The sequence below is a fragment of the Lepidochelys kempii genome, chromosome 13, assembly GCF_965140265.1.
Source record: "Lepidochelys kempii isolate rLepKem1 chromosome 13, rLepKem1.hap2, whole genome shotgun sequence".
Classification (NCBI taxonomy): Eukaryota; Metazoa; Chordata; order Testudines; family Cheloniidae; genus Lepidochelys; species Lepidochelys kempii.
Window position 1 is genome coordinate 21,926,657 of NC_133268.1, and position 72,089 is coordinate 21,998,745.

Sequence of the window (72,089 nt, forward strand, 5' to 3'; positions counted from 1 at the left end):
GGGGCCCTCGTGGATCTTATGAGCGTCTCCGTCAGCAGGATTTCTGAATAAAAATAAATAAAGGAGTTGGTGGTCTCAACCATATTTCTAGCGGTCAGCTGCCCATTGCAAAAACTACCCCCATAATTGGCACTAAGTGCCCCTCCCCCCCCTTTGCTAGCAGTCTCAACAGAAAGGCAACAACTTAATTAAAATAGAGAGTGAGTTACTAGGGCTGTGCAGAGGACAGCAATTCATTTCACAAAGGATTTTGAGATTTCAAAATTTGGCTGCTTTCCAAACTGGAACGAAGCCAGAAAGTTTTGAAATTCCCTGTGAAAGAAAATTCCAAAAAAAATTTGTTTCAGATTGATCCAAACATTTTTTTAACAGAAATCAAAATATTTAGTTTCAATTTTGACTTTTAAAATTGTATATTCTATTATAATGTACAATAGATCAAATTCAAAACATTCAAAATGAAAAGTCATTTCAAAATGAAAAATCAAAATGTTCTATTCCAACAGTATCAAAATGGGATATTTCAACTCTGCCAGAACTTTCCTTTTCCGTTTTCCTCCTGAACTTTCAGTGAAATCAGCACTGCATCATAGAGTGCTTCAGTTTTGATGGATCTGAATTCTCTAATGCAGTGGTCACCAACCGGTAGATTGCAATTGACTGGTCCATTGTGGAGCCTCTCACAGTCGATCTCAGTCTCAGTCTGGGGTTGCCAACCCTCCTGCAGCCAAACTGGGAGATCAGCTGCTAACAGTCTGGTGGCACAGCGGGGCTAAGGCAGGCTCGATGCCTGCCCTGGCTCCACGTTGCTCCCAGAAGCGGCCAGCACATTCTTGCAGCTCCTGGAATGGCTATGTCTCCGCACACTGCCCTTGCCTGCAGGCACAGCTCCCGCAGCTCCCATTGGCTGGGAACGGAGAACTGCAGCCAATGGGAGCTACAGGGGCTGTGCCTGTGGATGGGGGCAGTGCGTGGAGCCACTTGCCCTGCCCCACCCTCCCCCCAGGAGTCACTGCTGGACATGCCGGCCACTTCTGTGAGCAGTGCGGGGCCAGGGCAGGCAGGGAGCCTGCCTTAGCCCTGCTGCGCCACCACCCAAGAGCTGCCTGAGCTAAGCGGCGCCTGGCTGGAGCCTGCACCCTGAACCCCTCCTACACCCCAACCCCCTGCCCCAGCCCTGAACTCCCTCCTGAACCCCAACCCTCTGCCCCAGCCCTGAGCCCTCCCACATACCCAAACTCCCTCCCAGAGCCTGCACCCTGCACCCCAACTGGCTGCCCGAGCCCTAAGCCCCCTTCTGGAGCCAGCACCCTGCACCCCCTTCTGCATCCTAACCTCCTGCCCCAGCCCAGTGAAAGTGAGTGAGGGTAGGGGAGAGTGAACGACAGAGGAAGGGTGGATGGAGTGAGTGGGGCTGGGCCTCGGAGAAGGGGCAGGACAGGGGCAGGGCCTTGGGGAAAGAGTGCAGGGGACAGGGACAGGGTGTTTGGGTTTGTTTGATTACTGTTATTTCTACATTTTCTTTGAGGTAGATCCTGGGTTGCACTTAATTCAAAAAGTGATCTTGTGCTTAAAAAGGTTGGAGACCACTGCTCTAATGAAAAATTGTTCCCTCAGAGATTTTCTGACCAGCTCTGTGAGTTACTTCTCAAGGTGGTCTATACAGAAATATCCTTATTCCTCTTACCAGGTCAGTATGGAAAAGTTTGCACAGTCACTACCTGTATTGCAATGTGAAAACAGGCTTCACCCAGGCTTTGGTACCTCAAGTTACTCTTCTCCTTTCCAAATTATATAGTCCTAGTGTAAAATTTTCAAAAGCAGCTATGTGATTAGGAGCCCAGTCTCATTGAAGGTCAATAGGACTTAGGCTCCTAATTCACTTAGGCACATTTGAAAAACTTGCCTTGGTCTTTTTAATCTCTCCTTATCTGGCATCTCCTCCACTTCTTCCATTCACTACCACCATAGCTATAACCATTTGCTGCAGTGGGACTTCTCACAGAAACACTACACAATATACCAGTTACAGTCCTAGTTAGGGCAAGTATTTGTGGGATTCAGATAGTGAAACTGGTATTCCACTATCTACCCTGGTTGAAAATTAAAAGAGAAATGGTCAAAGGCAGTTGTGAAAGGAAAATTACCAAACTTAGAGTATCAAAAGAACTGGCTTGAGAAGTGCACAAAAGAGCCACAAATGTAACTGCTAGGAAGTGGTTAGATATCAGCTCACCAATCTGAATTGAAAGCATATCATTAACTCAGTGGTTTTCAAACTGGGGTATCCATACACCAGGGGTACGCAAGCTCTCGTCAGGGGGTACGCAAGAAAAATCCTGTAATGCCAGATGATGCATTTTATTTAGTAAAACTAGGCAATCTAATCATAGGTATATTGGTATGACCCTATCTCAGATGGGGGTACACAGTAGAGTACATTATTTGGAAAGGAGTTCGCAGCCTAAAAAATTTGAAGACCACTGAACTAATGTTTTGACATTTGCAAATCAAATTTTTTCATTCTGCAAAAACTTTCACTATTTCATCCAAAAGAGGATGAAAACAAAATGTCAAAATGACAGAATTTCTTGCAGGATAGAAATTCTGTTTTCTGAACAGTTGTGATGGACATTCATCCTTGTATCCCTCCTCCCTCTAGCTTCTGGCTGTAGTTTGTTACCTTCTCTCAGGGATTGGTTCATCCTGCTCATGGGCACAGTAAATATGTCACTGGTTCCAGAATCCAATTGCATACACGAGATGACAACTATTATGAGATGATGGGTGCCCTGTTTGTTTTTTAAACAGAGTTTTGAAGAAAGGATATCTTGGCTGTAATGGGAATATTCCACTGCCAGGAAAAATATCCATTTATTTTCCAATCAGGGTTCTTCCCCACAATTTTGAGGGGAGACACTCTTAGCCAAACAACCAATGTCTGAGGTGCTGAGGACTCCTGGATGCTGACTGAGAAGGTGATAATCATCCTGGTATGAAAGGCAACCTCCAGCCCTATGTCTTTCTTAACTCCAGCTTAGAGCAAATGTCAGGTCCCAGTGTAAACTTTCCCATCTGTGTTATTCTATTAACTGAAAAGGAAAGGGATTAGTATGTGTTCTTGTCACATCTTGTGACCTGCTGCACACTGAGTCAGAAGGTACCATTAATGTCAACCACATTCTTTTCTCGCAAGCCTCCCTCGTGGGGATAAGCTGGGAAGGGGGCTGGCACTTTTGTTTGTTAAAAGAAAAGAGATCCACATAAAACCTAGTCTGTACCCTCTGCAAAAATAAATCTTGAAAGCTGCAGGCCTCCAAAGGATATACCTTAAACAGGGCAAGAGAGAGAGGGGGCGTGGGGAAACATTTGAAAGGAAAGTTTCCCTCTTTGCCAAGCTCTTCCAGATGGAAGGCCTTCCCACGGAAATAGTTACAGAAGACAGATCGCTGACAGAAAACCTTGCCAAGTGAAGGAGGTCCCACTAGTTGTGCTGGTTAGAGCTTAGTGGATGAGAACATAATACTCCGATTAAAGCACTTGGTCCAGCGAAGGGGGCTGGAATGTGGTAAAACAGAGTCTTTAATGCGACAGAGTGCATTTAGCACAGCCACACAGAGTGTAAATTATAGAAGGTCAACGCGGCTGGGGATATTTTTATTCCTTCTTTCATGTAGATTACTACTTTTGTAACTGTTAACTTAAAGAGGCACATAACAAAAAAAAGAGTCTCAACAATATGGCCCTCTGCTCCCTTCCCCCTCCTTTTATTTTTACAAATCCCCTGCCAGGATTCAGGCAGGATGAAGTGTTGGATGCTGACACTGATAGAGAATACATTTGGGTAAAGAAGGTTTAAGCCAGCCAGGCACCAACAAAACCTTTCCCGGATAGTTCTGTTTTATGCCAGTTAACATGCCATGAAATTATTTATACCAAAAAAAAAAGAGAAAAGAAGCGGCGAGAGTTTCCTCCCTTCCATTTGAGAGTTGTTCTCTGGTTCCCTCTTAAGATCTGCAGCAGTGTATGTACCTGATCAAAGGAAGGAAGAAATGCAGCAATTCCTGGATGATCAAGGCAGTCAGACAGTGGGAAACACAGTGAAAACACAGAGAGCAAAATGAATGGGGCAGAATGTGCTGCATACAGCGTGTTCAGGAAACATTCCTCTCCAGTAAGGCTACAGATACACCCTGATGTTCCCTTCATTTGAACAGGGGCCATTCTATTAAAACTATTGCCGAGACACAGGCACCATCCAAAATCAACAAAGCCGTTAACAAGAGTAATACTTGTCACTGATCTAGGCCTGCATTTTCAAAAGCCCTGCCTCCCTTTCTGTGCACAGTTTCTGCCTCCCAAATTTTCACCCGCTTTTTTTCCCCCCAATTGCAAACAGGAGTCTAGACTCATAGACTTTAAGATCAGAAGGAACCATCATGATCATCTAGTCTGACCTCCTGCACAAGGCAGGCCACAGAACCTCACCCACCCACTCCTGTAATAGACCCCTAACCTCTGGCTGAGTTACTGAAGTCCTCAAATCATGGTTTGAAGACTTCAGGTTACAGAGAATCCACCATTTACACTAGTTTAAACCTGCAAGTGACCCATGCCGCAGAGGAAGGACCAAAAAACCCAGGCTCTTTTCCAATTTGACCTGGGTGAAAATTCCTTCCTAACCCTAAATACGGCGATCAGCTAGACCCTGAGCATGTGGGCAAGACCCACCAGGCAGAGACCTGGGAAAGAATTCTCAGTTGTAACTCAGAGCCCTCCTCATCTAGTGTCCGATCACCCGTCATACTAGAGTGAGGCTTAACTGAAAATTTAGCCCATAGTGCCTGTGATTCTGTAGCTCTCAAAGCAACGTATTCAGCTTCAGAACAACTCTATATGGTTGGTACATTTCATTTCCCCCAGTTTTACAGATGGTGTTATGAATGTTGCTCACCTGGAATCTGATCCAACTTCAGTTGACTTCAAAGAGCTTTTGATCAGACCCCCAGTTACATTGCTTCCAATCATTTCCATCCATCATCATCATCATCACTTATTTGTACTGTGGTAGCACCCCAGTGAAGTAACCCCCAGTGAAGGACCAGCCCCCCTCCCCTTGTTCTAGGTGCTATACAAACTCAGAACAAAAAGGTCTCCTTACTTTGCTTGACTCTTAACTTATGAATCCAGTGGACCCTTCTTGCACTAATAATTTTTTTTTTGGTGGCTAAGAATGACAAACAACAACCCAGCAAAGATGTTTTCTTGCTGATAGGCAAATAAATCCACTCGGATGGAAGAGTCTTGGCTTCCTTTTGACCTCAAACTAAAACAAGTTGGGAAATATTTCCCTATGCTTGGCAAAACATAAAGTCTAGCAATTTGGGATGGGGGTGAGGAAGCTAGCAGAGAAGTAGGGAGACAATGCCACATGCAGTGGGTGATTTGCAGGCACTTCTGTTTTACACGGAGTTGAATGAGCTCTCTAGGACTTCTGCTGGAATTCTACAGCACTGATACACTATTCCAAGGACTGTTATTAAACCCCCTAAAACAGACTATTGAACCAAAGTTTATTGCTTGCTGTTATAATAACTATAGCCATTGCAATGCAGTGATTGGGAATGTTTACAGTGTGTAATTCTTGGCTAAACAGAAAATGCATTTTTGGGGAGGCCATGTGGCACAGGTCATTGCATTGTTTGAAGACAGAACACAGTATAAAACACTCATACTCTGCCAGATTTACTGTTTTCCTCATAGGTAAATGTGGGGCTAGTGTCAGGCATGGTAGAGGCAGATGTGTGTAACCTTCCCCATGCAACTCCATCAATACAGTTCCAGCCTGCAGTGCACTATCGCTTCCCCCATCCTCTTTTCCACTCCTGAGCCATTATTGTTATTTATTAGTTGTATTGCAGTAGCTCTTAGGAACCCTGGTCATGGACCCACTGTGCTAGGTGTTGTACAAACACAGAACAAAAAGATGGCCCCTGTCCCCAGATAGCTTACAGAGCCTCTGCTGAGTAATGACTGCCAGTTTTGCATGTTTTTATATGTTGATATAGCTGTGACCATCCAGCTCATTTCACTTGTGACCTAGGTTGAATTGAAGCTTAGATTTTCATAGGTGAATGGTGCCAAGCCGTCTGGAGTGGCTCACGAGCGTGAGTGTCAACCTCAGGGCAGACTATCAAGAAGCCAGGCACAAATCCCTAATTGGTTGTGAGTTCTATACTTAGATTTCACCAACCAAGTAACAAGTGTGAACTTCTCAAGCACTGTAGCAGCCTAACCATAGAGTCACAGACAGTCCCCTTGGGTACTCCCAGCCAGGCAAACTAGCCTTTGTGATAGAGGGTTCATTACATCAAAATTCAGAAGAATATTCAGGTTACTCCCAGTTCCAAAGGACTAGTCACTTACCGCAGGGTCAATTGCACCTTAGACCGCACCAAAGACCATGCTTGTAGCCAATTGTATAATGAGCTAACTAAAGATTTATTAACTAAAAGAAAGAAATGAGAGTTATCTACAAGGCTAAAGCAGATAAACATACACACACAAATGAGTCACAGTCTTAGGTTACAAAATGTAATAGAAGCTGCTGTGATATGCAAGTTTTCCATGTCCTTTAGAACGAGTCCAAGCTTGAGGATCCCTTGCTCATGCTTACAAGTATTGCCCTCTCCAAATTCCAAGCAGCATAGTGATACAGTTCCTGCTGGTTAGGGATTTTTATTCTCTTCCCCCAGAGTTCAAACTAATGGAACAAGTGTTTGCGCCTATGTCCTCTTCATGGGTGAGAGGGAGGAGCAATCAACAAAGACTTTGTCCTTTGATGTTTCACAATGTCTCATTTGGTTTCATTTATGTGCAGGACAAGCACTTCACATTAATTCATGCTTCTTTCCTGTTTGGTGAATTACACAGTTACAGAGGTTTACAATGCAAACACTCAGTACAGCTTTATACCATGGGATACAGACGTTATAAATGAGATCAATATGTGCAGCATCCTACAAACATGTCATAAAGTCTAAACACTAGACACACTCTTATAAACTTAAGATCTGTTTCAACAATATGAACACACAGGTGAGCCAGACTGGTTTCCAGCTCTGCATTTGTCAGTGTTCAGTGAGGCCTAGGAGCGTTGGCATGAGCTGGCACCTGGTCTGCCAGCATCACAAATGGTAAATGTATTAATTCATTGCACACACACTTAGACCTACTGACCAATATTTTTTGTGCTGAACACAAATATTGGGTATATATATATACACACACACACACATATATGTGACTATTAGAAGAGGATCCCACAACTCAAAGGAGGGTGAGTTAATATGGAGTCCAAGTTCTACATAAGAATGCCCAGATGAATGTTTAGGCCATTTTGTCTACCAACGTAGTAATTTGAGCCGCCCATTGTATATAATACTTCCTTGTTATCACAGGGTAAGCCCAATTTTCAAATGTGCGTGCATTAATATAGGATTTTGTGATAGGTAAATATATTGGACTAGGGTACTGACATTGCACTATGGCTGACAGATAAAGAGAAATGTCTTTTTTTATGGGTTGATTGAAAGCCCACTGAAATCAGTGGGATCCATTCCATAGACTTCAATGGGGTTTGGATCAGGTCCTTAATTAAATGAACCTGCCAGTGCTAGCTTCCCTCAGGCTGCATGCCAATTGCCTCTCAGGCAGTAGTGCAGATTCAAGCCTATGCTGCCTAATGGACGTAGTGCCAGACAAATACCAATGAGTCCCATTTTGTGTTATGAACCCACCGTTCTCTGACATCAACAGCCATTGCACATGCCCTCCAGGTCAATGGCAATTTTGTTTTTGTGCAAAGCCAAGGGCTTTAAAAAGCAAACAACTCCCCACAAGTAGCCTGCATTTTGCTCAGCAGAAGTAACTTGGACTCCTTGGCAGGTTTGTGGTCTAGCTCTCTATCTCTGCACCTGCCAATAATCTGGCTAATGCATTTTAATCCTTAATTAGATTTTTCACATCTCTTCCATTTAGCCAGACTCTTCCTGCCTGAAGAGGATATGGTTTCAAGGATTTTGTTTTTTGGTTTTGTTCTGGTCTTTTTTGGATGGGGGGAGGGAGATAACACAGTACTACTCATTCATGGTTGTCTAGGCACTATAATGAAAGTTCTTTGGTGCTTTCACTGCCCCCCTGCCACAATCCCTTACAACAGAGAGAAAGAGAGAGACACACTCAGTGATTTACCAACTAGTTCAGCACCTATGGAGAGAGAGGAAATAGTGATATGACTTAGGATATTTTAATATTTCAAATGACTTACTTACCAGCATTTTTCTAATCAGGGTCTTTTCATTCATTCTTTCCTTCTGGTTTTATTTGTTTCAACAGCAGGTGCATCTGCCTTCAAACCTTGAACAAGAACCTGCCTGATTTTATCCTCGCCCCACTTCCAGTTCCCACCCAAATACTTTCATCTCCTAAATGTCATTTAAGGCTTGAACTCCGGAAAGGATGCAAAAGCTCCTTATTCAAGAGAAGCTACTAGTTTTCCCTTCATTTGTTTGGTAATAGGAATGGGTCTGAGCTACAAAGTGTGAATCAAATTTTTCTCTAAGTTATGGAGTATTCTTTGTATAGCTTTGTATCAGTATCTGACTGATAGTGTGAAGAGTAAGTTCACTGTGCTGGTAGGACCCCAAGGGGAGAATCCCGGTGGAACTGTATGGGTGAAATCTCGGCCCCATTGAAGTCAATGGCAAAACTCTCATTGACTTCCGTGAAGCCAGGATTTCACCCATACAATTTAACAGAGGGTGATATGCAGAATTTTAAAACAATTTAAGCCTTGTCCACACTGTGAATTTGCCCCAGCTTCAACCATCAGTGGTCAGCCGTGGGGCAGTTGTACTAATGCAAATCCTTACTGTAAATGGGCAAAGTTGATGTAAGATGCAATTTGCATTAGTGCGTCTTACCCATGTCTTAAGCAGGGATAAACTGCAGCAGTGTAAATCATGCCTTAAATCAGCTTTGCCTGTCTACACTGAGGAGTAAGGCTCAGATTTTGAAAGTTAGTTAGGCATTGCTGCAGTCAATGTTGTAATACCTAACTGATTTAGGAGCTTACATATCATTTTCACCAGGAATTTTGATTTCTAAGTGCCTAAATCACTTTTGAAAATGAGATTTGGGTTCCTAAATCAGTAAGTGTTACAATGTTGAGCATAGCAATGCCTAAATAGTTTTACAATCTGGGTCAAAGTTATGACTTGCAGTGAGTAAGGGTATCAGAGTCTGGACTTAATTGAACACAGAAGAATCCAGCTAAGGTTCAGTTTGAGTTTTGGACCATGGTTTGGGTCAGTCCAGATGAGATCTAGTCTCTACCAGTTCATCTCTTCCCTAGTGCTAATAAAGTCCTGCTACACTAACATAAAGCCACAGAGCAGTCTTTAAAAAGAAAGAAAGAAATCAAGCTAAATCAACTCTCAAATTCCCATGTAAACTGTGTTTAAGAGTGGAAAATTTCTTTTACCTATTCTTTGGGTGGTACAAAAATCTAAAATTCCTATAACCCTGCTTCTCCAGGCCAAGTCAAACAAGGATATTGTCCTTTTAATGTCTTAAAGGCTCTGTTTTCTTGTAATGCCAAATGCAATATTTTTTTGAAAACACTACACCAGAAGTTTCCCAGCTGAGAAAACAGGCTGGTGAAAAATGGTTTCAGAAAACGAAATAAACCATGCAAAAGCTGTTCAGGGTGTGTGTATGAAATGAACATCTGGATTTGGGTTGTTAAATTACCTCCTTTTCTTCTTTTTTTTTTCTTTTTCTCACAGCTGTTCAAAAGAGTCCTGAGGGCAAAGAGACAGGTCAATGGACTGGATTGCACCTCTTTCTTTTTCTTTTTTTTCTTCTTCAAACCTCTTTGCACCTAGGCAAGAAATCCAGGCCACATGTGTGTTTAATAAGTAGACACAAACACAAGAGAAAGTACAAAAATTCTCTCAATTCCTGTTGGTTCTTTGCAATGACAGCAAAGGAAAAATAAACTCCGGATTTCAAATTTTCTTTTTAAAAAATAAAACCGTATGGTTCTAATAAAAGATTCTGTTTAAAATCTGATGGATTTTTATCAAGAACTATACAGAGCATATATTGCTCACCACTTCTTTAAAGGGATATAACAGGGGATTGTTCCATTACATAGAATAAAGACCAAAACAAAAAATGTTCTAGATTCGCTGAACTGTGTCTTCCATTATCACTATAAAAATACGTTTGTATTTAATGGGTTTGCATTTTATTTCAGGTTGTAGCTTCCCTAACTCAAGTGGTGTGGAATCTAAATAGAGCAATAAAACATTTCCTCCAAGAGAAAGAGAATCATTATTCTTTTTCTGCTGATAGAAAGTCTCCTGGTGGCCAAAACAATGGCGAGTAGTATTGTGTCTTCCAGGTGGGGCAAGCTTAGCCCAGCGCTTTGAGATGCTGTGTGAGATCTGGTTCTAGTTCTGGCTGCGGTAATGGATGGACACGCAGTGAATCCCAGTCACTGGATGAGGGATGTTAAAACAGCCCCCATTCCATTGACATTGCTTGCATGAAAAGGCTCTGTCCACTTTAAAGTGTAGCCACCAGCGGAGAACTGGAACTGTCCACACTCCCAGACACACACACACACAGACCAATACATTCCAGGGTAACCCACTCTCTTGAAAGCCAAGAGCAGCAAACCTAAACAGACATTGCCAATTAGCAGCGATCTCCCTTGCTGGAAATAATGTATGAAAGCCACATACTGTGCACACCAACAAAGCCGTGAGGGTGGTCTATTACTTAGAATGGGTGACTAGGACTCAGGATCTGGGGGAGGTGTGTGGGTGGGGTGGGGAGGGTCTCTTCCCACCTCTGCCATTGACTCACTGTGTGACTTTTGAGGAGTTGCTTAGATTTAATTTTCAGTCATGTGTACAGTAGCTTTGGCTTTACAAGATGCAGCCATCCCGATACTTGTGTTCTGTAATGTGCAACAGGTATATGCTCATTTTCACATGTATAACCATTGAATCACAGCTTAAAGTTTAGTACCTAACTGCTCTGTGCATCAAAGGTACCCATCTGTACAACGAGTATAGGAATCAGAGGTGGCCTGAGGAACTGATGTTAGGATCTAGAGCCTGATTAGTCTTAGGCTAAAGTTTAACGTTTGGGTTTGAGCCTGACCTGAAGTTTAACTTGAGTATTGTATAACAGTGCCAAAAACCTGCAAGCTTTACTCATGTGTTTTCAGACTGAAATAGTGGAAATCTTCTAGGATCCATCATTCCTAGGAGATTTTCACCAGTTTGGGCCACATCATAACATGATCTGGAGTACAAACCCTTTTCAGTTTTGGATTTAATCAAACCTAAAGTAACGTTGGTGGGTTCAGATCCAGGGATTCAAACCTGACCACCCCAACCAATGTGGCTGGGGATTGTTGTTAGTTGGGGATTGGTCCTACTTTGAGCAGGGGGTTGGACTAGATGACCTTCTGAGGTCCCTTCCAACCCTGATATTCTATGATTCTATGATTCTAATGCCCCCCAAAAATATAAGGTGTGGGTTCGGCCCATCACTAATAACTGCATACATCAGAGGGGAATGGGTAGGAATGGAGGTTGTTGTGTGGCTTAGCTCATGTTTGTAAAGTGCTTGGAGATCATTGGAGGAGAGGACACAATATTATTGAAGCTGGCAGTTGACTCAAGACGCTCAGTGGGCTGTAGGCAGTAGGTTTACCAGGGGAGCCAGAGAGGTCTCCTGCAGTACAGGCTTAGCTAAGTTTTCTCAGCCAGCAGTTGCGCTTACAGATATTACATTTCTAATTGATTCTTGGAGAGTACATGATGGACATCCCGAAGTCGTAGGTTGCATGAACCTACTCTTCCAGGTAAAAGCCTGAGTTCCTCACAGTAGCCCTAACACTCTGATTTTATTCTGCTGATTTCACCACAGGAAGAGGAGCATTGTTTTAGATGCAAAAGGAAAGGAGGGGGGATTTTAATCAGTGGATCTCTGAGGAGGAAGCAGAGGGATGCAGAATGGAAGAATGCCCCCTAGATTGCAGCCCAATCAGAAAAAAAGGAGTTCAATCGAGAAATTTTACATCAGCTGGAAAATTGATGCTGAAAATCAAGTGCTTCTGTATATCCTGCTTCAGAAACAGTAGGGCCCTCGTGCCAAGAGAGAGTCTGCAAAAACTAGTGCCAATACTGTAACTCAAGCAGCTATATTAATATTTACTGGAAAAGCGCCTGCACAGTGGTCTCCACCAAAAAGTCAGCATTTGCATAACCACACAGACAGGCTACAGACAGGAAGTGCTGGGTTCTTTTACTTATTTTCTTTTCTTTTTCTTAAATCCATCATTACCACCATAGCCCCAAATTAAACAAAAAAATCCTTAAACTAACTCCCATTTTAATATTGAACAAATGGAGCATGTGGAAAGAGAGTATCCTACTCCAATCAAATTATTCTCCATTATATCCCATCCTTGGTTTGTATCCGGTCTATTTAGGGCCCAGTCCTGCATCATCAAAGTAAAGTTAAAAAGTATGGATTGGATGAATGGACTGTAAGGTGGATAGAAAGCTGGCTAAATCATCGGGATCAATGGGTAGTGATCAGCAGCACGATGTCTAGTTGGCAGCCAGTATCAAGTGGAGTCCACCAAGGGTCTGTCCTTGGCCCGGTTTTGTTCAACATCTTCATTAATGATTTGGTTGACGGGATGGATTGCACCCTCAGCAAGTTTGCAGATGACACTAAGCTGCGGGGAGAGGTAGATATGCTGGAGGCTAGGGATAGGATCCAGAGTGACCTAGACAAATTGGAGGATTGGGCCAAAATAAATCTGATAAAAAGAAAAGGAGTACTTGTGGCACCTTAGAGACTAACCAATTTATTTGAGCATGAGATTTCATGAGCTACAGCTCACTTCATCGGATGCATACCGTGGAAACTGCAGCAGACTTTATATATACACAGAGAATATGAAACAATACCTCCTCCCACCCCACTGTCCTGCTGGTAATAGCTTATCTAAAGTGATCGTCAGGTTGGGCCATTTCCAGCACAAATCCAGGTTTTCTCACCCTCCACCCCCCCACACAAATTCACTCTCCTGCTGGTGATAGCCCATCCAAAGTGACAACTTTTTACACAATGTGCATGATAATCAAGTTGGGCCATTTCCTGCACAAATCCAGGTTCTCTCACCCCCTCACCTCCCTCCAGCAGGATAGTGAGTTTGTGTGTGTGGTTTTTGGGAGGGGGGTGAGGGGGTGAGAGAACCTGGATTTGTGCAGGAAATGGCCCAACTTGATTATCATGGACACTGTGTAAAAAGTTGTCACTTTGGATGGGCTATCACCAGCAGGAGAGTGAATTTGTGTGGGGGGGTGGAGGGTGAGAAAACCTGGATTTGTGCTGGAAATGGCCCAACCTGACGATCACTTTAGATAAGCTATTACCAGCAGGACAGTGGGGTGGGAGGAGGTATTGTTTCATATTCTCTGTGTATATATAAAGTCTGCTGCAGTTTCCACGGTATGCATCCGATGAAGTGAGCTGTAGCTCACGAAAGCTCATGCTCAAATAAATTGGTTAGTCTCTAAGGTGCCACAAGTACTCCTTTTCTTTTTGCGAATACAGACTAACACGGCTGTTACTCTGAAACCTGTCAATAAATCTCATGAGGTTCAACGAGGACAGGTGCAGAGTCCTGCTCTTAGGACGGAAGAATCCCATGACAGGCTGGGGACCGACTGGCTAAGTGGCAGTTCTGCAGAAAAGGACCTGGGGATTACAGTGGATGAGAAGCTGGATATAAGTCAACAGTGTGCCCTTGTTGCCAAGAAGGCTAACGGCATATTGGGCTGCATTAGTAGGAATGTTGCCAGCAGATAGAGGGAAGTGAATATTCCCCTCTATTCAGCTCTGGTGAGGCCACATCTGGAGTATTGTGTCCAGTTTTAGGTGCTTTCCCCCCACCCCAGACACACTACAGAAAAGATGTGAACAAATTGGAGAGAGTCCAGTGGAGGGCACAGAAAATAATTAGGCGGCTGGGGTACATGACTTATGAGGAGAGGCTGAGGGAACTGGGCTTATTTAGTCTGCAGAAAAGAAGAGTGAGGGGGATTTGATAGCAGCCTTCAACTATCTGAAGGGGGGTTCCAAAGAGGATGGAGCTAGGCTGTTCTCAGTGGTGGCAGATGACGGAACAAGGAGCAATGGTCTCAAGTTGCAGTGGGGGAGGTCTAGGTTGGCTATTAGGAAACACTATTTCACTAGGAGGGTGGTGAAGCACTGGAATGGGTTACCTAGGGAGGTGGTGGAATCTCCATCCTTAGAGGTTTTTAAGGTCCGGCTTGACAAAGCCCTGGCTGGGATGATTTAGTTGGGATTGTTCCTGCTTTGAGCAGAGGGTTGGACTAGATACCTCCTGAGATCCCTTCCAACCCTAATCTTCTATGATTCTATTAAGTGTCGCTGTGCTATTGATGCTGGTAAGTTCTTTGCAATCATAGTGGTCTGCTCAAGTGGAACCTACTGCAGGATTGGGGCCTTAGATTGGAAACTCTGCCACAAAGAGAATTTGAATTCTCACAGGTTTCTTAAGCACCTGAATCTGAATCCCACCTGTACTATCAAACATCATGCTGCTTGCTAAGATGTCTATCTTGTTGTGTTTCTATAAGTTAATTTTTAATGAGGTTAGGTTATTATAAGTCAACCCCCAATGTAGAGGACCAGTGGACTGCTTTTCAACTGGTACCTACCCTGTGACCTGTCCAGCTTGGTTGACTCTACCAGGAATTAACATTCCTGCTAGCATAGCTCTCAGGGTCATTGGAACACACAAGCCTTCCCACCAGAGACAGATGCCTTCACCAGGGAAGGTTAGGCACCTATCACATTCTAAGTAATAAATTAATAAGAAACAACTACATAATAATTAGCAACACCATTAATCCCTCTTGTTACATGCTTGCCAGAGCCTGCGGGTTGTCAATTCCATTTCAGTTGTTCAGTGCAATTTCCCTGATGACTGGACAATAAAAAAATATGAAATGCAAATGGCTATTTCCTTTTAATGTGCCTTGTGCTACTTCTACTTATTTATGGTCATGTGGGCATTGGATATAAGGCCAGCCTGAGAGGAGCAGATTTGCTGTCATTTTCAAGTTCCTAGGTCCTTGATTAGTAATGTAAAGGACTCATCACCTCAAAGTCTAGCTGAAAGGGAAAGTTAATTCTTCTTTCTTTCTCTCTCCTTTTTTTTAAAGAGACCATGAGAAGAAGACAGCCATGAATATTATTTATGGAGCACCTAATAAAACACGCTATGGGGAAATAATTACTGGAAACATCTGACCGTGTGACTATAAATGCTTAGGCCCCAGTGTGCAGATTTAATGGACCACTGTTTTAGTCTCTTATGCCTTGTACTATTGACTTGAAATCCCCCTGCCCTCCTATTTAACAGCTAACATCGCTATTAGATCAGAACGTTATTCTGCATGTGGCAACTTTCCAGAGAGTTATAATGTCAGCAGGGGTGACTCTGTTCAGAAGGAGGCATAGAACTGGGCTTAGAAGTGATGGAGAAGTGTATTTACACAGATGCTGTCGCTAGAGGTGGCTTTGTGAAGGAATAAGAGGGAAATGCTGAAGGTCTTGTGGCTCTGGGAATGAACAATATTTAATGGCCAGATTCTAGGTGCTTCCAGGATAATATTTTTGACTAGATGTGAATTCATCCCCTTTTCCTGTCCATGCATCATTCACAAATGAATCCTGATTTCCTTTGAAAATATTACCAGGTGTGGGGATTGGTTTGGGGATTGGTCCTGATTTGTTGGGGATTGGTCCTGATTTGAGCAGGGGGTTGGACTAGATGACCTCATAAGGTCCCTTCTAACCCTTATATTCTATTATTCTATTAGCTATTTGTAAGTATCTGCTACATAGTTTGGATGAATAATTTGCAAACTATGGTCGTTTGTGAACTGTCCACTTCAGCTAATCACTGTTACTTATTTGTGTTGTATGGTTGCTAATTTGAGTCACATGATATTGTTTCTGCTTCCTTACCCTGGATAAAGCAAACTTCTTAAAGAGGAGATTAACCAATACCAAATAATGCATTTTTGGATAATTACACATCTGTGAAACATTCAGAATTCACAAATGTTTTCAAAAATGCCCCATGGCTGATGCCTAAAACAAATACTATGACCTCTCTCCCCTCAATTCGCAGAGACTGAAGTCAGTGCTTTCATTCATGAATCATGGGTTACTATTTAACCAGCTCTACTGCTGATGCAGATCTGCTAAAAAAGTTCCAAGGAGAATGGTAGAAGTCAGAGTGTGGACCACTTACCTCATAGGCGCATGAGTGGTATCCTACCCATTCTTCCTACATGGAGTATTTAGCACACTTTTTACGCTTTCTTTATTATTGATTTTAATATGAATTCTGGTGCTTCTGAACATGAGAAACAGATATAATAACATTGGGATAACAGTACTCCCTATCTTCCACCCTTTATTGGTCTTGTCCATTTAGATTGTAAACTCTTCAGGGCAGGGACTGTCGCTCACTATATGTTTGTAGCACAACTGGCTCCCCGTCTTGGTTAGGCCCCTAGACACTTCTGTATGATACACAGACACACATACATCAATAATAATATAACATAGCACTAGCCAGAGCCAGTCTGTGTCTTTGTAAGCTTCTTCTGCATAGCTCTTCCACTATACTTGAATTCTCACTTGAAACACCCCCTGCTATTCTAGTCCTGAGATCTCACTAACATAGCTCTGCTTTATCACATGTGATGGGGTGTATCCCCCACACTTGCAGGAAAAGGGTTAACAGGAGCCTGGGAGCTCAGTTAGCCCACCTGGCTGCATCTAAAGGGACGTGGCTAATTTTGTAATTTGACCCAGCTGGGGAGGAACTGGGTGGCTGATTTAAGGAAAGGAGGCCCAAGGCAGTGGGAGAGAGAGAAGCTGGGGTAGGGGAGGCCCAGGCTGAGACAGAGATATGGACACAGACAGCCTAGAAAGAGGCAGACAGGGTCTGTGCCTCCAGTGAGAAAGCTCTGGGAGGCTGCGCTCTATACAAGAGCAAGAAAGAACTTTGCAGAGCCAGAGAAGTGAGTCTGGAGGAAAGACCTAGAGACTGGCTGAGGTAGGAAGTGGTCCAGGGAGGAAGCAAGAAGTCTGAGGAAGCAGACTTTAACTGCTTGTTCCAGGGTCTCTGGATGGGAACAAAAATAGAGGGAGGGCTTAAGTTACCCTGTGGACCCAACAAAGAAGGTGGTGTAAGGACTATTGCGCCCAGAGTTGGGCTGAAAATCTGCTGTGAGGTTGCTGGACTAATTTTTTGTTGGACTCTGTTACCCTGGAAGTGGCGGGACTACACATCAACTGGCTTGAGGGCCAATTCACAAGAAGAAGACCACTGTAGGTCCAGAGTGGCTGTCAGCAATGGGTGTGTGATGGGGCTTGCTCCCATCACCTGTTAGACAAGGGTTAAGAGCCAAGTAGTTCACCTGTGATTGATTCATTCATTCCTGGACAGAGGCGGCGGAGCTAGGTAGGGCTCATTAGGCACCTGGGGCTTATGAGGGAGCTGAGAGAACTCAGCAGAGGAGAGGACTGCAGAGGAGGCAGGACTCTCCCAGAGAGAAACCCACAAAGAACAGGTTAGTCTTCTGTGGGGGGGCCCAGTAAAAGGGCTTAATACTGGCAAGAAGCCAGACAGGAGGATGCATGGGGAGTAGGTCAGACTCCTGTGGGGGAGGCCATGAGGGAGCGTCCCTCAAAGCATGTCAGTGAAACCTAAGAGGGGCAGACAAGTTGTTAGCTCAGCAGAGATAGGGGAAGCTGGGAGGACCTAGGGAGAGCCTAGAGGCCTGAGAACCAAAGGGAGGCTGTGTTAAGCACAGGTTGTGAGGAAGCAGCATAAGGGGGTTTAGGGGTAAGAAGCATCCTAAGGAAACAGCAGTACATCTGAAGGTGCAGACCTAGCTGCTTAATGCAGGAGGCCAGAGTAGAGGGTGGGTCTGGGTTCCCCCACCCGCCCCTGAGGAAAGGGGTATGCAAGCCCAGCTGAAGGAATACTCAGCCCAGGATGGTGCTGAGAACTGACTCCCAAAGGACAGGCTGAGGAATGTCCCAAGAGGGGGCTGAAGGCTATTTTATGTTGGGACATTTTTGAACATTTAGTTGGACCTTCTTTTCACCCTGGAAGGAGACTGAACTTTATGTGACTTGGCTGGAGAGCTGAGCAGTGGAAGACCCTGTGAGAGGCAGCAAGCAGGGGTGCCAGACACAAAGACCCAATGCAGTGTTGCACTGTGACACAAGGGGTTGCAAAGAGTGGTGAATATACTACCTTATAGGGTGCCAGAGGAGAAGACCCTGATATGCCATGTCCACGGATTGACTCTTCTACAGCACCCTAATCCTGATATGTTGTACCTCTTGTTTGTTCCAGGTAGAAACTAAAATAGATCATAGAAAGTCAAACCACTTCCAAATGCATTGTACCAATAATCTAAACTAAATATTCTCCTAATTTTACAAAGCAAATCTCAGGGGTTTGAGCTGGGGGCTCCCACTCCCTTTAATGGAAGTGAGCAAACGCCGTACACTGCTTTGACTGCAGGCAGTTCTCATTGTTACAAGTCTTTCTAACTGGTTGCTGTTAGATAACTCCAGTAAAATAATATTCCTTTCAAGTTGTACTGGTGACTAGTGTTATGAAAGGGTTGTTCCTGAAAAAGAAACTCGTGAGCTTTAGTATTGCACACTGAGAGGAACTAGGTGATGGAATATGAAGGCAATGCAGTTTTCATAAACCCAAGAATTTCTATTGCAACTAGAAAGCCATCTAGAATTCTGAGAAACCCCCAAAAGGGAAACCTACATTGTTGCTGAAAGTTCACTGAAGTGCAGAATGAAACAATGTGATTGGTTCTGTTTCTGAAGAGTTCCACATTGCTTTCTCGGTCTTCACTTCTTCCTCACTCAGGTTTCAGTCATCTGATTCGTGAAAGGCAGTTCCACTCCCCATCTGCCTTGGCATTACTAACTAGGGAGACATTCAGACATACATAGGCGGCCTTCTGCTAAACCCTGGAGAAGAGGTGGTCTTTATCTGCAGAAAGTTAAGGCCTGCATCTGCTCTCAATTAGCAGGCAATTAGGGGAGTTGAAAACAAACCTGTTTACATTGGCTATGAAGTCTAAAATAATTTGCAAGATGTCAGGACAGGATATTAAGATGTTAATGATCTTGTTGCTTTTCTTTTTTGCATGCAGTATAGTATCACATCTTCCTTTCTAAGCTGTGTATACAATGACGGATTGACTGACTTTTGGGAGGTTAACAAACCACTAGAAGCTAGTTTGGATAGGAGGTGGAATATTCTCTTACAGAGAGTATGTCCAGTATGTATTGCAGACATAAAGATGTAAAATGCCTTTCAAAGAAGAGACTGTAGCACATTATTTTACTTGTGAAGTACACATGTTCCATGCATTTACGGTGCACTGAGTTGTCACCCAGCATTCATTTGGCATAGGCCCAGTCTGTGACTTCCCCTGTGTCTAGGATTGGACCAGATCCAAAGAAGATTGCTTGCAAACCATTGCTTGACTTGTTCTGTTTGGGTGGTGAGAGTCAGTTCTCCCGCCCCCAAAATCCAGAGTAGATGGATTATTGTTTTATAAAAAGATCCAGAGAAGTAGTGGGAAATTAAATAATATTTGGTCTGTATTCTAGCCTCCTTCATGAAAAGTTAATGGAAGTTTGTCCCACAGACTGAAAATAGACTGTGACTCTTGAGAATTGGGATATGTTCATATTTACTTCTACATTAGTCTGCCAAATATAGTTGCAATGTTCACTGTTTTTCTGGGTGTATGTAGATAACAGGAATACTATATTTTCTCATATAAAATAAAGAACAAAAACTGTGCTCCAGGTGCTTCTGTGGCCTATTGTATTTTCAAAAAAGGCCGTCTCCTATCTTCTTTTTCCCCCTTGCCACATATTGTGGATCCAGTTTTAACTGTGTTTGACTTCTGCAGGATCCCAAGCTAAAAAATAATGCTCATTACAATAATAATAATATTCGGCTAAACCGGAAAGAAGCAAATCACTCATTACTTGTGGTTATGGTTTTTTATAACTGTACTTTTGTTTGTTTTTTCTTTCCAATGTTATTTTTCACTGGCTTTTTTAATGCCTCAGAGACATTTAAGGGGCCAAAATGACATGAGATCTGCTCTTCTCACACTATTCCCACCTTCCACAAAATGAAATACCGGGAACAGATCCAATATCACTTTATTTCAGCCCCATAGATATCTTCTTGGGTCATTTCAGCCACCCATGGAAAATGTAAACTTCAACACAAATTACACAAACCCAGAAACTGATGATAAAAAATCAAATGGAAAGAACAGACCCCTTTTATTTTAATGAGTACTAGACAAAGCTATTCATGGTGCCCAGCTCTCTCTCAGATGCATATCGTATGATTCAACCAAGAGTAAAGCAATAGAAAGGTGAAGCTGAATGGACGTAGCCTGCCAATGCCGGCTGGTCTCCTTTGGGGATGGTCTTTTTCTTTTCTTTTTTTTAATTAAAGAAAAAGGATGTTTATTAAAAGCAACATTATATTGGTTCTGTATTTTAGTCCCTGTCAACGACTTTCATATCAAATCTGTTCAGTTTAAGAGTCAAAACAAAGGATTTCCCCAGTCTATTTCCTTGTGAAAGCGTGTCCATATTCCATAAAGCCCTACAATAGTCCTCAGCAGCACAGCAATTCTTGGCAACTTTCCAAGTTTCAGATTTTCTTTTCATTCCAGTTTGGAACAAAACCAAAAGCTTTCCACTGTTTCCATGAAAAGGGAATTGTGTTGAAATGTCTTTTCAAACTGAAAACCTGAGTTTGTCTTTCCAATGTTCAATGCGGTTTTCCATTTGGGAAGAAGAGTCAAAAAGTCCAAGAAAGAGAGCTTCTAGTCAATGCACTAGCCTGGGATGTGGGAGAGACAAGTTCATATCCCTGCTTTTCCTGATTCATGAGTTTTTCATCATAGGGTACATCTACAATGCAAACACAAAAACAAAAATCCGCAGCAGCTCGTCTGAGAGCCCAGAACAACTGACTTGGTCTTGCAGGGCTCACACTCTGAGATTCAAAATAGCCATGTAGAAGTTCCTGTTCAGACTGGAGCCTGGCTTCTGAGATCCAACCTCCTGGTCTGGTTTCAGAACCTAGATTCCAGGCCAAGCGAGAACGTCTACACTGCCACTTTTAGTCGTGGACCACAAGCCTGAGCCAGCTGGCCTGGGTTCTGACACTTGCTGCTGTGGGTTATTATTCTTTGCAGTGTAGATGCACCAGCAGATCATTCTGACTCAAGCAGAGCAGGGGCTTCGCCATGGGTCACCCATATCCCTGGCCAATGGCCTAACCAGCAGGGTATGTGAGAGGGTCTCTCTCCCCAAAATCACTTTGACAGTATCTTTGTCAAAACCAATTTTTTTTCAGCCCCTAAGAAAGGAAGTTCCAACCAGCTCTACCCAGCAGGTCTGCATGATGCTTTTAACCACAGATGGGTCCACCCCATTTATGGATGAAGCACATTAGTGGAAAGCTTGTCCTGATGCTGCCCATGCTATCCCTGCACAGAGGATACCACTTTCCAAAGCTGTCAATCCAGTATCGTTGACGAGCACTAGACTCATTAAGAAACCCTTTTTTCTTTTCCCAAGCGGTCAGCACTGGACTGTGAGCATCTGACTGTCAAGTTAGATCCTTTCTGCTTCATACATTGCCCCTGAACACAGTGAAGCTGGGGATGGGGGCTGTCCATAAATTATGTGACATGTTTTTGGGTGATTTTCAAGACCTGCCCAGCCCTTGTAACAGAGAAACAAACACATACAATTAAGGCCACATCAATCCGCTAATGTGTTATGGAATTTTTGGACAGCCCCTGGGATGCAAATGGCGCCTGGCAGTTTTGCTGGTAACACATGAGGCTTCCTAGCCTGCAGCTCACTTGGTTTAAGCTCTCTCGTCTCTGCAGCACTGACAGGAGTAAAACTTGTTTTTGTCAGTAAACTAAGCTGTGACTCAGCCGTTGACACACAGGGTGCAGTTAGTGTGTGCAGTAACGAGGTGCTGTATTTAGAGTTCTAACCATAACCACACTCGCAGAGAACTGCATTAGATCAGCTGCTACTTTCCCGGAGTTGTATTCCTTGGTTCTAACTCCAGGAATTCAGATGATTTGTTTTTCTTCCCAAATAAATATTTGCTTGGGAGATAGACTGGTGAGAAGGGAAAAAATAATGGGCTCAATTCTGCCGCCCTTCTTCATGGCAACTAGCTCTTACAAGTCCACTTTGTGAATAAGTAAATGCTGCTCAAGGTGGTAAAGGCCAACCCAGTAGCAGGCTTTGGAATGTTGATTGCATCATTATTAACATACACAAACAGTCCATACAAGTATTAGGAAATCATATTCACTGCCTGTATTTGTTACCCTTAGAAGACCCATTTATAGGTACTAGCAGCTACAAAATGGGAATGCACAAAGAGAAATGTTTTGAATGTTGAAGTCCAGCCCTAAGTGAATATTATTATTTCTTTGTTATTTATTACAGCTGCTCTTACAAAGGGGAATGTTTTGCTAGTTTGTTTTAAATTTGCCAATTTGAAATGTTGATATGTTGACATTCAAAACTTTTCAGCTATTTATTAACTATTGTTTAAATAGTTATTTACTTTGGCTGGTTGGTGCTGTACTAGTTACCTGAGGGGCTTTTTGACACTATCTAGAAAACATGAGCCAGTAGCGTAGGTACAGTCAGTCATGAGGTTAACAGTGTCCAAACATCTGTGTTTTTATGAATATTCACCTGGGTGGGCCTCTGCTTTTTTCCCCCAGTCCTCTTAGTAAGAGCATACTGGGTAGGGAAAGCAATCAATGGCTTTCATGAAGAAACAAAGGCAACAAAAGAAGTTACTATTGCACAGACCAAAGGCGGTGTTGCCACCGTAAATTTTATGCCTGATGTCACCTCTTCATAGGACAATCTCGCATTTATGCTGCTGACCTGCTATTTTATGATGCTGCATCCTGGGATGGAAACTGATTTAATTTTTGCTAGCCACAGTAAAGTTTGGATTTAAAAAAAAAATCCTTAGAACTGTCCTATGACATTTTGGGAATGTGTCAATCCAGCTTAATCCGGTGGCCAGGAGACCCCAGTAGCACCTGTGGGTTAGATGCCTTTCCCTTGCTGTATGCGTCTCTATGCAGAGTGCTTAACATTTACATTGATCCATTTGCTACCTCTCTGAGGGCTGGCAGGGCAGGAGGAGAGGGGGACTGACTGGTTCAGCTTTTGCTGTTTGTTTTCTGGGAAGTCAGACTTGGTCAAGTGGAATCAATTTTGTGTTCATTTTAAGAACGTTTATATTTAACTCTGGTAAGGTGGACGAGGAGGCAGATGGTAGGAAATGATCAGAGATTCTGCAGGGGGTGCCCCTTAAGACACCACAGCCAGATCTTCCTTGATTTTCAAATCAGCATAAATATGAGTCAAAGCCCTGGATCCAAACGTCTCTGCATTTTGGGAGAGTCTGGAGGGGATTTCAACCCAGATCCACCTTGGAACTTTGTAGCTGTTGTTGAAGTTTATAATTCATTAAACTAATTTTTCTGTTCTCAAGTATTGCCCCTACACTTTGGAAATCCACCTCCTCACTTTGCAGCTCTGGCCCAGCTCATGGTAGCAAACGATGCTTGCTACCACAGATTTGGGGATCTGTGATGATTTTACCTGCCACGGCTGCCCTGCAAGTGAATGCAGGCATCACTGCACCGTATGCAGTTCCTGGAGGCATTCTGCCTCCACAAGACACAAGCAAGTGCAAAGGGCAGTGGGGAGCATATTCAAGTGTGGCTCCAACACTTGGTTTTGTGCGAGTACGCCAGGCATTACCCATAGCAATCCCCTTATCCCGCCAGCCAGAGTAGAAGAGTCTGCGGCTGTGGCCCTGCTACCGTTGGAGTATCTAATACCGCTAAGACTTCTCCAGGTATTCTGCTCAGGTAGACCAACCAGGGGGATTCTTACACAAATACATAAAAGTGTGGATGGCCTTCACCACAGTGCACACCCCATGCAAGATCAGCCTGAACCTGGCCCTGTCTATTTATGCATTACTAAAGGAAGTTTGCTGCATCCATGCCCCTCACCTATGGCCACAGACTGCTGACCCCCAATGCCAGCAAACAAGCCTATGCTTGCCCATCGCTTCTAGATCTATAACTACACACATTTTAGAAAAGCCAAAATAATTATTAGGTGACATGAAGGGAGAGACAATAAATAAATAAACCATGTGAGTGTTGCCACTGCAAAGATCTGAATCAAACCACCACATTACTGCTGTAGGAAACCGTGGCCAGGCATATTAAGCTAACCGCCACTGTCATCCCCTCATTCTTCTCAATGTTTCTTAGGCGAGGGGGCATCCATATTCTTTAATATGGTCCCCCTGATTTGAAAAGCCAGATGCAAATTAATTCCGGGAATCCTACGGCGGGGAGACATTAAAAGCCATTTAGAGGTTTCTGTGGAAGCCTCTCTCCATGATTATTTGAATTGAGCCAGACTTAAGGCATAGCATGCTGGAGCCAGCCTGAAGGAGCAGTGGGTTACAAGTCTGCAGGGGACTGCAGGGACATGCTGAGCTGGCTTAGGTAATAACTGGGGGTTTTCTTTTGTGTGGCAGAGTGTAGATGGTGCACATGTGGGAGGAGGGGACAGGGTAGAGCTGTATTAGGGACTACACAAAATATCTTGTATCCTTTAGCTCTTTTGCTCTTAGTGAAGACATTCATTCTTGTTGCTTTATGCACCAATATAAACTGCCTACAGTGAATGAGTTCTGTGTGAGAGCTCATGGTATCAGTAAGAGGTAAACACTCCCATAATAAAACCCTAAGGAATGGAACCTCAACTTTCAGCTGAGACGAGCTTGACACACATTCCAGTGGCTCAGCCAGGAGAGAAGCTCTGTTTAGTCACACCAGATATAGCTGCTCTGCTCTCTAGAGGTCATGAGGATCTTGCTAGGGAATTGACAAAATTTACATAATGATTTTCTGATTTAGGTTATCGATATGTTTTCAGTTTTACTGTAGCACCTGTCCCTGAAGTATATAGTTACATTGCCAAGTGTTGCACTTGTTTTGGTTTCTAATGACTGTTGTAAGACATTTGTTTGCAGTGTAGTTGTAGCCAGGTTGGTCCCAGGCTATGAGAAAGACCGGGTGGATGTGGTAACATTTACTGGACCAACTTCTGTTGGTGAGAGACACAAGCTTTTGAGCCACTGGGAACTCTTCTTCAGGTCTGGAAAAGGACATCAGAATGTCTGTGCCAAATACAAGTTGATTGTTCAGAATAAGGGGTAACAGTTGTTGTAGGAAGCCGCTTGAAATGGAGCAAACTGTAAGGGCTAGATTGTTATGCAAAAGGGTTTGAAGTGGGCCATTAAGGATTGTTACCAATTGTTGTAATGAGCCCTGAAACCAGTGTCCCTGTTGAGTCCTTGGTTTTTTAGTGCCTGGCAGCATTATGCATTTCAGATCTCATGCTCACCTTTTGAAGATGTTGTGCAGATTTCCTTTGAGGGTGAGTATTGAACAATCAGATATGGAGTGATCACTTTGTGAAAAGTCTTCACTCACAGGTGACATGGTGTTCTTGTTTTTTTATCATTTTTCTGTTTGAGTTCATTCAATAGCACAGTGATGGTCTGGTTTCACTTACATAGTTTAATACTGCGGCACTTGATGCACTGGGTAAGGTACACCACATTTTGTGATAGGCATTTTGTGACCCATGAATCCTAAAGGGTGTGTTGTGGGGTGGGGAGGTATTGATCATGGTACCAGTGGAGATATGTCTACAGGTTTTTTGTTCTGAGGGTTTGGTGCTGTTTTGAGTTGGTGTGTCCTAGTCTGCAGGGAGTTTGCTTCTGATGATGAAGTTGGTGAGGTCAGGGGGTTCTTTGAAGACCAAAGAGGGGGATGGGGTTGGGAAAGATTTCTTTCAGGCTGTGGTCCCCCTTAAATATAGGTTGTAATTTTTTGATGATACCCCGAATGGGTTCTAGTGTGGGGTGGTAAGTGACAACTAGGGGTGTGTGGTCAGTGGGTTTTTTTTCTGTATAGAAGCAGTTTCTCCCAGGTATTTGGGGGTGGCCCTTTCCATGATGTGATCAACTTCTTGGGTGGAGCATCCTTGTAGAGTGAAAGCGGTTTTAAATGAGTTAATCTTGTACCGTCCACCAACAGAAGTTGGTCCAATAAAAGATATGAGTGCATCCATCTTGTCTCTCTGTTGTAGGACTTGCAAAGAGTGATTCCAACTTGGGCACAGATGATTAGAGGGAATCTTCTCTTTTGGCTCACCTGGCCTTTAGAACAGAAAGGTCTTTGGGTCGCGCATCAGCTGGAGAAGGGTAGCCACACAGCTGTACTCTGAGGCCTGGGTATAAGTATAGAACATTACTGAACATTTTATTCTGTCCAGCCATGATAATAAAATGAATGCAATCGTGCCAATCTTTTTTTTTAAATACTAATTTTGTGCTTTTATTTTCCGGCTATTGTGGATCCTTGTTTCAGAGAATCTCTTGATATAATAAACATTTCCTGAAGACATACTTCCTTCCTATGTGCTGCAGTGGAGGAAAACACCATGTCCTAAGTGTACCTACTAAGGGGTATGGATTATTTTAGAGAACACAGTGTCACTTGAAAACAAGCCTTCACCTTAATGTGTGAACTACCTGCTATTTACAAATGTACAAAGAACAGCATTCACAGTTGCATTGTGCGTCTAATAACGGGAGTGGCCTACATAAAAATCCTGTCTCCAAACTCCCTGAACTTGGAAGAGTTTTTTACCTGGATCTAGATTGATTGCTACTAAGTTCAGTTCAATCCCCTGATTTAGTAAAGGCCCAAACCAAAATTTCAGCTCCGAACATTCCCCATCTTTGCAGAAGCCCATTTCAAGTACAGAAAAGGGTATAATTATATCATGTTCCTCACCTTTGAGTTGTGAGGGATGAAGCCAAAGGAATATGCACTGAGGATAAGAAGATGAGACTATGAGTTGGCATACGAAATCAAGCCACTGGTACATCTTCTCTGGCTTCCTTTCTACATCAATAGCAATTGCCAGATGTTTCAGAGAAGGGTCAGTGGGAGGGTAGGGGGGAATCCTTCCTGAGCAGCTAGGGCAATCATCTTGATTACAGATGTCAAGGGATAATTAGGGAGGGGAGGCCCAGTAAAGGTTTGCAGGTTTGATTCAGACAAGCACCCAAAAGCCCAGCTGCTTATCCAAAGTTTGTTCTCCTTCACCACCTAAGTCTGCAAAGCTGGGCTGAAAACCTTGCAGGATTTCCAGACATTTCTCATGTCATGAGCTAGCAATAACATGAGATAAACCTTTATCATAGGGGGAAATGGGCAGAGGAGGTGGCATTCATATCACTGAGATGGGGGTCAAAAGGGCAATGAAGACTGCTGAATGGTAATTTGACTGCTGGGATGGCTCTGATGGAGTCATATTGAAACTCCTTACTCACACAGTAGGTCCTTAAAAGTAGAACTGGCTGAACTTTGGTTCATGGCAAATATTGGCATTTCAAAATTTAGCTTTGGTCTGATCTTTTTTAAATTTTTCACAAATTGAAAATTCTGGAAAAAAAAATATTTTGAAACACTGACATGTCATGCTTCCAAAACGAGCTGGGACCCCAGAAGCTTCTGACTAAAAGTCACCTTGTTGTCAGTTTCATCAATGCTATTAATGAGGCTACCCTAGAACTAGAGATCTTGGAAGCCCAGGGTCCCTTGCCCCAGGACAGTTTGCATGGTGGGGCTGCCTGGAGTTTCAAACCCAGGGCTCCCTGGCAGCCCACCAAGCCACCCGGCAGATAGCCCTCAGAACCCTGCCTGTGATTTGACAAAAGTTTGTTGAACCTGAGATGGTTTCATGATACATTTCAGGTTCGACAAATTGGCATTTTCAGATTAAACATTGCTTTGGCAGATAATTCCTGACTTCTGTTGCTACAGAAAGGAGGTAATAGAATCCAGTGGATAATGTACTGGGCTAAGAGAGATGGGTTCTGTTCCCAATTCTTACACTGACCTGCTCTGTGCCCTTTCCCCCTTAGTTTCCTGGTCAGTAAAATGGGAATAAAGCTACTTGCCTGATTTTGTAAAGCACTTTAAGATATGGATACAAAGTTCTATACAACAGAGAAGTGCTATTAAAGTGAGACTGCCTAACTGGGAAGGTCAACAAAACCCTAGCTAGATAGGATCAAATGCATCATAACATGGAACAGAAACTGCAAAGAAACACAAAGGAACAGAAACTAAATTCCTAGGAAGATCTATAAGAAACAAAAATACACCAACCACATAAATTATTTAATGAACCTCTCGTGTCCATTAACGGATACTTAAGCAGTGCCTTGGGTGGAGCCCCTGCTGGATCACATTTGTATTGGTCTAACTGGATCTTGTGCTTCAGTATGATCAAAACCTATCTGTGGCATTTCTGCCAATTGGTGGCCATACACTGCAATGCCCCAGCCTGTGGCTGGAGTTCCATGCCATTGCAGCCATTACTAATACCAGGGCCCAAATAGGGCACAGAGGAACTCTTATCATGCAACTAAAGCCTTCAACTGGCTGAGTGCTAGTGGCTGTGATGGGCTTTTCTCAGCTGTTAATCACTGAGAATGCTGTTTACGTCACCTAGGGAAATTAAAACACGAGGCCAGAATCTGATCTTAGCTATACCAGTTAGCAGAGTGATATTCATGTGACTATCAGACTCTTGCTGTCAAGTCAATATAGGGCCTGTACATTGCTCTTGGGCACCCCCTGTGGGTTTTGAAACAACCGTTAACTGGTGACTCTTGCAGAACAATTTTGAAAATGGGATTTTAGCCAATGTAAAGGGAATAATACACAACAGTGTTAAGCAAAGATGAAGAGCAGAAACCGGACCCTTTTGAATCCAGTTTAGGTGACCATAGGCTGAGATTTGGTTTTGCCTCAACACCGGGTGAAATGTGACGGCTTGGACTGAGTTTAGCACCGAGTTTTGGGGTTTGTTTGGATTTGAAACTGTTAGAAAATGTTCCAATGAACTTGGGCAAAGGTAACCCAGGCTCACCTGGTGGCTTTGTGTCCTGCTCCAGTGGGCCGAACACATGTCAGTTTAAAAGACTGCTGCTGCTCCCAAGCTAATAGAGTTGATCCTTTAACTAGGATGGTAGTGGGGCATCCATAGGTTCTGGGTTCAGGGCCCAAAGGTAACCAGCATGAGGGTGTCCTTACACAAAGCAAAACAGCTGAGTTTCATCCAGCTCTTCCCTCTTAAGGGAACCTGGCTCTGGAGAGCAGCTATAACAGAGGACGGACTCAATTCTTCGATCAGAGTTCTCACACTTTCCTATGAGGTCTAGGAATGGTCTCCCCAAATCCCTACAGTTGTTCTGGCAGCAGCCCATATTTTACTTCCTTATGTTCATCTGTGTCTGAGGCTGCTGCTGTCCACTCAGCTGAAGCTGGTGCCACCACTTCCTCCTGTTGGCAAATGCTGGACGCACAACTAAAATCAGGCTGACACAGTTAAAGACACACGTATTTATTTCACTGAGTATTACACACAAGAAGTCACAGGCAAAAGCAGCTTAAAACACAGGTGGGGGGCCTAGGTTAAGTCAGGCCATTTTTAATGTTGCATCAGTTGGATGGGCTGAGCAACTCTGTAGATAAGGGATTTCTCCCTCTGTGGGTGGGAGGGCAAGCTGAACTATACACAGTACTGCAGCACCTCCATGCAGCCAGGCTGACAGCTGCACATCTGCCCTGCATGTGTCAGAAGGCGGTTCTCTTGTGAATGAGAAGGAGAGTTAATGTGAGTAATTTTCAGTGGGATAAATATATATATACAGTTCACTCCCAGAACAGAAGGAGAATTGAAATGAAGCAAAAAAGAAGTGTGGGGGTTTGGAAAATAACATTAATGTCAGCAACAAAGGAGTTAAAGCAAAGTTCTAGGGGGCTCACAGAGCACAGCTCAATACCAGTAGAAGACGGGGACTATAAGAGGAGGCTTTTTGAATGTCTTTGACACGCCAGTGGGTCTTGATTGCAGTGATCTATGACACTGGCACCTCTGGTTTAAAAAGTAAGCCTTTCAAATCTTGTTGCATTTTCTTTAGGGATCATGACTCGGGTTGGACAAACACTGGGGATTCTTTTCTGAGAAAAAAAAATTCAAACCAACAAAAAATGTTTGTCTCCTTTAAAAAAAATTCCACAATTTTTTTATGAAATGGTTCAATGTGTGTGTGTGGGGGGGGGGGGGGATCATTTTGATTCCAATCAGACAGGATCAAAACAATTTTTTAAAAGTTGTTTTCACCCTTCTGTCTTATGACATATGGGGGGGAGGAAGAAAAAAATGAAGAAAAAGGGGGGAAATATCTCACAAGCTACAGTTTCCATTCCAATTTCTGTTCAAAATGATGTGTTTTGGTTTTGTCAGAAAAAATAGAAAATGTCAAATAATCTCATTTTTTTCATGAATGTTCCGGTAGTGTCCAAGAAATATTTTTTCATTTGGGGAGGGGGAAACTTTTTGAAGAAAACATTTTAACCAGTCTCAATAAAATTGTCTCATTTCCTTTGAAGAGCTTCTGTCATAAGAGGGTGTCACTTCAGAGGGTCAAGGCACTTTTCACAAGAGAGGCAGAAGAAAAAGGGAGAAAGAAAAAAGAAATGAGAAAATATGAAAGATAGATTTCAGAGTAGCAGCCGTGTTAGTCTGTATTCGCAAAAAGAACAGGAGGACTTGTGGCACCTTAGAGACTAACAAATTTATTTGAGTATAAGCTTTCGTGAGCTTATGCTCAAATAAATGTGTTAGTCTCTAAGGTGCCACAAGTACTCCTTTTCTTTTTATGAAAGATAGAGAAAGCTATGAGGGAGAGCAAACCTGAGGCAGCAGCCACACATATAACAGTTCAATGCGCTGTTGAAAATCCCCAGGGGTAGTCACAAAAATCCATCAGTGTCCCGAATGGTCACTTGAGCTTTGTATAGCACCACGTATACCATCAGCTAGAAAGGGTGCCAGCTGGCTAGACAACTAACATTGCAGAGCTGCATAGCCCAACACTGCAAATATATACAAAGCAAACACAGAGCCACACACTTAATTTGTCTGAGGCCTGCATGAAGGCTTGTGCATATATGGGTTGAAATCAGGGGGAGAACAGGGGTGAGAGATGACTGCCTGGCTGTTGTCATTAATTTTTATACATTAATGGAGGCGTCAGTGCTATTTAAGTTCTGTTTCAACTGCCTTAGCAGGCTGGTGGTTTCTCTCAATAAAAAGCAAACACTGGCCAAATCCTTCCAGAAATATTGCCCATCTTCTTTTAGGAGTTTCTTTTCATGAAAGAGGATTAACTAGTCCTAATGGGGAAATAGGAAAAGAGGATATGGTTATTTTTTCTCCTAGAGACAACCAGAGTTTGTAAAACCTGGAGGATATGTAGCCACAATGAAAGACCTACATTTATGTAGTGCTTTCCATCAAGAAGGATCCTAAAATTCTTTACAAAGTGACTTAAGAGAAAATACTTTGCTAACTCAAACTAGATGCTGCTAGCCAACATGAGCTAGGAACTACTAGGGGTTATGACATCTACTAATGCAATGCAGCCACCTCCATAATGGAACACACAGCAGCTGTTTTAACAGCAACACTGCATAACAATTAAGACAGGAAATGAAGAAGACTATCTGTTTAAATCTACAGGTGAAATTTGGAGGGGAAGTGGTTAGAACTGGCAGTTGACTGGGAAAACTGATTAACACAATGTCAGCAATAAGGCAGATGAAAGTAAGGGATGTTTTAAAACTGTATGAAAATGTTAACCTTTAAAGGAAAAATAGCAAATATTGTTTAAAGCTATGTTTATTCACGTTTACTGGTACACTATAGACACACCATACAACACACGAATGCCAGAGCTGGCTAAGCTGCTTATACTATATAGCTATAGAATGATTTATTTGAACAGCTTTGTGTAATTAATTGACTACATAATTCAAGCAGCTCTACTGCGTGTATGTGCGCAGAGAACCAGATTGCTGAGAAGAGCTTTGTACCCAAAGGTTACGCAGGTTTTCCAAAGTGCTCAGCACCAGAAGATCCCATTGTGACAATTGTGGCCAGATTTTGAAATGAGATCAATATTTGATGTCCTGAGTCCTTTGGAAAAGTCTGGCCGTACCCTAGTGATGATCTATTGGGCTGATCTTGCTCCCTTTAAAATCAGTAGCAAAAGTCTCGCTCACTTCAGTTTGTCATGGGATCATGTCTGCCCATGTTCCCACTGAAGTTAGTGGCGAAACTCCAGTGGGAACAGGATCTGGCCGTTAATATATTTTACATTCTTCATGCGTTCCATGTTTCTGACACCTCTGAGTATCAAGATTAACTGTATACAATGCAACCTCTAGTCTTCCGCCCCGATGGGCTGGTGTTAGTCATGTCCTTGGGTTTTGCTCTCTAGCGTTTGCATCTTAAGAGTCCCAGCGACAGCAGAAAGAGCAGCTGCCAACACCCTGGGAATATCTGCTTTGGAATCTCAACTACTGTGCAAAGTTGCTGCTGCTCCAGCTTGAGCTTTGTGTTTTCAAAAGAAATCTGTCCAACAACAACACCAACTGAAAGGGGGGGAAAGGGAGCAAAAAAGGCTTCATATAACAGAATTAACAGAGCTGCTGCAGCAGCACCATTCAGCTAAGAGGGACTCCTCCCACCCCCTGCCCTTTAACAGCAGTTTCATTTGTTTTTGTTTCCAAACTTGTTTTACGGGCCACTCATGCTGCCTGCCTTCCTTTGTCTAATTTGGATCCCGAGCCTCCATGCAACTGACTCTTGGTGTAACTGTAAATCCTTTTATGGCCCTTCTGCCTGCGAACTGCAAAAGCAGTGCCATTGTTAGCTGCCTAAATGGGTTGTAAATCCACTCAGTGCATTGAAGGAGGCAAAAGGGTTTTAAGGGCAAGGGGGAAGCTTAGGGTAGCTGGACAAACACTGAGTTAAAAAAAGCATTTGCTAATTGGAACTAAAATAACAGGAGTCGAAGGGAAAATATTAATGCAGGGAAAAAATCAAACACGAACTAATATTTTTGGGTGGTTCAAAAGAAAAATGCTTCTGTAGAGCTGCTCAGCTTCATTAATGTTCAAGAATTAATGGAAGCGTGCTGGGTACCCTCAACTCCTATTCGCATCTCATAAGCAGCTCTGGGTATTGCTCAGCGTCTGGCAGGATCAAGCCCTGAGCAATATTGCCTAGTGGACCAGACTCAGAAGACATGATTCTAGTCCAAGCTCTGCCTCCGGTCTGCTGGGTGACCTTGGGCAAGGTATGTCACACCTCTGTGCCTCAGTTTCACCATCTGTAAAATGAAGTTGCCTCTTTTATAAAGCTCTTTGAGGTCTACCAATGAAAGTAGTTATTGTTATTAAATACCAAGAATAAAGGCTCTGATTCTATCCCCATTGAAGTAAATGGGAGCATTCCCATTCGTTTCAGTGGGAAGCAGAATTAAGCCATGATGTATATTCTCTCTTTGTCTATCTAATCTAGTGCTCTTAGCATCATAGTATTAAGGCTCCAAAGGCCTGCTCCGGAGACTACTGAAATCAACAAGAATCTTTCCATTGCCTTCAATGGATTGTGGATTTGGCCCAAAGTCACAGACAAGCTGAGGGGTATTTCAAAAAGAATTTAAGTGGGTGTGAGATGGAATTGAGGAGTTTAGAGACAGGAGAATGTAGAACAGTAGCTATTTAAAGAGCAGGTTTGCGACTGAGTGTTCCCCTTTAATAGGGTTATATAAATACACTCCCTCTCCATGAATGTGGAAAAACAGGCAGTGAGGTGAGACTATATCCCTTTATTTCTTATGGGAAATATTGCACATAGCTAACCACCTCTTTCCCGCTCCTCACCCACCACCCACGGTCCCTGGAAGCTCTTAGCAGCAATGTACAGTGTTAGAGCCACATCAGTCGTGGTGCTAAAGTTAAGAGTTCACAGCATTTCCATTAGAACAAAGCCCCTGTTTTCATTGCATTCCAACTTGGCCATGAAGGTTTGATCTGAAATTTGGCACTCAACATGTCAGAACGGGAGGGGCAGTTTTCTCTGGTTTGTTTGCTTCACTTCCTTGCAAATGAAAAATAAAAGGCTCTTGGTTGCCTTTGTAAAATGAACGGATGGGGCTCAGCCCAGCTTCCTTGGGGGCAGGTGTGGCCCCCTCAGAATCCCCTCCCCTCCAGCCTCCGCCAATCACTGGCATTAATTGGCCTCTCTGATGCCAATCTCAGCAGAAAGGTTGGAGGTGAAAAGGTCTGCAGAGTGAACGCCTCTCTTGTTCTTGCAGTGGAGCAATGCAGATCACTGACTGCTGGTTCAGGTCATGAGATGTTAGCAATCTGAAATAAAAGAACCCCATTAAAATGTGCAGATATTTAACGATGAGAAGTGTCATCTGCACCTGGACAGTAAGTAGTTTTCAAAGAATATCCATCTGGGATTTTATAGCTTGTTCTCTGTCTGCACTCGCTGCACAAGAACATACAGGGGCTGGATTGTTACATACCAGAATGGTTCCAAAAAGCTGTTTATATGCCAGCAGGTCAATAATCTACACAGCTTTACACCACATTATCTCATTCGGCAGTAAAAAGTTTGAATATACATTTTTAAAACGGTGCACCAGATCCTCAGCTAGTGCAGTTTGGCATAGCGCCACTGAATTCAACAGAGGGTTTACACCAGCTGAAGATTTAGCCCACAGCATTAGGCATGTTTTGGAACTACAGATCAAATCAGAATTTGGAGTTATGCTGATTTTGAAGTCAATGGAGCTATGCCAGTTTTTACAGTAGCTGAATCCTGGACAGTCCTGTGTATATTTGCAGGATGGACTGTCATGTGATTGTGGGAGACACTACTATCTACCAGGTAAATCGTATATAGAACAAAGGAATTGGGTAACATGCCTTTAAATAGACTGAGAGCCCTACAACATTAAGATGAAAAACTTGTGGGGCCAGATGATTTTACTTACATTGATATGGCAGTTATAACTTCCCATTGTTACCAATATTTGCAAATTTATCTCAAGTTTCATGATATCTGTGTTTTTATCAAAGCTTTAGCTCCTGGATTCAGATAAATCTCATCTTTTTTTTTTTTTAAAAAAGAATGTTTCTAGCCCTCATGGTTGCAGAAAAAAATTTGAAAATGTGAATGCAAAAGGCTAAAAAAAATATTTTAAAACATTTATTATTTTTAAAATCTTGAGTTTTAAGCTATTTTATGGGTATGGGGAGAGAGGGTGTGAGGCTGACGGTACTGTATATCTTATATCAATGGAGGTATATGAAGATGAAACCAGTGTAAGTGGCAGCAGAACTAGGCCATGATGTATATTCTCTTTAAATATCTACGCATGCTCCTAACCTAACCTACCATCATAGTTAACATGGAAATAATTTAAAAATCTCGTTTACTTTCCACTATTGATTCTCTTTGCTCACTGTTTGAATTTCTCTCACCTTGATCTAAGAAACTAGGCTGGATACCTTCACTGTTTATACTCAGTGCAGTTTTGTCAACTTCTTGTGGTTTTATCACAAATCTTGTGGTATTTTATGTTGTTCTTAAAGCCCCACCTCCAGGAGTCATGTGAATGCATGAGGAACCCAGCTTTTGATTTTTAAATGGTTTTGGTGAAAAGCTGGAAAGTGTCACCCAAGTACAGCCTAAAGTTTCAAAAAGCAGAAGGTAAAATAAAAAGCATGCAAAGTATTTTCTTTTTTTAAAAATCTCATGTTTTTTAAGGCAAATCTCATATTTGGGGGAGGGGGTTGACTCAGGATTTTTAAATACATGGGGTTGACAATCTCTTAGTATCACTTTTTGGTACCCATCCACTAGCACAATGTGTTGTTTTGGGTTTTCATCACAGTAAAGGAATATTAAAATCCCAATCAACCTCTGTACTTCAGACCTAAATAATTCAACTGCATCCCTTTTAAAGTGCATGAACAATAGCCACCAGTGTTTCATATGGGCTGACAGAGCCTCCAGGATAGATTTTATTTCCATAACTAATATTTAAAAAGGAAAAGATCAGAAATTTCAACTAACAATAAAAGAAGCAAACAAATACATTAAAAACAAAACCAAACCCTCTTCATTCTAACAACTTGAAGGGTCTGACCTGAACTGACCAAACCCAGGAAATTCAGTGATGGCAGATGGCATTCTGTCTCCTAACCACCCCATCACTATGCATCAATACTGGGGCTCACTTTAAAAAGAAAATTGGTCCAGTGGTTAAGATTCTACCCTTCGTTTTGGAAGACCTAAGTTCAAGTCACTACTCTGTCACAGGCTTTCATTGTGACCTTGGGTATATCAGCTAGCCTCTCTGTGTTTCGGTTCTCCAGCTATATATAAGAATGACCATACTGGGTCAGACCAAAGGTCCATCTAACTCAGTATCCTGTCTTCCGACAGTGGCCGATGCCAGGTGCCCCAGAGGATATAACGGGGATAAAAGCCTTGCCCTGCCTATCAGGTGTGCTGTGACGATAAATATATTTAAGACTATAAATTGACCAGTTAAAATGGAACGGGGCCCACATATGTACATTAAATAGATGTATAGTAGCAGATAAGATATTCAGCAGATCTGAGTTTCCTGCCATGCTGGCATACAGTGAAATGAGGAGAGGTGGTTTAAATATTTCAACATCTGAAATGTTCTGATGAAAAAAGGATGTTTCCCCCCCACAGGAATTTTCACCAATCAGCTGATCCTTTTTTTCACCAGCGTTTTGTACCTTAACTCTGTGCTGTCTTTGGTGGTTTTTATTAGTTTGTTTGTTTTGCTCATTTATTTATTTATTATTTAGTTTCTGTCTGATTTCTAGCATCACCGCAATTTATTTCCAGGTCACATTTCATTTAGTGTGACTATTTCAGTTTTCAATTGTTCTCCTCTACCTCCTGCATAGGCGCATGCCTGCACAAAGGATACACTCAAACAACCATGTAAACACACACACAACCTATCCACGCCATAAAAAATGCAGATTTCAGCTTCATGTCAGCTTGAAAAAAACCTGCTGCTGACAAGCTCTTTCACCTCTGAACTATAACCTTTGACTTGTCTTCTCAGGGAGATGGAGAAAGTCAGTCAGGTGCAGAATGCCAAGAAAACCACTGGGGTGACAGACAAGCCATTTCTAAGCAACCATTAAAAAATGCATATGGAATTTAATGTTTAATATCAATCTGCAAGAAATGGGAAAACCCAACAGTGAAATGATATTGTGTTTGTGGCCATGTGCCTTTTTAGGGAACTCTCATGCAGAGACAAGGTGCAGAGGGTGTGTTTCTAGGGTTTTTTAATTGTTGGTACGGTTTCTGAAATGCAGCTGCTAGGTCCATTTCTGGACAAGTACAGCTCTGAGGAATATATGGGAGCAATCTGAAGGCATAAGGATGTGCAGTGAAACTTTTCAGAGACTTTATGAAACATATAACAAGCGTAGGGAAAACCATTTATTTTCCACCCCCAATCTTCCACAAATTCATATTCTCTGAGATTATCTTCTTATCCACGCTTATGAAGTACCACAGGCATGTGCTGAGCTAACTAAACCAGCTTTAGTTTAGGCTAAATCCATAATATCACTGCCATCAGGTGCAGAAAAATAACATAAAACCTACTTCTATTGCCAGCAAGCCAATGTGGTATCAACATGTCCTTCTCCTCTACTGCACACTCTCTCTTGTACTCTCCCCACAGTTTGTATTCAGTGATTCAGGCCCTAACAAGTGATTTGATTTAAGATAGTAACTCTGGCCAAGATCATCAGTCAAAAGGGACCATTGTGATCATGTAGTCTGACCTCCTGTATAATACAGGCCATAGAATTTTGCCCAAAATAATTGCTAGAGCAGATATTTTAGAAAAAACATCCAATCTTGATTTACAAGATGAAAAATTCCATCACAACCCTTGGTAAGTTGTTCCAATGATTAACTACATTTTCTGTTAAAAATGTATGCCTTGTTTGCAGTCTGAATTTATCTAGCTTCAACTTCTGATCCATTGGATCATGCTATATCTATCTCTGCTAGATTGAAGAACCCGTTATTAAATATTTGTTTCCCATTTAGATACTTATAGATTGTGATCAAGTTCGGCTCCTAACTTCCACTGAAATCAGTGAAAGTTAGGAGTCTAAATACCGTCAAGAATCTAGGACTCTGCCTCTGAAAACAAGTTTAAAAACACTCCTACCAGGATCTTGGGAGTGTTGCTACTAGAACTGGCTGAAAATTTTTCATTAAAACTCTTTCTGACTAAACACAATTTTTGTAAAATAGTTTCCTTTACTGTAAAAAGTTTTCATGTTTTCGTCAACAATACAAAAAAACCCCAAAACAAACAAACAAAAATAACCAACAACCCCACAATGTTTAGGTTTTGGCAAATGAAAACTAAAAAGTTTCCCATATTTAACCAATTGGTTTGCGGTTCTCAGTTTTTCAATGTATATCTGAAAAAATTCAAAGAATAATTTCATTTTTTCATTAAAAATATTTGAGACCAAAAATGTATTTCCCAGTAGGCTCTAGATTCTAGCCATTCACACCAAACTTTTGTTTCCCAACTGTCAACATTAATTCAATGGGAGTTAAGCTAGAGAGCGTATCAGTGAAGTTACTGGGCCGTATGGGCCTGGCACATTCCATGAGCCTCTTCAGATGAAATGACTATGAAATGAAAGCTCACTTTTGCACTCCATATTGCTCAGGATTTTGCTCCCATATCAGCATGCTCTAATAAGTTTACATTGCTTCTTTTTTCAGCTAAGCGCACATGGGTAGTAGATGTAATATGGCTGGTCACAGGAAATCACTCTAGATTGATTCAGTGCTGAATGGGAGTCATACAGCACAGACACATACATTATTCAGGGGTTTTGCATGGGTTCATAAAATCTCACCTGATCAGATGAGAAGCTTTTATGAAGTATCAGCTCTAAATGTGAATAAAATAGAAATGGACAAAAAATATTCTTTCATGTTTTTTTTAAATGGCTTTTATTCTAAATGAAAATTGTAGTAGAAAAAAAATTCTTTTGAAATTTTCTGGGTTTTCAACCAAAAAACAAACTAAATAAACCAGTTTAAAAAAAACAAATAAAAAAACCTGACCTAGAAAAAAGAGTCAGTTTTCAGATTTTCACTGAAAAAAACAAGATTTCAGCTAAGTGTTTTTAAAAGAACAAAAATGTTTCATTTTCTTTTGAGTATTTTCATTTAAAAAAAAAAGAGAATACTTACCTATCAGTTCTAGTACAGATGTATGTCTAGGGAAGGACTAAGAACGTAGTGGAGATTTATTGATAAAATTTACATCTATATCCACATGAATTATATACTTGTAGTAGTTAGATTTTTACACTGCTACACTTGGGATCTTATTTCAGGCCATGTTTTACTGTAGTCACAACAATCCTCACCCACTGAAAGTAGTTTTTAAAGAGGGGCAGTCACTGGCAGTTTAATCTGAATTAAAGGCAACATATATAGAGGTTAAAGTTCATTTGATTGTAATCTCTGGGGCCTGGGCTGTCTTTTTGTACAGTGTCTGTGTTTGGACAGTGCCCAGCACAATGGGATCCTAGTCCATGTCCAGGGCTCATTGGTACTACTACTGATTAAAGATAATACTACTGGTTGATTAAAGCCAACAGTGGCTGACAATAGGATACAAAGTCTCCTTTCCAAACAGTCCTGCCCTTAGATAAGAAGAAGCCTGTGTCTGTTGGAGGAGAGAGGTTGAATGTGGGTTAGGAGGAGGCTTGGTGTCCAGGTTCTGTTGCAGGAAGGTTGAATATTGGCATTGAGGATTTGGGATAAACAATGCGGGCAAAGATTTTTTAAAAATGGCTACTGATTTGAGGTGCCTCAATATTTAGGGAGCCCATAGTTTGACTCGCTCTATAAAAGAAAATGTTTAGAATGTATTTTCCAATTTCCATATGAAAATTCATACCATATCGCTCCTTTTTGCTAATGTTTCTACCAGAGGTACCCAATATTGGAAGAGTTCTTTTTCAGATTACCAGCATCTGCCCCCATTGAAGTTTTGTCACTGATAGCAGGAGTCAGCCCTTAATGTAAAGTGCTGATGTATCATCAGTTCTGGAATGTGAATTCTTCCTTTCTGTCTCTGGTTATCTAGCTACTATAAGCAAAATAGCATTTAGTTGGTGAATACAGCAACACTTGAGAAATAAACCTCTGATATATAATATGCTTAGCCAAATGCTACAGTTCTTATTGTTTTAGTGTATGAGCCTGAAGGGAAGAAGAGGAAAAAAAATTATATTCTAGGCAGACTATAATTTAACTGTTCAATGCAACATTAACTCTCCCAACATGACATCCGTCCATGTAAACCTGAGGTAGGATTAAGAGACTGGGCAACCAGTCTTGTTGTGGGATCCTGTTCAGCGTGGCTACAGTGTTCTCAACCAAAGCCTTCCATTCAGTAAAGTGCACCTGCCATAAATCTTAAAGCATTACTAGCCTTCAATGAAAGCTCCTAACATTACAGCTAGGGGATGATGTATAGAGATGTCACCAGATCCCCCATCACACACTTACACCCCTTCCCCACAACACAGGCATTTTTATTGGCTTCAGTGTCTCCCCCGTTAAGCATATACCAGCCATCAAGGTAAGTGACAGCAGGCTAGTGGCAGATTTAACCCTCATTTACCATTGATTGGTCAGTTGCTGATGTTTATGGAGGAATGGAAGAGGCGGAGGAGAGTTGACCATAATTAACTGGACAATTTAATAGGTTTTACTCCTCTGATTTCAATTAACCTTTGTACTTTCTATTGATAAATTGTGATGGCTACCAACCAACTTCAACAGAAACCAGATGTTGTGGCTAGTTAATCTAGACCCAAAATAGGTTCTGGAGAGGATTTGGTGATAGCATGTTTTCAGATGGATTAATGCTTAAGGAGAAATACAAATGATCTTATTTAATGTCATGGTGCAGGGTCTGATTCTGCTTCCATTGGGTGTGACTGTAAAACTCCTTCTTGGGAGGAGGAGATTTTAAGGCCTGAAGAAGCACATAAGGGGTTAAGGACACAGTCCTAGGAAGCTTGCAGCACAATCCAGTGTGCATTCACAAATAAGTAATACATTGCTGTTGACGAATGTGTGAGATAAATAGAGAGATGCAATCACTGGGTGAACCACTCTGGCTAAATTAAGAACAGATTTGACTGTTTACTCAGAATTTTAAAAAAGAACATATTTAAGGTCGATCAGCTCACTGGTTTAGAGATTCAGTACAAAAGTTACACAAAGTTCTGATAGTATGCATTACACCGATTTCACTTGAAATAAAGTCACTATTGCAAAGCAGAGTTGGTCAAAAGTAAGGAGGGAACTATGCAAAATTATTTTCTCCCAATTTTTTCTAAAATTTGAAATTTTGAAATAGTTGGTTGAAAAATGGAGGAAAAAATTATCAGAGTATTTCCTGTTTGTTGTTGTTGTTTTTGCTTCAGCATTTCACCAAAATCTCAATGGTTTTTCAGATGTTGACCAGCTCTGCTTAAAATACTGTGGGCTTATTTCTGCTCTCCTTTACATGGGAGCATTGTGCAAAATGAGTGTAAATCAGGGGTGGGCAAACATTTTGGCCCGAAGGCCACATTGGGGTTGCAAAACTGTATGGAGGGCAGGGTAGCGAAGGCTCTGCCTCCCCAAACAGCCTGGCCCCTGCCCCCTATCCGCCCCCTCCCACTTCCAGCCCCCTGACTGCCCCCCTCAGAAACCCTGACCCATCCAACCCTCCCTGCTCCTTATCCCCTAACCACCCCCCAGGATCTCACCCCTATCCAACCCCCCGCTCTAAGTCCCCTGACTGCCCTGACCGCTATCCACCCCTCCCATCCCTGACAGGCCCCCCGAGACCCCACACCTATCCAACCCCCCGTTCCCTATCCACACCCCCGCCCTCTGACAGGCTCCCTGGAACTCCCACACTTATCTAACCCCACTTGTTCCCTGGACCTCCGCCACATTCAACTGCTTCCTGTCCCTGACTGCCCCCCAGGACCCTGCGCCCCTTACCATGCCACTCAGAGCACCATGTCTGGCAGCCACACTGCCTGGCCAGAGCTAGACATGCTTCCTGGCCGGGAGATCAAGGGCCGGGTAGGACGGTCCTGCGGGCCGGATGTGGCCCACGGGCCGTAGTTTGCCCATCTATGGTGTAAATCATGATCATTTTCCCCTATTGCAGGGATTCTCAAACTTCATTGCACCACAACCGCCTTCTGACAACAAAAATTACTACATGACCCCAAGACAGGGTACCAAAGCCTGAGCCTGCCCAAGCCCCTCCACCCTGGGTGGGGGGGCCAAAGCCTGTAACCTGAGCCCTGCCACTCAGGGCTGAAGCCCTCAGGCTTCTGCTTCAGCCCTGGGCGGTAGGGTTCAGGCTTCGGCCCTGTGCCCCACCAAGTCTCAGTCAGCGCTGGTGACCCACTTTGGGGTCCCAACCTACAGTTTGAAAACTGCTGCCCTATTGGATTAAATAGATTTAGTTCTGATTTAAGCTGGTATAAAAAAAACAAAATTTGAATTTGTGATATTGAGGTATATTGGAGCAAAAGGGCAAACTATTGGGCTTAACTGAATGTAACTATAAGGTGGCAGGTTTATAATGTGTTAAACATCTTTGTATATTCTCCAGTAAACAATTTCATTAAACTGGAGTTAAGATTGATGAGATGTATAGCAAAAAATTTTTCAAAAATGCTTTAAAAGAACATTGCATTTTATAAAGAAAAAATTTGGAAATACAGAGTTAAGGTTCATTTTAAAAGAAAAATCCAGACACTGGAAAGTATGGAATAATACCAGCAAACTCTAGTACTCAATTATGCAATACTATGCATTTTAAATGTCATTGCAATTAGCCAAAATCATGATAGGCCTGACTGTGAATTCTTTACTCACAATAGGAAACAGTTACTTCCACAGGAGTCAATGGGAATTTTCTTGTAAGTTACTGCTTGCCAATGTAAGGTTGCACAATCTAGCCCAGTATTAAAAACATTTGACCCATATATTGTTGAATATATTTTAAATATTTGTATTATAAAAGACAAAGACATATGAAAGACTCTTTAAGGGCAGATCATCCCTCCACTCAATATTAGAGAATGCTTGTGAGAATGCACTTGAGAAATTTTAACAAGAAGAAGCTGGAAGACTTCTGCATAAAGGCAGGCGACAGTAGTGTCCTTCAATCTCTTATACATTAACAGCTCTCTCTAACGCTGTCTAACATTCCATTGATAGAAGCTTCTGGCTCTTCTCCCTTAATCAATACTATTCAACAAAAGTCCTTTCTTCCAGTAGTAGCATAAATTATCAGATATATGCAAATAGGCACACTAATGTTAATTGCTAGGCCTGATTGGTGATTAATTTCTTTGATTATGATCAATCATTCCTCAGGAATCTTAATAAGACATTCAAGGCAATCTGCAAATTGATAATAATTAGGGATCCCATTCTGTAACACATCTATGGCCAACTATAAAGTGTTCCTGTGATTGTACAGTGTTTCAGTTAAAGACATGCCCCTCTTTTGAAGTGGGGAAAGGGAATGAGCAGACTTTCCAGACAGGAAGTGGCTTGATGGGACAGTGTCAAAAGAAGCAATGTCAAGAAGTGACTACCATAGCCACTCATTTTGATGGCATGCTGGCTGATAATGTCCTCAAGTATGATTAGCCATGTTGATTTACTTATGTATGTCACTCACCATGTAGGAAGTAAAATACGGGGACATTCATATGTCAATTTTAATTCTATGCCCAGTGAAAATCCTACTCCTGATTCACAACCATCTACAAGAGTAGATCATCTAACTAGGGTACACATAATGCTTATGGGGTAGGATGTAGAATGGAGAGACCTCCTCAGAGTTATGAGCTAAGAAAGTCCATGGGGATCCCTGTGGTTGTCTACAAAGGGGTGAACTAACCATTTCAGGTAAAATAAGAACTCCAGACCGTACAGGCAGAAACAGTTGTTTGTTGTGTTGCCTTTTGTCTAGTGGAGACCAGGCCATCTCATTAAGCTTTCTGTCTCCGAGGAGGACAGAAGAGTAACACCTTCTCAATGGGACATATTCAAATAGTTTTGGCCCAAAGTTCAGGTGTTTTAAAAGGTGATTCACAAAATGTAAATGTATTTCATGATATAAAAAAAAAAATTAAACATTTAAAAAAATTAAACATCCCCAAAGCCAAACACAATAGCAATGTGCTGGTGCATGAGAATCAGAAAGTGAAAGGGTATAGAAACAGAGAATGAAGCTAAAAAAAAAAAACCAGCCAACTTTTGGAGTCACATTTTCAGACCCACAGCAGATACTGCAGACTCAGGTTTGTGCAAAACATGCTCAGTACATAGCTATTTGTGTTTTGCAAGGGTAAGTGCCTGATTTTGCTGGTCCAGTTTGGTGCACACACAAAACCGGACAGTGCAAATTCTGAGGTTAGCTTAGAGATTAACATTTGTTTTGCACTCTCCAAATGGAGTGACATCCAAAAAGTAAACACATACTGGAGGGAAAAGTAAATGAAGGATGGGATTTTCAAAAGTGATCAGAATTGCCCTAATTTTTGCTCCAGTTCAGGTAAATGTGAGTTTTACTGTTGATTTTAATGGGAGCAGAATTAGATCAATACTGAACACAGTTTTAAAATTCCACCCTAGGGCCCTAAATCTGATTTGCACAAAAGCCCCTTTACATTTCCAGAGTGGTGTAAAGAGGCCTTCACTGTAGATAACAATGAGGGGATTAACATTTTTCCAGGTTTCCAGTACTGCCAACATTCATGATTTTATTATGAGTTTCACAATATTTGATGTTTATCTTAAAGGCCTTCCTGCTGGAAATATGTAAGACTACGAGTGTCTCAGCTTTCATTTTTAAAAAGAAGGAGGGCTGGTCAAAAATTTTCAGTCAAAACTCTTTTGTGTAAAAAAAAAAAAAAAAAAATAGGGTTTTCAACTTAACAAAATATTTAACAAAAAGCATCTGCTTTCCAAGGGAAATTAAAAAAAAAAATTGTCAAAAAAACAAACAACCCCTCCATCCCCCCCAACAAACCAAAAACTTTTTTATTTTGTGGGTGTTCATCAAAAGGTCAAAATTTTCCATGGATGCTTTAAACAAAAATGAAAACTGGAAAAAACAACCAACCAAACAAACAAAAAAACTCTCAAAAATTTCCCAACAAGCTCTAAAAAAACCCCTAAGTTTCTACCCCTCACAGTTTCAAAGACAAGCTTGAAAACGGCACTTAAATTCACCCTAAAGGTTCAAAAAACAGAAAACAAATGAAAAAAAATATTTCTCATGATTTTTGAATGCTTGGGATTGTGCAATACAGATTTTGGTCACCATATGTAAGGATATTTATTTTTTAAACAAATGGGGCCTCTTTTCTACTTGCATTGGAGTAAATCAAGAATAGCTTCACTGATGTTAATGGAGTTACTGCTGATGTGTATGAGAGGAGAATCAGGTCTGCAAGTTTTATGTTAACAGTGTCCTTTAAATATTACCCAAAGGATCCAAGATTTATTTTATTAAACCAAAAATAAACAAATATTTACAATATGTTTACAGGCAAGATTTCTCTCTCCTCCCTCTGGAAAGGGGCTCAGTATAACTGACATGCTAACATGTTCCTTGGATTTGGTCTCCCATTTCAATCCAGCTCCTCACAAGGCTTCTATAATTCACAAGGTAGTGAGTATAAAATGTGCCTGTTAACTTATACAAGAATAAAACTGTCAGATGGGTTGAAACCTCCTTGTGTACCAGTTTAGTGAAATATGATTATCCGAGCTGTAAAATGGATAAACCTATTAAATTAATAAATCTGCTGCTATGCGGCAGACTTGCTGATGTCATTGCTGTACCTAGAAGGCACTCCTCCTTAAATTAATACTTGATAAAGGAATAAATCTTCTAAAAGCATACTCTATAAAGCTTTGCATCAAGGCGTTGTCCTTTGTGTTACAAACTGTAAATAATTTTCACTGTAATAGACTTAAGTGGGAAAAAATACAATGGGAATCCTGGAAAAATAATAATTCCAAGTTAACACTATGGAGCTTCTACTTCTCCATACAGCTAACCCATTCCTTGTTCCTTGTTTATTTGAATGAGTGAGTGAATTGAAGTGCTCACGAAAGTGAAGGACTATTAGCAGGGCATTGCAGGAGGTGGTAGGGCACTGACTTATCAAAGATGCTTTGGGTCAGTAGTGTATGATCAGGTGATTTTTAATTCACTTTGTTTGGGTTACTTTTCTCTATCACTCGAAAGCAGTTGTCCCCAAACTCACACCCCTCTTACCCCTGCCCACCACCCCTCAGCCACAGTTGGGAGCCAGAGCTGGGAGCAGGGCCATGGTCGGGGCCGGGGCTGCTGTCGGGGACAGGGGCTGAGGCTGGGGCTGGAGTTGCAACTGGGCCAGGAACCAGGGACCAAGGCCGCAGCTGGGGGTGGGTCTGTGGCTGGAAGCAGGGCCGGGGCCAGGAGTGGAGCCGCAGCCGTGGGCTGAGGCAGGGGCGGGGGGTCAGCCGGGAACAGAGGCGTGGCTGGACCAGCAGCCGGGTCTGTGGCCTAGTGCAGAGCCATGGCTGGGCTGGGAGCCAAGGGTTCAGGCCGAGGCTGCAGCTGGGGGCAGGGCTGGAAGTGGAGCTCGGGCCGGAGCAGAGTTGGGGGCAGAGCGGGGCTGGGTGGCACTCCCTCCTCGCCCCCTTCATGGGGGTTGGCCCAGGCCTCGCCATGCCCTCCCTAAATGTTCCTCTGTACCCTCCCTAGGATGGCGCACCCCGTAGTTTGGGGACCACTGCTGTAAAAGTTCAGCAATGAAGTTTTGCATCAGAAAAATGGTTTTAAAGGGATCATCCTTCCTCATGGCTTGGAAAGTTCTTAGCATATGGTGATAACCACCATAAAATACTGCTCCTGACAATTATTATTGCTACTATAATTAAGATGGGTGACTTACTGTGCTAGGCACTGTGCAAAGATATAGTAAGAGGCAGTCCCTGCCCCGAAAATCTTACAATCCAAATAGACAAGACAGACAAAGGGCAGGAGGCAAAATAGAGGCACAGAGAGAGGAAGTGACTTGCTCAAGGTCACATAGCAGGCCAGTGGCAGAGGGAGGAATAGAACCCTAAGTCCCAGGCCAATGACCTAGCCACTAAATGAATAATAATAATAATAATAATAATTTTACAACTGGGACTGAAAAAAATCCCAGACTATCTGAACAAAAAATCCCCCCAAAAGGTGCCCATAACTCTAACGCGGATTTGTAAAAGGAAACAGGAAATGAAAACTAAAGAGGGCTGACATGATTACGGGGTGTTAATAAGCAAAGACATAAGCCAGGTGCCTTGATGTACAACTAGACAACAAGAGGTTACGTTTGGAGTCAGGGCTATGCTAATTTGCAAACTCGGGTTCATTTCATTAAGTGAGCTGAGAGACAGGCTGTCTCAGTCCAGCAGAGAAGGATCTCATTATCCATGTAGGGAGCAAGAGATAAGAATCTTTTAATAATTGCTGGGATTTTTTTTTATGATGATACGGAATGCCAATTTATTCCTCACCACTCAAGGCGGATAAAAAACAGCCTCCTCCACAGTTCAAACCAATCCCCCCTGGCTGTGGCCATTAAGGACCGGGGGCGGTGAGGGGTGGGAGGAAGCAGACACTAATATGCTTGCCTGGGAGACCAACGCTGCAAAACTCCATTAAATGCATTTTGTAGTGGAAACATATTTGTTTACAATGTTTGGAAAACTTTTCCAGCCCTTTTTTCAATTTAATTATTAATTATTAGTATGAACAGAAGTAGTATTTAGGGCCTAATCCCAAGCCCATTTCAATCAGTGGAAAAACTCTCATTGACTATAGCATTCTTTAGATCTAGCTCTTTGTTAATTTCTTGTTTGTGAAAGGGCCTGAGCTGACAGACTTGGAGAGTGGCCACAGAACATGTACAGCATTGGCAACCAAGATGTATGTGCCCTCTACTTCATCCCTAAATTTATTCGTTGCAGCCATGCAGATCCCCTTTAAAGTCAGAGGTTATTGCGGTCATTCAGGCCTGGATTGTCTAAGGTAGTTAGGTCCTTAACTCCCATGGACTTCCCATGGGAGTTAAGTGTTTAAATATCTTTGAGGATCTGGGCCTCATCCTTGCCTGAGAAAGCCAACAAGAATGCCAGTTAGGACCAAGTCTGATGGTGGTTTGGGGGATATGGACATTTGTCTACTGGGGACTGGTTTGAGAGACTGTCTTCCATGTGATCGCCCCAATCATCCACCATATGGGAAGGACTTTCGGCAACTACTTACCAGAGATATCTTGGCCCTGACAAAGGATAGGTGAAAAACCCAATACGCAATGACCAATCCTCCAAGCAATGCCATTCATTGCTAGCATGTATTGCAATGTGAAACTTTCAGCCTTTAACAGTATGGGGGAAAGAATGTATGGAGAAGTATCAGACTGATTTCAAACCCGAGAGAAAAACAAATTCTAACCTACTCCATATAAGTTCTTATACCACACTCATCAGCATAGTACCTGAGCTCCCTGGACTTCTGGTATGAGGAAAAAGAAAATCCCTAACTGCCTAACAGAGTTCACATGTATTTACACTTCAAGTCATTAGGTTGGAATGGGTATAAGTGTGAGTATAAATTGTCCTCAGCACAATTGGAAACAATGCTTATCCCTAGAGCTGGATGTGAAGTTGATCTTTCTGCAGAGGGTCAGCCCAGGGACTACGCAGCATTTAAGTCTGACCCCAGGGTGAACAAATTGGAACAGTTAATATATTCAATTGATTTTTGTCTCTTTTTCCAGCTACAATTATTGTCTGTGATTTTCTCAAGTCTATTTGTTGTTTGACATGATTTGCCAAATAACCCCTGTGAGAAATTCTTGGTCTGTTCTTTGCGAGCTAGACCATTGTGAGTATTTCATATTTGAAATTTGAGCTGTTTTCACTGGACACAGAGGTCACATGGTATGTTTTGATTCTATGATTAGATGAGTGTAGCAGATAGAATAAGGTTAATGGTGCCAATGTTCACATTTATGATTACAAAATACAAACAGGAATTATTTGCAGAAGAAGTTCTATGCCTGTATTACACAAGATGTCAGATTAGAGTATCGCAATGGTCACTTCTGGTCTTGGAATCTATGAATCTATGAAAATTAACTTTATGTGAATGTTCTCCAATAGTCGCTTAAAATTCACTCTTTTTTTCCATAGACATTCCTGCCTGAAGGCTCATTACCTTGGATATTCATGAAAAACAAAGTCTCTAGCCCTCATCGCTGCAGAGAGAACCTTTCAAATGTGAACCAAAAATCAGAGGGGTACCTGTGTTAGTCTGTATCCACAAAAACAATGAGGAGTCCAGTGGCACCTTAAAGACTAACAGATTTATTTGGGCATAAGCTTTTGTGGGTGAAAACAATGCAGCTGAAGAAGTGGGGTTTTTTATCCATGAATGCTTATGCCCAAATAAATCTGTTAGTCTTAAATGTGAATCACGTGTAGCCAATGCAGTGATGTCTGCCTGAGTATGCAGAGAGTCTGAAACAATGACTCAGAGGGGTGCAGGTGAAGCCCACTGGGTTGGGAAATTGGGGATTGCTCTACAGAGAACAGAGAAAAGAAAAGAACAAAGGAGACTCACAAAGACAGGAAAGGGGGATGGAAACAGAAAGGAAGTTGGGGAAGGAAGAGAAACAAAGGTCATGAAGAAGAGTGGCCTATGGGGGAAGCAGATTTCCTCATTGGGTGACAAATGCAACAGAAAAGCACTGAACCAATAATACCTAAATAAATGTAAATTATGGGGCACAATGACGCTGTAACGCTCCTAACAGTAACGCAAGAGCGTGAGTACCAACGTCAGGGCAGACTGTTAAAAACCAGGGCACTAACCCCAAATTGGTTGCGAGTTCTAACCTTAGATTTCGTCAACCAACTGCAAACTCCACAAGCATTTTAACAGCCTTAATACGGAGTCACAGACAGTCCCCTTGAGTATTCCAGTCTGTCTTGCCACCCAGATGAGTGTATCTAGTGACAGATGGTCCTTTACACCAAGAATCACAGTAACATTCAGGTTACTCCTGATCCCAAAGGACCAGTCACTTGCCCCAGGTCAACTGTGCTTTAGGTCTCACACCAAAGACAAAGTTTGTAGCCAATCCCATAGTAAAGTATATGAAGATTTATTAAATAGGACAAGGAAATTAGAGAGTCATATAATGCAAGCAAACACAGGCATATGAATGAGTTTGTTTTAGGTTTCAAAAGATAATATAGGCTTCTATAATCAGCAAGCTCTATTTGACCTTTAGGGCTAACCCAGGCTAAGCAGCTGGGGATCTCTTGCTTATTCCTACAAACACCTTGCCCCTCAAGAGTCCAAGCAGCATAGAGATCCTTTGGCTGGGATTTTTATCCCTGTCCTGCCATGTGTTCTGAGATGCAATCTCAGCTGATCGGAGGAGTCCACGTACATGAGACATCTTCACAGGGAGGAGAGCAGAACAACAATAAGAGTCTTTTGTTTTTTTGTTGATGGTGTCTCAGTCCAGTTGTAGAGCTTTCCAGTTGTAAGATCCAACTCTAGCCTGTCTGCTATTGATGGGTCTCCTCTTTTGGGAGGAGTATAACAATCTCTGCATACTAATTAACATCCCTCCCCTGTAAGCAGTCACAGATACTCACAATACAACTGCTCAAATATTACATTACAATATGGAACACACATATTGCAAGTAAGATTAATGTATGCAGCAACTCACAAGCATTCCATACAGTCTAAACACTTTCTTATCATTCTAATACCTATTCTATCAATATTAACCCTCAAGTGAACCAGACTGATTCCAGCTATGCATTTCTCATTATTCAGTTGAGGCATGGGGATACTGGCATGAACTAGCACCTGGTGGGCCACCATCACAGAGTCCCTGATGTCTGAGTAGGATTTCTAAGTGCTGCAGTAATACTATGAAGTCTATAGGAGAAGGTTCCAAGGAGTTCAGAAAAAAGGGGACATGACCTATGCTGAGGTTTCAACTCAAATTAGGGGATACATAAGAAAATGAGAAACTGTCTGGGAAGTTATTATGGCAACGACAAATTCACTAAGGGTAGAGACACCAACAAAAGTTTTACATATCTCACAGACTACATCCTCTCACATACACACATATGCAGGGACCAACTGTACCTGTAAGCAACAAAGTATTCCTAAGCAACAGCTGTTCACATCTTACTGAGGATAACAGACGCCTGCCCTGAAGGTTGTAGAGCCCAACTCTAATGAATTTCACCCTTTGAGCATCAGCAAAACTATTTTTTACTTTCTCTTTCCAGAAGTGACTGAAGAAAGACCCAAGCCTTTAAGGCATTGACCAGCCAGGACAACCCAGGTGAATCACCTGAGATGAAGTGAGCTGTAGCTCACGAAAGCTTATGCTCAAATAAATTTGTTAGTCTCTAAGGTGCCACAAGTCCTCCTTTTCTTTTTGAGAAAATACTGTTGTATGTTAGCAAGGAACTTGTGCAGCAGACAGGCAAGACAGTACAGTAATTTGACATGCGCAGCTTCTTAACCTTGCGAGAAACATGGTTAAACTTATCCTGCTGGAAAAGCTCTAATTGAACAAGTTGCAGGCTCAACTAACTCCCTGCTTTCCCCCTCCCACTTCGCCACAACCACTGCTATCTGATTCCTCAGAGATATGAAGAAATATGGACAAAGGTTGCAGTAGATTGTGGCGAGCCAATATTAAATGCTTCTAATGGAGCTTAGATTAGGCCAGCCTTCTTAAGTGTCTGGATGTTGCCTGCAAATACCAAGGGGCTCTGTGATTGAAAGTCACAATCATTTGTGGGGAAGGGTTGAGTGTTAACCTTGCACTAGCAAAGAGTCTTGAATTCTTCAAACTTTGCAATGTAAAGTGATGCCTGCAATCCCCTTACTTTTCAATCTTTTTTAAAACTAGATTAATTTTGGTGCTAATGAAAACAAGGGAGAAATAAGATTGGCCAGAGCCAGGGATAGTGTGGGCATTTGCTGTGTATGCCTCCCCCACAGAACTACCAATATAGTTCAAACCTTACCAGTAGCGCCCAAACTACAGCAGTTCCGTGCTCCTGGAACAATTTTGTCAATGTACATCCCCTGGGCTCCCCACACAGCTCTGACTGCCACACTGCATATTTTCACGCAGCTACTGTGGGAATGCACCTCAGTGTTCATGTGCAAAAATTCCCTCATCTTCTGGTCCTCCTAATGAAGAACATTTGAAGTAGTCGGAGAATCCCAGTACTGTTGAATTATATGGTGATCTTTTGATGTGGATAAATAATGCCCATTGAGGGCTTATATGAGACTACTACATTCACCTGATTTATGATTTGAGCACTGATATCTACAGATATCTATAGATAAAAGACAAACTTTCAAAATCTGTGTCATAAATATAAAGGGAAGGGTAACCACCTTTCTGTATACAGTGCTATAAAATCCCTCCTGGCCAGAGGCAAATCCGTTTCACCTGTAAAGGGTTAAGAAGCTAAGATAACCTCACTGGCACCTGACCCAAAATGACCAATGAGGGGACAAGATACTTTCAAATCTGGAGGGGGGGAAAAGGGCTTGTCTGTCTGTGTGATGGTTTTGCCGGGAACAGATCAGGAATGCAGCCTTACAACTCCTGTTAAGTTAGTAAGTAATCTAGCTAGAAATGTGTTAGATTTCCTTTTGTTTAATGGCTGGTAAAATAAGCTGTGCTGGATGGAATGTATATTCCTGTTTTTGTGTCTTTTTCTAACTTAAGGTTTTGCCTAGAGGGATTCTCTATGTTTTGAATCTGATTACCCTGTAAGGTATTTACCATCCTGATTTTACAGAGGTGATTCTTTTACCTTTTCTTTAATTAAAATTCTTCTTTTAAGAACCTGATTGATTTTTCATTATTCTTAAGATCCAAGGGTTTGGGTCTGTGTTCACCTGTACAAATTGGTGAGGATTCTTATCAAGCTTTCCCCAGGAAAGGGGGTGTAGGGCTTGGGGGGATATTTTGAGGGAAGACGTCTCCAAGTGGGCTCTTTCCCTGTTCTTTGTTTAAAACGCTTGGTGGTGGCAGCATACGGTTCAAGGACAAGGCAAAGTTTGTACCTTGGGGAAGTTTTTAACCTAAGCTGGTAAGAATAAGCTTAGGGGGTCTTTCATGCAGGTCCCCACATCTGTACCCTAGAGTTCAGAGTGGGGAAGGAAGCTTGACAATCTGCCAATTCAAAACATTTTGCTGGATGCTCTGATGATTTTCCTCTCTATTGTATGGGGGTTGCTGTTCCAGAACTATAGGGGGTACCTACCAGATGACTCTGTGATGGATCAGTCTATCACAGAATTCTAGTGATGGGTGGGAAAAGGTTTCAAGATTTCAAAAAGTTCCCCATTCCACATGGGGACAAACCCAAGACCTTTTGAGAAAATGAGAAAGGAGAAAGATCTGCACCAGAATATCCTGATGATTAGGACACTCACTTGGGATGAGGGAGACCCAGCTTAAAATCATTGCTCTGAATCAGGTAAAGCAGAGACTTGAAATTGGATCTCCTGCTTAGGTGAGTGGCCCTAACTGCAAACCTATTCTGGGGTGGTTCAGTTCCCACCCCACACTTTCCAGACCAGAAATTTCATCCTGGCCCTGAGAAGCCTTTCTAATTACAACCAACCCTTTTCCATGAAAGGCTTCTATTTCAAGGAATCGACTTTTTCCGATGAAAAAGTGTTTTGTTCAAACTGCTCTACGAAATTCATTTGCCATGCAATTGTTTAAAGGAACTATATCCACCACAGCATGTTGTTTCTGAAATCTGACCTAACGTAAAGTTTTTAGATTCAGGTGAAATAATGTACTCCAGATTTTTTAATTTAGAAAAAAACTTTCTGAAACACGTTAATTTTAAAGTTAATGTAATATACCTAAAAGTGATGTAGTCAGAGCGCTGGAGATGGAAATCTTTGATTCACTGCAGATATACAGCATGTCCCTCCCAATGTGCTCCAACCGTGACCACATCTATGTGTAAAAGGATAATGACAATTCAGTCTCTGGGCCCATTCAATTACTGGTCTCTCTTCTGAGGATGTCAAAGAGGGTACCAATTCGGATTCTGTATTTCTACGGCACCTGGCACAATGGGGTTTTGGTGCAAGACTACGGCTCTTAGTTATACATTATGGTATTAAAAAAATAGTGCAGGTATTTTTTGTGCTGTGGCTACTTGGCTGGTTATAACCGGTTTTAAACTATCAAACTCATTTCACACAGGGTGCTACCAAAAAGCCAAGAAATTGACTCAGAGCTGCTGACAACCTGGGATGGATTCAATTGGCAGGGAAGCACAGATACAGCAAGATTATTGTTGATCTATGATAGTTAGGTCTCTGCTTCCATTTCATGTTTTTAGAGGCTTTGGAATAGAATGAGTAATCATAGCAACAGTTCTTGTATCATTTTTACATTGCCGTGTAGCAGAGCCAGTCAGTGCTAAAATGGCCCATTTCATCCTCTTGAGCAGGTGTCAAAGTGACAAGGTAGCAGGTCAAACAGAATTAAAAGTTTTGAGATCTAGCAGACTGCTGTGCCCCAAGGACATTAGACTGCAGGACGGAGTTTGGAATTCTTCCATTTGCAGAGTCTCACTCTGGTTGTTAATTTTGCAATGACAGCTCAGCGAGGGGCCCAGGAATGGAGGAGAGTGGAAATGAACTGCAACAGTGGCTTTGTGTTTATCAAAAAGGATGTCTCTCCTACCTCTGTATAGTTAGTATGAAATCACTGAGCAAATATCTTAAGTTTTCACCATAGCCAGGGCTGCATTCTATGGGTATATATTTGAGAGATAAATACACTTCTGCAGGCTGCTTCTAAAGACTGTTATTCTGAATTTAAATGCTATGTAGAAATAGAGAGAGGCAAGGTAGATGGGTAATGTCTTTTATTCAACCAACTTCTGTTGGTAAGCGAGACGTGCTTTCAAGCTTACACAGAGCTCTTCTTCTTTTCTGTGTGAACTCAAATGTTTGTTTCTTTCACCAGCAGAATTGGTCCAGTAAAAAGTATTACCTCACCTACCTTGTCTCTCTAATATCCTGGAACCAGCACAGCTACAACACTGGATATAAATGTATGTTTTCACATATATGTATGCATGTGTGTATGAGTAGAATATATATATATTGCTAACAAACTCAAAAAAATCAAGATCCGCCTTTAACTCGTCATAATGTGCCTCTTGCATAACATGGTAATAGTTACCTATGCAAGTGCTTGACTACCCATGTCCAAAGGGAGTGCCTATGGTAATTCATGACACACACGCCAGTTCCTGGCTTTTCAAAAAACCCCATAACAAGCTAAAAAATATGCCTGCATGATCCACCTGGGGACCACCAAAGCTGTAAAGATACTTACTCCTTTAGAGACTAAGCCCTAAGGAGGTTATTTTGACGGACTGCTGTTCCGTGCACCAACTAGTTCTAAATCATGCATAAGAATATCTGGGGGCTCGGTCCTGAAAATACTTCCATGTGTGAGTAGCTTTATTGAAGTGAGAAGTTCCACTGAGTAATCTACAGTTTTAACTTTACAACTAACATGGTTTGTTTTGTTTCCCCAATTGCAGCTTCAAACTTGACTGTGGTACTTGCACTTCACACTTACTTGACTGCAGGTGCAAATCAGGAAAAGATCCAATTAATCAGATTTGTTCTCCTTATTTCTTTTGAGGGCAAAACTCTGCCTTCAAAAAAGGAGGCCAGGCCTCAACCTGACTGAAGTGCTATCCATGTGTATATTAGGTGTGCCAGTGTAGCAGTATGAAGTCCCTAACCCACTACCACTGTCTCTCAGACTTCCCTGCATTGACTGGAGGCCTGGTTAGCCCATGAGTAGACCTCTGAGCTGTGGCCTAGTTGATTAGTGTCCTGTAGATCACATTAGTTCTGGTTGAGTTTTCAACAGTTATGTCTATGTTTTCTCTTGCATCAGTCAGTGCTTTCAGAGGCAAATAGTGCTGTGGTCATGCATGAATAATAACATATTCTTCTGACCTGCAGAAACTGCTAAGCCCCTTTTGAATTTCTGCAGGTCTGTTTTTGCTGCATGTCCTCTTCGTGCTACCACTGCTATGTAACGTTAACAAGAGCAGCACACTGCTGAAATCCTCTATGTGAAGCTGAAGGGCTGTAAAGGCTTTCACTTTGATCACAGTTGTATGTTCTGCTATGTATCTTTACCCTCTTTCTTTGACAGTTCTCCAATAGTCATGTTTTAATCCCTCATGAACAGCTGCTGCCATTGTCCTAGAGAAGTCATGGATCTTAAATAATATTGTTTAACCTCTCCTGCACTCTCCTCTTCTTCCATTATGCCAAATACATGTAAACTCATTCCAAAAAGCCACACTATCCAACTGACACTGCCTAAGGAAAGCCGTCGTGCATGTTTATGGGGCAGTTGAAGTGTAATGATTTAGTAGATGTTTATAAATGTTTATACTGTACAGATTAACATTCCCCAGGGGGGCTGTAATGAAGAAAGCGCTCCAACTGGAATCAAACCAGCCAGTCTGGGCTGGATGTGTATGAATTAATCCTGCCAGGCTACATACGCTAGCTGTTTATTTAATTTGAACGGATTTCCTGTATCCATGCTCTTTCAGCATTTTGTTTTGGGAGAGGCAAAAGAAGAAGAGTCCGCTCCAGTCCTAGTGCACTTTGGAAACTAGCTAAAACTCCAGCAGGTCACCTGGGTTATAATAATTAATCAAATGTTGTGCTAGACAAAAGGACAAAAAGGCCATAGACCATACAACCGTCTTTCACGGAAGCCACTGACTCCCACTGACTTCAAAGAAAACAGGTTGTCACTCTTATGACACAGTTTTCAAATGTGGGTGCCTAAAGTTGGATAACTAAATCCATGTTTAGGCCACTAAGCACGAATTACTGTGGAGCTGAAATCCATGTTTAGGTACCTAAATCAGAATCAAAACAGAGCTTCATTTTTCATTTAGGAGCTATACTTTGAGCAACCATGCCAAGAAATTTGGCCTTACTCAAAAGAATACTGTTGATCAGGATGGTATTGGTGGCTGGCAGCAAGCGTGTTTTTGGGAAATCCCAGACCTCGCTGAAGCTGATCAGCATGCTAGCCATCTTTCATTCAGGCTAAATGAGGGAGCAATTAAATGCTCTTTATTTAGGGATATCTGAAACAACAGAAGCTTCCACCCAGGTTCCTGGGCTGCATTGGAAGGCCTGAGCAAGAACTAACTCATTTTTTCTAGGTAACAAATCTGAGGAACTGTCCCTGATTGAGGTGTCGATACAGCAGGTTTTGGACAAATTGATAAATTAAACTGTAACAAGTCACTAGGACAAAGGGTATTCATCCAAGAATCCTAAAGGAACTCAAACATGAAATTGCACAAGTAGTAACTGTGGTATGTAACCTATTGCTTAAATCAGCCTCTGTACCAGATGACTGAATGATAGCTAATGTAACACCGATTTTTAAAAAGGCTCCAGAGGAAATCTTGGCAATTACAGGCTGGTAAGCCTAACTTCAGTACCAGGCAAATTGGTTGAAACCATAGCAAAGAACAGAATTATTAGACACACAGAAACACAATATGTTGAGAGAGTCAACATGCCTTTTGTAAAGAGAAATCATGCCTCACCAGTCTATTAGAAAATCTTGAGGGGAGGGGGGGTCAACAAACAGGTAGACATGGGTGAACATGTCAGTATCATATCATGTCATATCGAAATCCATGGTACTCTCACACTTTAAATAGTGCATGCATTTCTGGTAATCCCATCTCAAAAAAGATGTATTAGAATTGGAAAAAGTATATCAAAGGACAACAAAAATTATTAGGGGTATAAAACAATTCCATATGAGAAGAGATCAGAAAGACTGTGACAGTTCAGCTTAGAAAAGAGATGACTAAGGGGGTTTCTTATAGCAGTCTATAAAATCCATGAATGGTATGGGCAAAGTGAATAAGGAAGTGTTATTTACCCCTTCACATAACACAAGAACCAGGGGTCACCCAATGAAATTTCTAGGCAGCAGGTTTAAAACAACCATAAGGAACTACGTCTTCACACAATGCTCAGTCAACCAATGTTGCCTGGGCATGTTGTGAAGGCCAAAGTATAACTGTGGTCAAAAAAAGAATGAGAGAAATTCATGGACGATAGGTCCATGAATGACCCATCAGCCAAGATGGGTAGGGATGCAACCCCATGTTTTGGGTCTCACTAAATCTCAGACAGACAGACAACCCAGGACTGGATGACAGGGGATGGATCATGCAATAAATTGCCCTCTTCTGTTCGCTCCCACAGAAACTTCTGGCACTTGCCGCTGTCAGAAGACAGGATACTGGGCGAGATGGATAATTGGTCTGACCCAGTAAGGCTATTCTTATGTTCTTCTGAGAAGAACATGGGTTTCTCTGGGATTGACTGAAAATGTAAGGGCTGGGTCATTGATTGGTAGAGCTGTGTGTATCAGAAGCAGAGAGTGAGCAGACTGAAAAAAGCAGTGTGAGTGTGAGCCTGGGAGAAAGTTAAGAGAGAGAGTTTCTTTTGGGCAGAAGACTGGTTGGTCCCAACCTGGTTGGTTGGAAAAGCATTCTTAGAAACTGAGCAAAAAAACTTGTTGCTGTTGTTACTTGTTACTATTGTGTTCAAGGAAACAGGATTGTTGTGTAATTCTCTGGTACAATCCTTTTTATTTACAAAGAAATAGCTGACTCATATAATCATTTTTTCCCTAATAGAAACAACCCAGCAAGGTCCTAAAAACTGACTGACCACCCAGGCCAAGGGGCAACAACATACTGCATGATGGCCAGTTCTAGCAAGGTGCTTCCACCCCTTCATCCACCCTGTACAAAGGGCACACAAAATAGCAGTGTGTTGGGGGAACAACGGGACTGCTTCATCATAGTGTGCCTGCATCCCCTCAGGTGTAAGTAGCCTCAAAGGGTGCTGGGAGGGATGGTAATGGGAAGAATTGTAGTTTGGCCTTCTTGTGCACTGGCCCACAGAGATCGCCATGCATGCTGAGTACAGCAGGTTGTATCATCAAGAAGGATGGTGCAGCCAGCATACTTCTGCAGACTGAGGGCCTGGGGGTTCTGAGAGGGCACAATCCTCCTTGAGCTCTCCTTGGTGCAACTCCGCCCCATCCCAACATGGTTCTGTGCCTCTCTGGCTCAGTCTGTGGCCCTGTGTGCTAAATGACTGCTCTGAATGAATAACAGTGGCATGCATTAATGATGTTATCAGGCGATGACAAGGAGTCTTCAGTGCAAATTCTCTTAATCACATACCGTAAGCTATTCACCATGAAAACAATGGCTGTGATTCGACAGCCTTTGTGATGGGTCAGACTGATGACAACTGGGGCCTCACCACACCAAAAATACTTGTTTAAAAAGAGTTCCCAGGAACTTTTTCAAACCTCAGAAAATATCTGTTCTGACTTCTGGGTGAAGATTCAGCTCGGTGAAGCTTGTTTTAGCTGAAGTTGTTCATTCATCACAAATTTTGACCTCTTTCAAGTAGCTGACTAGGCCACTTCTGTTATATGACAAACATAACCAGTGACCTTCCTACAGTAACAGCATCTGGACTAGTTGAACAAAAAAAGAAACCAAAGTGTTCAACAATTTCTAGAGCATTATAATGTGATGCAAGATTAAGGTTATTATCTGTAGCACACTCAGGAAACAAGGGATGTTCATGAGAGCTCTGAAATGCAACCACAAAATTCCCACTGAAGCTAATGTTAAAGTGACTGAAAGATTTAACTGCAAATTGCTTGTGAGTGAGGAACGATGAAGGTACAGATCTGACACCTAGGAAAGATTCATCCTAAAATTCTCATTGCTGAGCATCCCTTGCTTTTTAGACATAAGCAGAGGACTAGGTCCCTGGTGTGACTTCTAATCCCATCAATTTACTGTGTTGCTAACTGTCCCTTATTGCTATGTCTGCAAAGGGTCCCTTTACAGTGGAACCAGTGCACTTCCACTGTGCAAATGGTGGGGAGCAAGGATTGGGGAGGATGTGTGGACAGTGCATAACCACTGTGTGATGCTGAGTATGGCTTTTTGCCCCCCATCTCCCATTCCAGAGGGCAGGGTCTGGATGAGGAAAGGGCACAGGCAGGCTGAGGGCAAAGGAAGAGTAGGAGATTCACTCCTACACAAATCCCCACATCATCATCTCTATCTATATGTGCCTTAAAGGGGCAAGGATAATATTAGTGGCTACATAACGTGTCTTCAGGCTTTCTAGGTGAGGAATATACCTTTTCCCACTTTCCCTATACTTTGTCTACTGCTCATTTACTGGGTGCTCCCTGGGGCCAGGAGACTGGATTTGGCCCCTTAATCTACAAGGATCAATTTCTCCAGCTGTAAAATAAATAATAATTTGCTGCCTCACCGGGCTCTTGTGAGGATTAATTAGATCACATTTGCATAGCTCTTTAAAAGATCTTTGATTGCTATAGAACCTAATTGCTTTTTCTAGAGGCCATAGGAAGAAGTGTGAGCAAGCGGAGGAATACATGAAGCTGTGATACCTTCAGTGATAGCTGTTAATACGCCAGCATTTGCCAAGAATTACTTTGAGGCCAAGATTCATAGATTTACGAATTCCAAGGCCAGAAAGGATCATTGTGATAGTCTAGTCTGACCTCATGTATAACGCAGGCCATAGAACTTCTCCCAAATAATTCCTAGAGCCGATCTTTTAGAAAAACATTCAATCTTGATTTAAAAATTGTCAGTGATGGAGAATCCACCACAACCCTTGGTAAATTGTCCCAACAGTTAATTACTCTCATTGTTAAAAATTTACATCTTCCCATCTAAATTTGTCTAGCTTCAACTTCCAGCCATTGTCAGACTTTCTCTGCCAGGCTGAAGAGCCCATTATTAAATATTTGTTCTCCATGTAGATACTTGTAGACTGTGATCAAGTGACCCCGTAGTCTTCTTTTTGTTAAGCTACCTCATAAAATAGATTGAGCTCTTTGAGTCTATCACTGTAAGGCAGGTTTTCTAATCCTTTAATCATTCTCGTGGCTCTTCTCTGAACCCTCTTCAATTTATCAACCTCCTTCTTGAATTGCAGGCACTAGACCTGGAGAATGTTTCAGCAGGGGCCATACCAATGCCAAATACAGAGGTAAAATAAACTCCCTTTTCCTACTCAAGATTTTCCTGTTTATGCATCCCAGGATTGTATCAGCTCTTTGGCCACATCATCACACTGGGAGCTCATGTTTGGCTGATAATTCACTGCAACCGCCGTATCTTTTTCAGAGCCACTGCTTCCCAGGATAGTCCTTGATTCTGTAAATATGGCCTAGATTCTTTGTTCCTAGATGTATAAATTTACACTTAGCCCTATTTAAATGTATACTGTTTGCTTGTGTCCAGTTTATCAAGCTATCCAAGTCACTCTGTATCAGTGACCTGTCCTCTTCATTATTTACCACTCCCCCATTTTTTGTGTCATCTGCAAAGATATCCCAGTGGTTCCCTCTACTTACAACAGGAAATAACTGAATCAAGAACTATACCATGACTATTGATTTCAGTAGGTCTAGACCCAGTCCCCTTGTTTCCCTTGATGATGGTACATCTCTATTCTGCTTATGAGCTACCGTTCCCACATATGCCTTCAGACTGCAAACACTCTAAGCCAGAGAGTCTGTCCTTCGTTAGGCATGCTTTTCTACCTATGATACTAAATGAATAATTACACAAAAAATACTATATTACAATAATATTAAGTTTGCACAGTCGAGCCCTCAAGGGCTCCTATTTACTGCACACTATTCAAAGCCTGCTCTGAAGACAGAATTATTAATTTCCTCATGTACTTTTCAATGGCTTTTTCACTATATGTAGGTGCTTCATAAACATTAATTTATTTTCACAACACCCTTGTGAGGTAAGGGGCATACTGTTATCCTCACTTTACAGATGGGGAGTTGAGGCACAGGACAATTAATGTCACAAGTTTCTACTAATTTTGGGTACTCAATTTGAGACACCCAGGACCTGATTTTCATGGAAGTTAGCATTTGTATAGCATTGTATATGTTCAAAGCACAGCTTCCATTGACTTCAGTTGCAGCTGTGGGTGCCCAGCACTTCTGTCAATCAGGCCACAGGGTATCAAGCTGGGCACGCAGAAAATGAGGGACACACAATTAGTTGCCATCTGTGAAAGATTTGGTTGAAGTGACTTGACTAGCATCACATAGGAACTTGGTGGCAGAGACAGGGGTAGAATCCAGCTTTCCAAGGCAGCATTCAACTGCTTTAATCATTAAACCCTCCTTTCTCTTCCTGAAGTCAGTTGCCTCATTCACTACATGTCCTTCAAATTCTGCAACAAATGAAGCAGGGGTCCTACAGAAAACAGCTTCCTTTACTGTACAGAGTCCTTCCTCAACACCCCTTCTCCCTGAGGTGGTCTACCCTGAATGAAGCGGGGTGTGGTGGAAAAAAGTAATATTTAAACACATAATTACAGGACTGTATCACAATGCATAGCTGGCTGGGGGAAGTGGCCATCTTTGTCCAGTCTTCTGCATCTCACAGACAGAGCCCTTATTGCTACTGAAAACTTTTCAGTCTTTTATTTATAAAAGGGGAGGGATCCCTGTTTGAAGTGCTTCCCAATGCTCAGCCATTTGGTCCTAAGAGCTCTACAAGTAGGATTATTTGGGGCTGAAGAAGATGATAGCATTGCATGAAATTAATGGTTGGTAAATTAGGAATAAATACAGTGAAATAATATTTCATACAATCTATATAGGTCCTGATTGAGTAAACCACTTACGCACAAGTTTGGTTTTAAGTATTCCCATTCAGAAAAATGAACCTAACTTGCTTCAGCACAAAATAAATGCTGAACTCTAATAACTCAAGTGTAAATGCAGAAGGATCAGCCCTCTGCCTTTTCAACAGACCCAGTCACTCCAGCATGTGATATCACTGACCACAGAGTGTAATGTGCTCTCGCTCTCTCCTAACGGGCTCCAAACCAGACAGCACTGGTAATTCCTGGAGATCTTCCGAGCACTGATAACATGGCACTTGCGGTTGTCTGTGCAGGATACCCATGACCAGACACAGCACGGTTCTAAAGAGTGGAGCAGGGGTCAGCCTAACCAGGCATTAAGTGTGATGGAAAGCAGGATGGTTTGATAGTTACAATGACTGAGAATTTTCTCTTTTTGTTTTCTTATCAGACAAAGGGGGAGGGAATGTGGAGGGAGGAACACTGTAGAGCAAAAGGCAACTCAGGACAACCTAGTCTAGCTGCCTGCCTGGAATTTATTTCAGCTGCATGAGGACTCCAAGGGAGAAGAACTGAATTACAACTGATTTAGTCTGAAAAAATGGTGCATAGGGATCTTGTACTTAGAAGGCAAATAAGAAAATGGAGATGGATTCCCAGCTTAGAGCTGGCCCTTTTGCATTGCTCAGGCATTGCAAAGGGGTCAGATTCAGCTACAAACAGCCAACAAGGAACTTCCCTGCCATAGGGAACTCCATGCTGGCTCGCATTCCAGTTGCCCCCCCAACCCCGCCCCAAACACTGTAGTTGGGAGGAGAGATCAGGAGCGGGGCCACCAGAGAGCTTCACTCTGACACACCTTTCCTCCACTAGAATAGGGTCCGTTAAGGATTAAGGTCTGTTAAGGACCCTACACCGGTGCTGTAAATTAGAGCAGCCACTCAGCTGCTCTAACTTTTGCCCAGGCTGGGGCCTGTCCAGATAGGCCCTCAGAATCAAGGAGCAATACCCAATTCAGTGATGCCTCCTCCAACCCCATCTGCTGTGCCAAGCAGACCTCAGTCAACAGGAGAGAACGTTTTGAGTTTTTCCTCATTCTCCACATTTCTCTCTTTCCATCCCCTCTTGCTTCCTATGCCTTTCTCTTCTCCCCACCCAGGAAGCAGAGCACGTGGAAGGTGAGTTTCCCAAGTAAAAGCCTGCTCCTGCATGGTGGAAATCAATGACAATGTTAGCATTGACTTCCATGGTGTAGAATTGCTTTGCTATCTGTATGCTACCATACATATTGAGATCTGGCCTGGCTGGACTCTGTAAATAAGCAATATGGAGCTGCAGGCAATAACAGTGTGGGCGGGACGCAGTATGTATATTTGTGCTTCAGGTATATATGGGTATGTTTTTCATAGACTGTTTTAATGACTCACTGAGTAATTTATGGCGACCGAATAATGTGAGATCTGCTCTTTTCATGCTATTTAAATCCCTGGATAGTGGAAATTACATGAGAAGACCGAATTTCACATTGCTTCCTTGCCATAAATGGCTTTCTGAGACAGTAAAAAGTCATGGAAAAGCAAACATAAACAGTATGCAAGTACCAAGATGTTTAGGTTTATTTGAGTTTACCCAAACACAATATGGAGACATTTGGGTTCATGAATATACAATCCTATTTGCCCTTTTGGGCTATTAACCCACTCTATAAAAGCTTTGCAGTATTGTTAAAGTAATTCTCTAGATACATGTAATCAAATTTCTTTTAATTAATTGTCTCTATTAAAAGACGGTTTTATAAAAAAACTAACCCTGAGTTGTAATCTTATTACTTTTCAGACTGATAAGCAATGTAGATGAGTACTAGTTACTTTTCTCAGTAGTTCTAGTACTTCTATCTGAAGACATGATACCCTAGATACCCAGAATGGTCCCAGTTTCACTATGCAACTGACATGCAGGTGGTTTATTCTGTGAAAAGGTAATCACTGAAGGCAGACTAATGCATTCTGATTCACTCATGACTCAGGTGTGCACAGTCACTTTAACAACCCTGACTTTTGGTGCTGAAAATAACATTAGGGAGCTGAGACTTTTCACTAGATTTTCACTATAGTGCTTGCCAGTATAATTTTGTAGGTACTTGTCATAAACAGAAGGGTTTTTTTGGTTGTGGCTTATTTTTTCTTGTTTGTTTTTTGTTTTGCTTTTCCCCCACTCCTGGATGAGGAAAGTTCTTGGGAAATGATACATAGTCTCAAGAGTCTGTTTCTGAAATAAGTAAAAATGTAGGGAAATTTGCACAATTATGCAGATGACTGAAAGTATGCACCCCCCATCACTTCCTCCACACACACACTCAAATTTGTGAGGTTTCCACTAATGCATCTAGCTTCAGGTTGGACCAGAAATACCATAAAGACAGCCTGGTATGCTGTCATTTCTGTTTCCATCCTGACCCTGGAAGACCGGAGAAGTACACAAAGAAACCATCCATGTTTTTTTTTCCAAATCTCCATACAGGCCTTATCCTGTAAAGACTTGAGAATAATGCCTAGCTCTTACAAAGTGCTTTTCATTGGTGGATCTCAAAGCAGTTCACAAAGGAGGCAGGCATCCTTACCTCCACTTTACAAATGGGGAAACTGAGGCATGGAGAGGTGAAGGGACTTGACCCTGTCCTCCAGCAGGTCTTTGGCCAAGCCAGCAATAAAACCAAGGTCCCCCTGAGCCCCACTCCAATGTTCTATCCATTAGGCCTCACTTCATTCATGGTGAGCAATTTCACTGAAGTCAACCAGACTGAGGTTGTGTCTATATGTACAGCGCTGCAGCTGTACTGAACTGATACAGCTGCGCCACTGCAGCATGGCTCTCCCGTCAGCATAAAAACCCACCTCAGTGAGCGCCAGAAGTGATGTCTGTAGCAGAAGCTCTCCCGCCAACATAGCGCTGTGCACACAAGTGCTTATGTTGGTGTAATTTATGTCGCTCATGAGGGTGGAATATTCTTACCCCCGAACGACATAAGTTTTGCCAACATAGGCAGTAGTGTAGACATAGCCTAACTCATAGTGGTTATAAACTAAGCAGGATCAGGACCATAGTTTGGATTTGAGTTTCAGGTGGAGGTTTGATGGTGCAGCGTGAACATTCATAGTTCATCCAGCCTGATTCACCCTGCATAAATTGGAGCCATTTGGAGGCGCATTTAAAGCTGTTTCATGAACACCTGTAGCTCTCTCTCAGTTATGATTCTTGTCGATGTTTTTACTGCCTTTGCAAAGTACATAGGGGGGTTTTATTTTCGAGGGGGCAAGCCAGAAGGGACAGGAATGGGTGGGTAGGCAGGCAGGTTAAACTTTTTCTGCACCTGTTCCTGGAAGTGGGAAAAAGCGTATCTCAAAACTATGTTGTTATGCATGGTAAACCATACAGGGCTGTAATGGGACAAGTCTTTTTTTGTTACAAGGTATAATTAATTAGAACCCATAAACCCCAATTAAACAGCATTTTTGAGACTATCAAGTGGTGCATGTTTGAAACTGTGAATATGACAGTGTAAGCACGTTTTTATAGCTGGGCGAACTCTTCAGGATTATTTTCAGTGTGCTGCTAAAGTGTGAAATGGCATCAGTTTGGACCCTGCTCATAAATCCTTTGGTAACTGGTGATATTAATAATCTTTATTGGGCATAGGATAAGAGCAGGTGGGGGTGGGAAGGAGAAAGGTAAGGCGGCATACTATATTGGCTTGGAAAATGTAATTCAGTCCAAAGTGGTAATTTAATCTCAATGTCTGACGGACTTTAGTGGGCTTGGGAGTATGATGAAATCAGCTTGAAAAAAAAAAAAAAAAAAAACAGAAAAGAACAACCCAAGCATTACCCCTGAAAGCCCCTCTGAGGACATTTCCAGTGTAAAAACTGAAGGTGATCTCATGAAAGGCAGCACTCAACAATCAGCATGAGAAAGGAAACAAAGAACAGAGCTACTGTCATGAAGCGGGCGATTTAACAGCCCCTAATGAGACCCGAGCTGATGATTCCCCCCCCTTATCCAGTTTTTTAATCTTCATAATGCCCTTGGAGAGGGGTGCCCCATATGCATGTGTTTGTGTGTGAGTGTGCGTGTATAGACTTGATATACCATCTAGCGTGAGGTGAAAGCTCACTTTCCCCTTGTTTATTTACATGAGGCCCCGTTTATGTTTAACTTGGCAGCCAAGAGGCCTGTGCCTTGCGCCAAGCACTAATTTCTTGACTGCCCTGACAGGCCCTGGCGTGCACACCTGAAAGTCATTAGCGCTGAGACCCATTTTGTTCTCACATTTTGAGGCAGTGACCCACAGTCATGTACACCTTCAGCAGACACTTTATCATCCCCCTGTCATTAGCCTTGAGCTCAGCGGCCCGGGCACGGCCAGACCACAATAAGCTCTGAACTAATGAGGGCTCAGGAGAAACCTCTGTCTTAGCAAATGACTAACTCAGAGGAGTGGCCGCTTGCCACTTCAACACTGAGGGCTCCTGAGAGATCATTTCCTTCTCCTTTACAATTTACCAGGCTTTTTTTATTAATTATTATTTTATTTTCTGAAAGAAAAAAAAGAATGATAACAAAATGGCCCATGACATCTGAGCTGCGACACACACACACACAAAATTTGAAGGATTAACCTCAATGACCCCATGCAACTTGACAGTGCAAACTTCATCCCAAAAGAACAGCTTCCCCTTAAAGTTCTAAAGGTAACCGCTTCCAAGTTCAATAACAAAACAACAGCAGAAGAAGAGCAGAGGACCTGGGGAAAAGATCCTTCCCAAAGAGATCTGAAATGAAATGGGGAGCCAAGGAGGGAGAGAGGCAGTGAAAAGCTGTTCCAGGCGACAGGAGCTGCAGAGGAGAAGGCTCTCATATGAACTGCCGCAAGACTATGTACAGGAGCAGACAGGAGGTCAGAACCATCTCACCTGCACTCTGCCAGCTACTCCTTCTCCCTGACATGACTTGTTTTAATAACTCAGTCAATTGAGTAGCTTCAAGCAGCTGCCTTTTTTTTTCCAGAGAAATATTTCCTCCCATTGTGGAATTTTCCTCATTAAAAATTGCACAGGCCTAAAGGATGGGAAAGGTAATATTCAGTCTTGGACCAGGAGCAGGTTTTAGAACTAAGATCTTATGACCCTCAGGCATTAGGGATGGCAGATTTAAACCACTGGAGATTCTCTGCTGTGTGGAGGGGGAACACAGAATTAGAGTCTTCCATTGGGCAATCTCAAGACAATGCACTTTAAAGTCATGACTCTCTATACATTAAAAATGCACTTTGGATCTTTCTGGAGGTTTTTATGGATCCTCTGAACCCTGTATAGAAGACTCTAAATTCCCAAACTAGGATTCAGAATACACTGCTATGTCTCCATTGACTTAGGTCTCTGCCCTGATTCTCCATTCTGATACCCTGACACATCTCCACTGACCAAAAATGGTGTAAAAGGGAAGGAGACTGAGCCCCCAGATCTATCACCCCATCTCATATAAAAAGTGCCATGGGACCTTTAATGATCATAAATGGTCAGTATCCCTGTTTTACATCTCATTCAAAAATGATACCGTGCAGCATCACAGATCATGGTCCTCTAAGGTCATAAGATTTGGGTTCAATATTGACTCAGAAGAGGGAGTACCACCACCAAAAAAAAAAAATTATCAAACAAAAGGCACACAGAGGCCAGGAAAACTAAGTGCAAACAAACACAAGCAAGGGAGGTAGGATGGCCCAATGATTGGGGGCACTGGTGTAGAATGTAGGAAACTCCAGGTCCAATTACCGACACCACCACGCTGCGTGACCTTGGGCAACTCTTAGTATTTCTGTGCCTCCGTTTTCCATCTGTAAGGGATCCTAAAAAGGAGACAGACACCAGCAGGATAATAATGCCCTTTGAACCATCAGATGATGACCCTATGAACAACCAAGTTGGTCACAGGATATGGTAGACATAGAAATGCAAACAAAATGGGTGAAATCCTGGCTCCACTGAAGTCAATAGCAAAATTCCCATTGACTTTAATGGGGCAGAATTTCATCACATGGATTTAAGTAGTTTCCCAATGTCAGTCTTCTTCTGCAGTTATTTACTTCCAAAGAAAAGCTCCTGAAACATCTCGTTATGTTGCGTTAAGTTCAATGAATAAGTGGGCCCAGAGAGGCAGACATTAACATGACCTTGTCGCTGTATGATGTTAAACATGGTTTGGATTTCAAGTACAGACACATCAGCCTGCTTAGTCCCATGGCAAGCACACTAGAAAATTTGTTCAAAGAATGATATTTTCCAGATCTGCCAGTGAGAGACCAGGAATTGTTCATGGCAAGAAAACCCCATCTGGGTATGTCTACACTGCAGTCATAGAGTGTGACTGCAGCTTGTATAGACATACTTGAGCTAGCTTTAATCTAGCTAATTTGGATACCAGCACATGTGCTTCAGCGCAGACTCGTCACACAAGTAATTACCCAGGGTTCCTGTGTGGGTTTATACAACCCATGCTAAGCCATGTGTGCTGCCACATCTACACCTCTCCCACTAGATTAAAGCTAGCCTAGGTATGTCTACCTGAGCTGCAATCACACCCTGTGATTATAGTGTACACACACCTGCAGGTGCTCATTTTGGTAGGTTGGTCACTTCTGCTCCCTGCAATACTGTAACAGAAATAAAAACGAGGAGTACTTGGGGGAGGAAGAAAAAAATGAAGAGAAAGGGGGGAAATATCTCACAAGCTACAGTTTCCATTCCAATTTCTGTTCAAAATTATGTGTTTTGGTTTTGTCAGAAAAAATAGAAAATGTCAAATAATCTCATTTTTTTCATGAATGTTCCGGTAGTGTCCAAGAAATATTTTTTTCATTTGGGGAGGGGGAAACTTTTTGAAGAAAACATTTTAACCAGTCTTAATAAAATTGTCTCATTTCCTTTGAAGAGCTTCTGTCATAAGAGGGTGTCACTTCAGAGGGTCAAGGCACTTTTCACAAGAGAGGCAGAAGAAAAAGGGAGAAAGAAAAAAGAAATGAGAAAATATGAAAGATAGATTTCAGAGTAGCAGCCATGTTAGTCTGTATCCGCAAAAAGAAAAGAAGGACTTGTGGCACGTTAGAGATTAACAAATTTATTTGGGCATAAGTTTTCGTGGGCGAAAACCCACTTCATCAGATGCATGCAGTGGAAAATACAGTAGGAAGATATATATACACAGAGAACATGAAAAAATGGGTGTTGCCTTACCAACTGTAATGAGACCAATTAATTGAGGTGGTCTATTATCAGCAGGAGAAAAAAAACCTTTTGTAGTGATAATCAGGATGGCCCATTTCAAACAAAAAGAAAAGGAGTACTTGTGGCACCTTAGAGACTAACCAATTTATTTGAGCATAAGCTTTCATGAGCTACAGCTCACTTCATCGGATGCATTCAGTGGAAAATACAGTGAGGAGATTTATATACACACAGAACATGAAACAATGGGTGTTATCATACACACTGTAAGGCGAGTGATCACTTAAGATGAGCTATTACCAGCAGGAGAGTGGGAGGGGGGGACCTTTTGTAGTGATAATCAAGGTGGGCCATTTCCAGCAGTTAACAGGAACGTCCGAGGTGCAGTGGGGGGTGGGGGAAATAAACATGGGGAAATAGTTTTACTTTGTGTAATGACACATCCACTCCCAGTCTCTATTCAAGCCTAAGTTAATTGTATCCAGTTTGCAAATTAATTCCAATTCAGCAGTCTCTCGTTGGAGTCTGTTTTTGAAGTCTTTTTGTTCCAATATTGCGACCTTTAGGTCTGAAATCGAGTGACCAGAGAGATTGAAGTGTTCTCCGACTGGTTTCTGAATGTCATAATTCTTGACATCTGATTTGTGTCCATGTATTCTTTTACATAGAGACTGTTCAGTTTGACCAATGTACATGGCAGAGGGGCATTTCTGGCACATGATGGCATATATCACATTGGTAGATGTGCAGCTGAACGAGCCTCTGATAGTGTGGCTGATGTGGTTAGGCCCTATGATGGTGTCCCCTGAATAGGTATGTGGCCACACTTGGCAACGGGCTTTGTTGCAAGGATAGGTTCCTGGGTTAGTGGTTCTGTTGTGTGGTGTGTGGTTGCTGGTGAGTATTTGCTAAAGGTTGGGGGCTGTCTGTAGGCAAGGACTGGCCTGTCTCCCAAGATTTGTGAGAGTGATGGGTCGTCCTTCAGGATAGGTTGTAGATCCTTGATGATGCATTGGAGAGGTTTTAGTTGGTGTTGTGGATGTCTCACGAAAGCTTATGCTCAAATAAATTGGTTAGTCTCTAAGGTGCCACTAGTACGCCTTTTCTTTTTGCGAATACAGACCAACACGGCTGCTACTCTGAAACCATTCAAACAGTTGACAAGTAGGTGTGAGTAACAGTGTGTGTGGAGGGAAATTAGCATGGGGAAATAGTTTTACTTTGTGTAATGACCATCTACTCCCAGTCTTTATTCAAGCCTAATTTAATGGTGTCCGGTTTGCAAATTAATTCCAATTCTGCAGTTTCTCATTGGAGTCTGTTTTTGAAGTTTTTTTGTTGGAGAATTGCAACTTATAGGTCTG